The sequence below is a fragment of the Spea bombifrons genome, chromosome 3 (genome assembly GCF_027358695.1).
Source record: "Spea bombifrons isolate aSpeBom1 chromosome 3, aSpeBom1.2.pri, whole genome shotgun sequence".
NCBI lineage: Eukaryota > Metazoa > Chordata > Amphibia > Anura > Pelobatidae > Spea > Spea bombifrons.
In genome coordinates this window covers 102,378,288-102,450,376 of record NC_071089.1, presented here as the reverse complement: position 1 = coordinate 102,450,376, position 72,089 = coordinate 102,378,288, and the positions used below count along the sequence as shown (strand labels likewise).

The window sequence follows — 72,089 nt, the reverse complement described above, 5'->3', positions numbered from 1 at the left end:
CAAACCGATACATTAGGTGAAGAGAGCCCTGGGACCCAGTGCTTGTGCTGGCTGAGAGTGATTTTCTGCGCACGCACACTTTGGCAAAAGGGAATTGCAGAAAAGCAGAGAAACAGAACATGTATAGGAATAATTCTAATAAATTGCATGCAAAAAATTATAAATAGTTCAAATATAAAGTAACGCTCGGCTATCCTGCGCATTAAAGGCCATATGACGGCTGGAATGTGTCTTTAAGAAGTTGCATTCAGCAAATGGCTGCAGCAGCTTGGATATCTCATATCCGCCCTTCCACTCCATTCAGAAATGATCCCGATACCATGAAAATGAAGGCATCCTTTGTGGCTGAAACTTGATGCTGATGGCAGTTGGCAGCTGCCACCCCACAATAAAGGCCGGTCTGTGTCCCAGGGCTGTGACAGGTGTTCACGCTGTTGTCTTGTTCTTCGGGGAGGGGGCTTATATTGACTAATTCATGAGACCTCCATCTAGCATAATACAAACATGAATGAACATTAATGCTGCCCCGCAGTATTTATCATTTCTTTCTTTCTTTACATGCACTTTGATATTCCTGTTCATAATAAATGTGAATAAAAATATAAATATATACACCGGTATTTTCCTTATTCTTTCATATTTTAGCTGATACATTAGAATTGTATCCATTAATAGGATTCTTTACCTGATCTTTCATATGAGGAATAGGAGAATTGCCTATTCTTTTACACTCTAGGTCATTTCATATCAATTATCAGCCTTAAATGTTTCAGCAAATTCATTGTGGCTACAAACACATCAGGACTCATTAGATCCCAAAACATTGAGAAAATCACCAGCGAATTGACTGCAGTCAAAATGAACTTTCATCTTAAGAGAAGCATCTGCAAGATATCAAATCTTTCCTGAATCACCACAAGCCCTCTGCTAGCCGCCATCTTAACCCATTTTTTTACTTTTACTCTTTTTACTTTTTTTTTATTTAAAAAATAAATAAATATATAGCTCATAATTTTTAGGTAAAGGGAGTTTGGGGATAGTGTAGCGGGTTTTAGCGTAAGTCTTAGTTTGGTGGGTAAAAGAAAACATAGCGCTCCAGGGATATTGCAAGTGAATCGACACGTTTAATAAATAATTAAGACAAGGTGGATGCACACACGTTTCGGGGTACACACACCCCTTTATCAATGTGCAGCTATAGCCATGACTGGTGCGTGTATCCCCAAACGTCTGTCCGTCATCACATTTGTTAAACGTGTGGATTCACTTGGAACATCCCTGGAGCGCTGTGTTTTCTGTTCTTGGATTGATGGCTTATTGTGCACACATTGGAGCAGGAGAGCTTTTAAACATAGCTGCACAGGATTTTCCATGTGTACCTTGGGTACTTTGTGTTCATATAACATGTTTTGTCTTTTGGATAACACTGAGGCTGATGAGCCAATTCATTTTGTAAAAAGGAACACTATGAAAGCCTTTGTAGATGTAATTCTTTACATTTAGTGGTGATTCCCAATGCCTCCCTAGAAGTGAAGCCAGGCTGTATAAAGTTCTCAGAGGTCTGAACCTCAGAGCAAAACTATTTTGATTAATCACTCATGCCATTTATAGGGACACTTAGTTTCAAGCAGTACATCCAATGAAAAAGATCATGCTATGGGGTGAAGTTCTATACATTTGGTGACAGCAGTACTCGCTATACCCTGTCATATCACATATAGGGAAGGACTCTGGCTCTGTAGGCACAAATGGAAAAAGTGTTTGAGACCTAATTTTGCCATTACTAAATAAAGATTACCACCCCTGCCTGGATAACCAACAACATTGAGTTAGTAATCTCATTCTCTTATTAGAGACCTTGGCCTGTGGAATTTTGCATAAAAAATAGAAATCAAACATTCTCACAGAAACACTTCAAAATCCTGTGGAAAACCTTTCCAGAAGAGTGAAAGCCGTTATAGCTGCAAAGGGGGACCAACTACATATTAATGTCTCTGTATTTAGAATGCAATGTCATAAAAATCCCTGAGGGTGGAATGGTCAGGTGTCCCAATACTTTTGTCCATTTAGTGTATACATTGGAAACCCAGATGAAGGAACATGATTTTTCCTTTGAGACTTGCCATTCACTAAAGGAGAAGAGTACATCTAATGTAATGTAAGGATTTTTTTTTACTAAAGGGGTAGTAGATAAGTGTGGTAGAAAGTTAATACACTAAGGAAATTTAGCCATGCGTGAGATTGGACAAGAATCTAAGACAAGACCAGTGACTTGTTATGGTTCTACAGCAGGAGTAAAACAGGTGGACTAAATGGGATGAAATCGATGAATCAAGTTTTATAGTTGTATAGCTATAAAACGTTTCCCAGCTGTCATTTTTCCATTTTTTGTATGACTTCCATACATCCTTATACCTTTAGGTAGCATCAGCCCCATTCAGAAAATTACATTGTTGGTGACAATATTTACCCTTTGCAACACAAGCAGAGATTTGATCTAAACACTGTTGGATCTAAACAAGTTGTGTGATATCCTTATGTACACATATATGCACACAAAACTACCTGTTCACAATTGAAATACATTTTGTAATATGTAATAGTTAAAAAAGAAGTGGAATAGAAAGTTGCATTTTATCCCCTAAAAGGTGGGTGTTACGGATGTACCTACTTTGGCCAAGAATACAATTACTCAAAACATAGAAACATTCTCCTCCTTTGAAATAAACCTCCTCCTGTACTTTACTTAATCATTTAAAACCATTATTTAAATGTTTCTATCACACCTTCTCTTTCTCATCTTAGTTTCTGATCATTTTTATCCTGGAAGCCATTCATCATTTTGGTGGCCCTCCTCTGAACTCTCTCCAATATGTTAATTTGCTTCTGGTGGTGGGGGTTCTCCAGAACTATACACAATACGCTAGGTGAGGTCTGACCAGAGATCTGTAAAAGTGATACAACCACCTCCTTCTTCCTGCTGTCAAACAACTTAAATGACCTATGCATCAGGCGTTATCATTAAAGGGTGTGACTCCTCAGGACTTTTCATCAAATCTCCACTTAAAAGAATTCCTGGGCTCCTGCACAGACCCAAATTTATTAGTCCAACAGTTTAATAAGAGGGTAAGTGATAACTTGGCCAGCCTAGCCCCAATGTGCATACAACCCATAAAGACCATTCACCATGCACCATGGTTTGATAACACCATCAGAATGTTGAAGAAAAAAAGGTTGGAAACTTAAAAGAAGTTGGCTTAAAACGCATAACTTGGATGATAAACTTACCTTAATCAAGCACATCACTGATTACCAACTCTACTCGGCATTCCAATCCTGTGAAATCAAGCTTGCACACAACAGACCAGCCTAGCTATCTCACACAGTAGAAAGGCTCTGCAAACCATCTAGCTTGCATACCCCACACACTTTCACAGTTTAAATGTGAAGATTTTACAGCTTTCTTTTCTGATAAGATCTCTATCCGGACCTCTATTGCAAGAGGAAAGACTTTGCAGAGTTCCAGGAGCGGGCGTCCAAATTCACCCATCTTGTGGACAAACTGTGACATCTTAGGCATGAAAGAAATCATGTCAATCACACAAAGCATGCAGCCAACTAACTGTGACTTAGATCCTGCACCTACACGTCTTCTCTCGGCATGCACAGATGCAAGTGGCCCAGTCATTACAAAAATAGTCACATTTTCTTGGCAATATGGAATTTTTCCAGACCTCTTGAAAGAAGCAGTAGTGAGACCTCTTCTTAAAAAGCCTTCCTTAGACCCAGACTGCATGTCAAACTTCAGGCCTGCCTCCAACCTCCCTTTTCTGGAAAAAAAAGTAATTGAAAAATGTGTGTTAATTCAACTTGAGGCCCATCTCTCAAGAAACAACATCTTTGACACTTTCAAATCAGGCTTCAGAAAACATCACAGCATGGAAACAGCCCTCGTTCGTGTTCTAAATAATCTCCAGATGGCAAGAGACAAGGATGATTGCTCAATACTAATCCTTCTAGATCTATCAACTGCATTTGACATCATTGATCATCTAATTCCACCTGTGGACACTGACACCCTAATCCATGCTTTTGTGACATCTCGTCTAGATCAATGCAACACACTATACCTAGGCCTCCAGATAAAGAACTTCATCACCTACAGATGGTCCAAAATGTAGCAGACAGGCTATTAACAAATCAGCCCAGATTATGCCACATCTCGCCTATTCTCCACTCTCTGCATTGGCTTCCTATTAAATGAAGATTCTATTTTAAAGTGGGGTTCAACTCGCCCCGTTCAATCGACACATCTTTCTCTTCTTTCAGTGCCCAGAGTGCGCACAAAATCAGGCTCCAATGCATTCTGCCACGCTGATCCTACACTCTGGAACTCTCTGCCACATTCATCCCAAACATTTAGCTAATTTGCTTTTACTGTTCCACCTTAATGTCCAATTATGTAACTACATTAAGTTTTACCCCTGTGGAGCGCTTTGAGTCCCACTGGGAAAAAAGCACTATATAGATGTTGTTGTTGTTACCCTGAGGTAAGTGGGCTCACAATGCATGGAGGAAGAAACAAGGCAGAGATAAACACCTCTCTCTACATGGATCACAGTGTCTTTGTGCACATCACCAGTCAGTCTCTGCAGTAATCCAGATGTCTGAGAACATTCGCAAAGCTTCTGGCCCAAAGTTCAACTGCAGAAAGTCAGAGACCAAGCGTCTTGAAGAGGTGGGAGGGAAGACTGAATAAAGTCAAACAGTTGATTGGACTATGGAGCCTCAGAGACCCTCTTGGAAAAAGTTCTGGTTCTGCAGATTGTTCCTGTGCTGCAGTACTTGGCCGTTGTTGGCTACAGTGAGTCAAGCCATCACCAGGACAGTTTTCTACTTCATCTTGAAAGAACAGAGTAAAATGCACGCACGCACAAGAACACTTCCAAGGGCGGCAAGGGAGTGACAGACCTACTAACTTTGCTGAGGGCCTCCTTCCTGTGCATCTGTGTGAGTAGGGCACTGAGCGACAATCTAAATGGCTCTGAGGGGAACGTTTACCGCGCTCCTCTGGAGAAGTCTGAAATGGGACAAATGAGAGAGCTCCATCCCTTACAACTGAAATACACCCTGGTTTTACCTGGATATTATCAGGGTTGTGAAGGAAAACCAACTGGAGAGAGTGAAACCGGTATTGTGGTCATCTAGGGTGATCAATAAGCTTATCAGAGCCAAAAACATCATGGAGCAGATCGCAGGGATCCCTGATGCCACAGCAGAGACTGTTTGGACTAATGTGGCATTACGCTGGTTGATCGATAGACGCAAGGACATTGTATGGATGGCCACGCATGACAATAATGCATACTAGGAACGGCTGGCCAGATATAGACACAGGCTTTGCTGGGATGCCTGGAAAATGAACTCAAATACTCCTTTTCTTACTGCTTTGTTGTTACAGACTAATATGTAAAACTTGGTGCCATGCTACAACACAGTGGAATACTAGGGCTACCTGGTCCAGGGGTACAGGAATGTTGCAATTCTATGCAGATATGCCGTACCTTGCGCTGCCCACTAGCCAGTTATGAGAGGTAGTTTGACATTTAGTGAACTGGGCAGGAGATGGGAAGTGGAGACATGTCAGATCTCTAGTAGGTCAGGCTACTGGTAGAAGGATGGTGTCCCAGTACTGGCAGGAGGCATGTAAACTGGTACAGGCAGTAGCAGGTGGATAGGTACTGGCAGACTGCAGGACAAATGGGTATGACAAAATCATGCACCAGAGGGCAAACCAAAAAAGTCCAAAAAACACTATCAAAAGTTGGTACCGAGGAGTCAAGTAATGAGGCAAAATGCAAGGTAAAGGCAGCAGTAGGACCAGGGGTAAGCCGAGGACAAAAACAGGTCAAGAGACGGTTACAGGTTCAGGTGGGGTATCAGACACCAAGTAGGAATTCAAAATAGCAACTCAGCACGTTGAGAAAGGTGCCAGTAGTTTTAAAGACAAGACCCCTTTAAGACTCCCATCTACCTGTGCATGCACAACTCGTGTCAGAGAAGCAGCAGATGACGTATACTTAGAGCAACCACCCGCTGCCCAGGTAAGATGCTGTCTGACAAGTAACTACTAATGTATGATGTTTCTTTTATGATGTGAAAGATGTTGATTGCACAAATGTCAATGTCTGTGTTCTGTACACCATGCCTTGTATATGGAATGTATATATTATATAATATATATCTGTATATGGAATGTATATATTATATAATATATATCTGTATATGGAATGTATATATTATATGATATATATATGTATATGGAATGTATGTCTAGTCTACGAATAAACTCAATCAAGCTCATGTGTTGTGTTCACATTTGTAAAAAGAGTAAATGACAGTTTCTAAGATATGTTGTTATGAGGAAAAAATGTATCCTACCATGTGTGACACACATTAATCTTTGGTTGTGGTGGAAGTCCACCTGCTAGGTGACCAGCCAATCAGGAAGGGGTAGGTCTGTTGCTGTGATACATCATTCTCGCAGTAGACAAAACAGAAAATGGAAATCTGTAATTGCAAACACATATGGTGTGTTAAAAAGTTAACACAATAGATATGCATCCTTTATGCTCTAGTGCTTTAATATCACTTATTTTTGGGTGACCGGTTTGCTTTTTAAGACAACGTGACACCGTGCATATGGTGGGGTCGGACTTTCTCTCCCTGCAGCTTGAGCCTTTGAAAACTCAAGTTTTTTTTATTTTTTATTTAGAAATAGTATTTATCTGCACAGTAGGAAAGTCACTGAGGTTTTCTATGTGAAAACAAAAAGAGGCATTATTATATTTATTGTAATTTGACATAATATGCGTAGAGACGAAAAGAAAGCTAAGAGATCTAAGATATTTCAGTATTCCGCTGCAACATCCTTGCCTGGGTTTCGAGGCAGTGCAGCACTCTGTGAACTGCTCCGCGGATGCATTTGCTGTGCAGCGTGTCACTGTGATCTAGTGAAGCCATCTGTTAGTTCTCTTCCATCTGCTGTATACTCTCCTGCTCTGCATTGTTCCTGGACCAATGAACTTCTCTACATTGTTCTGCATCCCCCTGCGCACTTGGCTCGCTTCTCATGTATAGGCAGCTGGCTGTATTATTCTCCTCCTTTTCTGTTCAGTTTGACGGCAGCTAGGATACCTCTTAATCACAGCTTTCTTTTCAAACTGTCACTTTACTTACCTAACCCTTGCTGGTTGTAGATCCACTCACCAAAACACTGTTATGTTTCTCATCATTTGTGTCAACCTATACCTCAGCAGCATACACAGTGGGGACAAAGTAAGTTAAAGCTAATACATATGCATATATACGTATACTCACCACCATGTTCCTTTGTGCCCACAAGAAATAGGGACAGTTGAGACCCATGATAACTAGGGGTTTCAACTGTATTTTTCGGTAGTGTCGGTATGTAGAACATCAATGGAGCTGGAGAAAAGAGATTAATACCACCATCTGCCCAGAGATTATCTTCTGTTGGTTCAGGACTAGGACAGCACCCCCAGGACCTACATCCATGGCCACTTTCACATCTACTGAGCTCCTGGCTGTGTAGACACCCCATGGCAATTTAACATGCCAGTATTTTAGCTCTTTCCATGCGAGAAGTGTTTTAAGATAAAGCGCTAATAACTTGCTCATAAAAATATTATTTTTATATATATATATATATATATATTTTTTTTTTTTTTACATTTTTTGGAACTGGAAGGTTCCCCTGATGGTGACATCAGTGGAAAATTATTTTTACATGTTACCATTTTTTTTTACTATTTTAATTCATTTATTATTATTATTATTTATTTTTTTTACTAATCACATAGTGATTAGAAAGCAGGGCTCTAATTTCTGAACCCGTTTAAAGCCATGACGGTCCTGGAACGTCAATTGTCACTAACATATAGCATATGGGGCACTGTATTAACTAGGCAATGCAATGAAGTGCAGGTTGCTGGGTGGTGAGGCCACAGTGGATACCAAGTCGCCAATCTTTGTTTTCTGAGGCCTCACTCCCACAAGGGGATATGCAGCCGCTTCCTTCCCTCCCAGACATAAGCCTTGAGGAGGCTGGATCTTCTAGGATCTCCCCAAGAGAAGACTCACTGAAGCCTTCAACGGGAAGTGGTGGCCACAAGGCACAATTCACAATCTTCAGGAACTCAGGTCCACTGTGAAGTTCAGTGACCCAACGTGCTTAATTCATTTCTGAAACTGAAAAAAACACTCATGCACTGATGAGACAGTGAACAGTGCCATACATTGGCCACAACCAATGGCTGGTAAGTTTTAAAATTTCCCCTCCACCACCACAGGATATCGACATGTTAAAGAGAATGGTGAGGAGGGCCACTAAAATGGTAAATGGTTTGAAGGATAAAAATCATCAGGAAAGATCTCAATATGGAGGAAACAAGAGAGAAAGGAGCTGTGATAGAAACATTTTAATACAGAAATGGATTTAACAAAGAACAGGAGGGAAGATTATTTCAAAGTAGGCAAAATGTTAAAACAAGAGGTTATAGTCTAAAACGAGAGAGTCAGAGGCTTAAATGTCATTTAAAGAAGTTTTACTTTTTTGAGAGGAAATGGAACAGCCTCCCACGAGAAGTGGTAAAGGCTGACACAGTGACGGAATTTAAACTTGCATGGGGTAGGCGTAATTTAAAACAAAATCAAGCACTGATTAAGGTCTGAGTCTTTACATCAGGACAAATGGGCAGATTAGATGGACTGCTCTCTTATTCTGTTTCTATGTACACCTATGTTACATAACTATCAGTTTGTAGAGTCCATCTAATATCGATGTGCACACCACAGACTAGAAATTATGGTTTCATATGTAGTGTATGTTGAGAATATGACATAAAAAATGTAACTTGTGGCTGTGTAAAGTGCTATAAATTGTAAGATTATCTGTGTAATTTAAATCATAAAAACAACAGGCAGCGTCATCTTTTTATGTCCTTTCTTTGTGTTTAAACTCAGACCAGTGAGGGCAGAATACTCTATTTTTAATCCACGCTTTGACGGAATTTTCCTGGGATTGAAAACCCTGCAAGTAATTTATGTGCAGAAAATCTCATGAGGGTTTTCTAAAGTCCTATGATATTCAGATACACATAGGTGCAATAGTTTAATAAGCTTTTATTTTACTAACAAAAATACAAGACACAATAGCTTAGGCAGTTTATTACAGATGGACAGGGATGTTATACAAGGGGGCTTTGTAATAAATAGGTGGGGAGAAAATAAGCCTTCTACAATGCAGGCTACAAATGTGGGGCTTCAGCCTGAAGCACCTGGTCTTTAGTACATACACCTAGTGGGGCATGCCCCCAAAGTGTTAAACAGAGCATATCTATAAGATATAATTATAATTATATAGAAGAGAATCTATAGCCAACAACAGGGTTACTCTGGTCTTTATTCTTCTATAAAGAATGACTGCACTACGAGGCCCCTTTTATTAACGTGGTGGCGGACTGTCACCAGGGCCTCCACATATTTAGTTGGCCAGCGAAGGGGCACTGTGTCTGCTTATCCTCGATGTCACCCCGGGAACAAGCGGACCTTTTCTTGATATCATGTTCAAGTAGTGCTGGTGAAGAAGCCATCCAGTGGCTTTCCTTCCAGTCTTGCTGTGGTTTGGTTATCCCATCCTTGGTCTTGGGAAGGGATTTCAGGAGGTGATTGAGCATACGTGCTCCCAGGGAAGGGTCCATCCAGTCGCTGGTAATCAGCAGAGTGTGAAGCTCATGCATACACTGAATGTATCCAGTGCTAAATCTCTGGAGAGAATCCAGGCCTTGAGGAGGCTCACCTGAGGAGGAAAAACATTTTTTTTACTAGCGTGCCCCATGATAGAGCTCTATGAAAAATAAGAACAAAGCGTTTCCTTGCAACGTTAAAGCAGAGACCATTGGTTGGTCCAATAACAGCAGTTTGTGTACTCTTGGAACTGCTGACAGAAGAATAGCCATGACTTGGTGTAGATGACCTTGAAGAATCAGAAATCACTACTCTGAATTTTTGTCATACATCGCCACCTACTGACGGATTTGCAAACTGCATGTTATTGAGACGTTTAACACATTCATTCATTGAGAGAGAGTTGACAGGACCATTTTGAAGTAAGTTGTGTTTAACTCCGAGGCTTCACCATATATTATGAAGGGACAACCCCAGTGAACACCTGGTGCAGGAAGAGCCTGGCTTTCCCTGTACAGTGCAAAGATAAATCAATGCAGTTTCTTAAAGGTCGTCTTGATGATTGAATTATACATTATGCAGGGCCAGATCAGCTTTCCTTGCTGGATAAATTTGTTAAGGAATGCCCTTCCTTCTTTGTGGAATGTAAACTTATACAAATAAGTAATATTTGGGCAACATATTACCTGTACTTTTGCTTTTCTGAATATTCTCCAGATGTCTCACTGTCATTTCCAAAATATCTGCTTTCTCCAGCTTGGATTGCTGAAAAGACAAAGTATACAGTTTGATCATATGCACAGATTTCTCTTTATTTAGGCATTGAGCTAAGAAGGCTTAGTTTAATTTGGGGTTCAGCCAGACTGAAAAGTATAATCCGGTGAGACACCTGTTCTCAAGTAAGAAAACATTGCTGTTTTTCTGCCATCACCTGCATCTCACTGTCTTTGTACAATACAAGGTTATGTATAACAGGTGATTCAGGTTTGTAAAGAGTTCTTAACACTATAATGACCAATGGCAGTCAAATAGGCAGGACCACTTATTCAGACTTTGTAGCAGAATCAATTTTTGCATCTAACCCCCACTATTATGACACAATATCCAACACTGAGGATGTGTGAATTATTGCATCATCATTAGATTATATAATGTGTCTGCTGTTCATTACCAAGTGTATCATGCTCTTAATTTTATAACATAATATCCCACATATGTTGCTCTTTAAAGCATAAATACAATGTGTGTTTAATAATTGGAAATAAAGTAAAAGTTTGCAGGTGGGTTTAAACATTTCATGTCATCGGAAAATTATGAATTGGTCTCAATAGGCTTCTCCGCATTAACCTTGTATAATGCATGGTTAAGACTAACTCGGTCTTTCTAATAGGAGAATGCGCTATGGTTGGCCTTCAAATACCACTTTCCTGATGATTTTTGCTTTAGTGAACCCCAATTATCAATTGATAGGCATTTTGTATCACTGCCAATATAGTTGTATAGTATAATGTAGGCAGCGTACAAATTCAGTAGGGTGTGTGATTGTGTAAGACGCCGGACTCCCACACAGCATGTACATACCATATCATGGGGTATTTTTTATAGCTTTTTAAATAATGATACATTGTGCAGGTCTGTACAGGATCTTACATCGAGCTGGAATGCCCTGACCACTGTCTCTTTCAGCTGTTCCAGGCAATAATTAATTCTCTCTCTTCTCTTCCGTTCAATTAGAGGCTTCCTGAGCTGTGTGGGAGAAAATCAACACTTTAGTTATGGCTGTCTGAGGGTGTTAAGAGCTGTAATCAAACAACAAGAAAACTTCAGCATGCTCTGGATGCGTCATTTCTACCTGCGAATGTGTGAAGCAGAAATAGCTCGGAATTTCATGTTTTACACAGAAAGCCTCTCCGGCAAAGTGTGAAACAGAATCCCTTAGCCAACTGACATCTAATAAAACATCTCAAAACTGTACAGTAAGGCGTCAAACGTCACAATTTAACAGGATTGGGAAAGATGAATACAATTTAAAACACAACAAGGGTAATACATATATGTAAGCTCCTTTCTGTAGTACATATTGTTATATGATGCAATCATTGTTATATCTGTCTGCCCGTTACGCAGCACTGTGAAATATGATGGCACTAAATCAATAAAGAATAATTATATGACATTTCATTTTATTTATAGCGTGCCAGCAGATCAGGCGAAAGAAAATGAACCATAACAATTGACAATATAGTGAGAATAACTAACACACATTTAAGAGAAGTGGGCCCTGCTCTTACATGGTTAAATATTATTAGGAGGTTAAGGGTGAATGAGACAGACTGCTCTGCATGGAAGCAGTACTTGGCGGTAAGTGGCTGTTCCTGGGTGCCTGTTCCAGGTGTGATGGCTTGCGAGTGTGGATTTTACATATTATTTTGTTGTTATCAATACTAAATACCCAGGACAGATGCCAGATTACCAGTGTGAGTTTTGCTAAATTTTTTGCAAGCAAGGTTCATTCAGCCCCAGATGTGTTTCTAGTTTAAAAATCTTTATATCTGAGCCAAGGTGTAGATGGTGTGCCACCGCGTGAGACGTACCAGGCTTTGTGCGATTTGTGCCCTTACCTTCCTCTCCTCCTTGGCGTTGGACAGCTTCAGGTGGCTCCTGGCTGCTCCTGACTTTGCAGCCTGCTTGTTTCCACTTTCCATAGTTCAGTCTGATCTCCTTTCCCCTCTAATTGTTACCCGTATCCTTTTTTGTTTTTTTCTCACTGCGTTTGCCTATAGTTGTCGCTTCCTTTCTGCAGATTTCCTTCTGTCTGGGTCCTTGGGACAGTTTCCCGCTCTAGCAATATATATATAGGCCTCTATTTGCATGTGAATAGTTCCTTCTTCAACCTTCTATTCACTCTACAGGGACAGATGTCCAGATCAGGATCTTTTGTTGAGAATGCTCCCCTTCCTCTAAAAAAACACACCCCTTGACTGAATGTAACCCCGTCCCTCCCAGGAACACAGCGCTGCAGTTTGTTGATGATAAACAACAAAAATGTCCAATTAAAAGAATAAAATATTTGGGTTTGTAAGAAAAGTGAGGCATCAAGAAACAGCTTAACTTCGGGGAGAGATATCAGGATGCAGAAGTTTTGGTTAATGGCTGTACCCGTTTAGTATAAATGATGTAGCCTCACATGGAGTCCAGCCACTATGGTATTTTTACCATAATTGATATAATGTGTCTGTAGATATACACTGTATGACCAAAAGTACGAGGACTCCCTTCCTAATTATTTTTAGTTTTTCAGCCTCATCCATTGCAAAGTGTGTATTTAATCAAGCACATAGGCAGCCACCTCTATAGAACAACATTGGCAGCTGAACAGGTCATACTGAAGACCTCAGCCATGAAGAGGTAGACCACGCTCACTCAGAGAGTGCAAAAATCACTTGTCCACACTCACTACAGTTCCAACATCAGCACAAGCACTGTGCTACATGAAGAAGGTTTCCATGGGCAAGCAGCTGCACACAAGCCAGACATCTCTATGCATAATGCTAAGCGTTGCCTGAAACGGTGTAAAGCATGTTGATTCTGGGTTTGGCAAATGCCACATGAATGCTACCTACTACATCCATGGTGCCTACTGTAAACATTAGTGGATGAGGGGTAACGATCTCCAGATGTTTTTTAGGGTTTGGGTTAGGCCCTAAGTTCCAGTGAAGGGTAAAATCAATGCTACAGCACACAAAACATTTTAGACAATTGTATGGTTCCAACCTTGTGGTGCCAGTTTGGAAAAGGCCCTTTCCTGTTCCAGGATGACTGTGCCCCAGTGCGCTAAGCATGGTTTGACGGGCTTGGTGTGAAGGAACTTGATTGGCCCGCACAGAGCCCTGACCTCAACCCCATTGAATACCTTTGGGATGAATTGGTATGCGAGCCACGCCTCCAACATCAATACCTGACCTCACAAATGCTTTTTTTTGCTGAATGGGCACAAATTCCCACACCCACATTTCAAAATCTGGTAGAAAGCATTCCCACAAGAGTGGAGGATGTTATAGGTGCAAAGGTGGGTTTGTAGGGGGGAGAGCAACTCCTTGTTAATGCCCATAATTATGGAATGGGATGTCCATATAGGTGTGATGGTGATGAAGGTGTCCACATACTTTTAGTCATATAACAGATAAGGATTTTGTATAAGCAAAGTTGTCCACAACATTATAGCACTGCAGAGTAGATTGATAACCATTTAATTTTGAACTTGAGATGGCCGAAGTTCAAAACACCAATTTGATTGTTTAACACAAAACTGTCAAGCTGTGTTCCTCTAGTATTTAGGAAAACACTGTTCCTACAGTCACCCAAAAAGCTGAGATGTGATGATGATCTGGTAAAGCTGTTATGGAAACAAAGCATAGCAGGGAATTTTACAAATAAACAAAACACCAGCTTTTCCACATGAAAATAATATCTCTCAATGTATTGATGTGCTGGTGCTCTCTCCATCACCCATTGCTACATTATTTCCTCTTATTTAAATATGTTTTAAAGGATGCTAGAACAGAGTGCCCTCACGCCAAATATTTATTCATATCTTAAACTCTTAATATATCTTTATATCTTAAAGAGCAAGCTTTGGACAGTTATGAGGAAGCCATACTGTAGGAACAGATATAAAATTGAGCTGCTCAGATTCTGCTGTATATTAAATACAATATACAAATGAATATCAGTGCCAAGGTGAAATAACTATAACAAATAAACAAAATGTATACCCAACAAAAATCACAGCTGCAACCCAAGTAGGACACTCTCCACAGTCCAAATTGTAGAAATACAATGAGAAAAACAAAAAAAGAAAAGTATAAAATAGTATAGAATGTTCAATCTTATATGGATGAACTATGTAATGTGCACAAACGGGATAAGCCTGGACAAATTTTTGTGAGTGCACCTTACTGCACACATTTACATATCTTCCATATTAGAGTGAACATTCTACGCTATTATTCTTTGTTTTTTTTCTGTTGTACAAGCACCCCATTGCATCTGTTATATTAGCCAGCACATGCTTCCAGAAGAGGGGGTGCCAGCCACAAGTATACAGCACTCACAACACCTAAAATTGTACTTGCACCAATATATATATATATATATAAACAGAATTAACACCCTTTATATACATTTCAGTTGTGATACAACCAGTTCAGAAGTCAAGGTGTATTTAGCCAGATTTTTTTTGGCATAAAAGACTGCAAAATATTTGTAAGCAAAATGCACCACTTCATTTGGCGTACCTGCACACTTTTTTGTTCACAACAGGACCACACAGAGGCGGGTGCCCAGGGTGCACGGCCCCCAGGAGGCAGGGAGTGGAGGAGAGGGACTTGTTTTTCTGCTGCCCTGACTAGGGTGGTGGGAGCGCGAGGCCTCCATCTCAGTCTTGGCACTGGCACGTGATGCTGAGAGCCGGAATATGACATCATATCACAGCACTCAGCAGCAAGCCCTTGGGCGCAGGGGCAAGTCCTCTGAGTGCAATCGAGGTGCTGAGCAAGTCTTGTGGATGCAATCCGGGTACTGGGCAAATTCTTTGAATTCAACTTGGGTGCTGGGCAAGTCCTATCTGTGCAACCTGGGTGCTAGCATGTCCTGTGGATGCAACCTAGGTGCTTTGGTAAGTCCTGTGGATGCAATCTGGATGCTATGGCAAGTCATACGGATATATTCTGGTTAACGAGCATGTTCCGTGGATACAATCTGGGTGCTGTGGCAAGTACATTCTGGTTGATGAGCAGGTCCTGTAGGTGCAATATGGGTGCTCGTCAAGTCCTATTTGTGCATCTATCTAGGTGCAGGGGGAGGCCTTTGGTGTGTATGACCAGTGATCTATGCCTGCTGTGTGGGCCAATTAATATTAATGTGCATTTTTCACTTGATCACACTTTGGTAGTTTTCTGATTTTTTTTTTATTCTAAATTTGTTAACACCATAAAAATTTAATTTGTTGGTTTGTGATGAATCAATGTTCTTATTCTTAATTGTGCATTCTGATGGGCCAACCTTCCATAGTTTCTTCTAGCTGGTCCTTTTATATTTTTAAACTGGCCCTTCATAATGTATAATTATTGGGCACGTGTTTTTCTTGCAACTACTTAGTGTAAAAACTAGGAAAGCTTGCACCAATGGCCCAGTAAATGTAGTTAAAAAATGATATTAAAACACGAATTTGATATTGGGAGTTATGCTGTACCACAGTGAGTGTCAGTATATAGTGATGGACGTTAGGGTGTATCACCGCCAATGTCTGACACAGTATATAGTAATGGGAGATATGTGTCTCTCTTGGTATAATGTGAAGGCATACACTGTACCAACCTCAGTGTCTGGATCACTATATAATGATACCAGTTATACTGTTGTGGTGATGCAAGTTGTGGTATACCACTGTCAGGCTCAGTATATTAACATATATATTGAGAGGGGCAAAGTGTGAAGTGTGGAAAGTGTCATTTTATATGGAAAACCAAAGAGGTGGAGTAGTGAGTGTGGTTAACAATATTGCCACACCTACCTTGGGGTGCCAAAAACAAAATTTGCACCCAGGTGTCTGTGACCCTAGGGTCGGTCCTGGTTCTCATACCTGCTTTTTGGTGACACTGCTGGGTTATGGAAAATGAGCGCTCTATAGGTAAGAAGTGCTGCACTGTATGCCTAGCTAAACATAACTATATTGATTAATACAAATTAGCTCAAAACAAAAAATGTATTTATTTAGCACAAAAGTAAACAGACATCAAAACAAACATAAGCCAACATAAAATCATTGACATTACTTGAGTTCCACATTAGATCTGATTAGACATTTTCCTTTTATCTTATAAAGTGCACAGTGATTAAAATGTGTAACCAGTGGATGCTGGCCTGTGATTAAGAGATATGCTTGCTAAATGTGTACGACTTTCAAGAAGCTAGTGATCATTTTTTGCCATGAAGTTTTATTTGTACATATAACATACATTACTGTATACACCACTGAATTTCAAGGTAATGTTGGGCTTGTTAAGAAAAGTTTACTTTTTATAAATTTGGATGTCTGGTTCTAAAAATGTTTATTTCTCTGGATTTCAGCATGGCACAATCATACCACCAATGTGCTCCTGCCACCTTCTTATTAATTTACATGAAATGAATTCCCTGAACCCAACAACAACTCTTAGTAATGCTTTGCCTCTCAAGTCATTCACACTGAATCCTTTACCACAGCATAAAGGACACAGAATTTGGGCTGTCCCCCTCTCTTGTGGAACAGCAGCTGCCAGTCCAGACAGCAGATGCTGCTCAAGAAAAAAGGCTACAGTCTCAAAGAGAAAGTTCTGTCTTTCATAAAAAGATTAATTATACAGTGGATTGTATGGCAAACTCCAGATCAACATTGCCCTGAAAGTTAAAAACATTCATCTACAATGAATGATGCCAAAATATAAATATAGATTTTTAAATAATATTGTTTCGCTTTCACCGAGAAAAGATGATTTTTTTAAACCAACTAAAAATGACCCAAAGAGGTAGAAAGGGCAGTTTAACAAGCAGATCAGTTAAAGGGACAGTAATGTCCTTTTTTTTGGAATCATATGTTACACACTCACAGTTTATATTGCAATTTCAGAAAAATGCTATAGGTTGGTTTTGCGTTCATACATGTTTATTTCACCATGTTGTGGTCAATTGCTGCAACTGAAGAATAATCTCTTTGCATATGGAAATACCTGGAGACTGCATGTTTGTGTTTCTGCTATACCATATATAAATTGTTTTTGTTGCTCTGTATTCACAATGGTGTTTACAAATTGCACATACATGCAGTATATATGTAAATAATTGGAGAAAGAGAAGTGTTATTAGGCATTAGTCTGTATTATTCTGACCTTCTGGAGCACCTCTACATCAGGACATGGCCTTGTCACACACTGCAGGGACAACATCCACTGCAGAGGCTGCATCCCGATGTTAAAATGCACTACGAGGCCAGGGTAACGCAGCGGGTCACAGAGAGAAGCATGAAGGCATGGAGAACAGGAATAAACCATGAAGACATGTAGCTGTGGAGACACTGAGAAGGGAGACATTGAGCACCACCTTAGCCCCCCCCAGCAGTTTGCCTGTGCCATCATAGCCCCAAACAGTTTGCCTCTCTCTCTCTCCCTCTGTGCAGACTAATCCAGCATGCAGGAAACGGATGTGATGTCACTTCCTGCATGCTGGATCCGACAGCATGCAGGGAGTGTGTGTGAGATCACCTGATCGGATGATCTCTACATTCTCCATGCCACCAACTGCAGGTGGTACTCGAATCTAGCGGGTTTTAAAAAAGCTTGCAAACCCTGCGACCATGATTGTTACACTCCTGATTGAGAGAGATAGAGAGAGGGTGATAAACAGTGTGACAGAGAGTGAGTAAGGGTGAGAGAATGAAATTTGGGCAGGAAACAAAATTTGTTGTCTGAAAATGAATGGACCAAAAACAAAGTGAAATTGTTTTTGGTCCTTGTGCTCAAGTCTCTTTAGGACGCAGAATCCTCCATAGCATCTACCCACTCACTTGTATCTAATAATGTAACTAATTTTTTTTATTAATTGCTAAGAGAAGGAGCAAAGCCAACGTTGGTGGTTATAAGGTGTATTTTTGTTTAGTCCATTTTAAAAGTTAGTAAGTGCATAGATCGGGAGAACAAGCTATTGTGGCCCAGCAGGAAATGAGACGCATACTGACTGCTAAAGTTGGAGATGCAGCGTGATGACAGAGCCACAGCTGCCCTGAATATGAATAGGGGCAACCTATTAGGGCCAATGATTTTTTGCATAAGCCGAGGCAGATGACATTGAGGCTCCTGAGCATCGGGCAGGGCTGTTAGCTGCAGGTTTTAGCAGAGAATCCCAGAAAGCACAAGATAACCTGCCTCACAGCCAATCTCAAGACTATAATGGCCTAGTTGACCACCTGGGAGCGACTCCAGCAGTTCATGCCCAGAGATATAATGCATGGATGGGTCTATGAAAAATATCCACAAAGTTACAGCCTGCGGTCAAATCCATCACACAGATTATGGAATTGGTTGTGATGGGTTGTTTTTTCAGGAGCCTGTCATCTATCTACACAGAGCAGCAGTGGAAAGAAAAGACTGAATATAAAAAACTAGAAGGTAATCCCTCGCCCCTCCCCATTTAACATCTTTGAGAAAAATCTATTTTTAATTGTGGTATTAAATAAAGAACAGAAAACAATATTAAGTCCAGAGCTGTGTCCCGTAACAAGTCATGCCCTGATGTCCCAAACAGCCACACACACCTGCCAATGCAGGAAGCGCAGGTCATATTAGCACAAGAGATGAAAGGCCACATTACTGCAAATCAGTGCGCGCACAAACTCGCACGCATACTCACACATACTCACACACTATACAAATATGTTATGAAATTTCATGAAAGAAAAAAAAAAGACACAAAGCTACAAAATAGACAATTTATTGATATTCCTCTATCAGACAGACAGTGTGGAATCATCCTGGATGCACAGACTTTAAAAAGTTGACAAGTGACAGTACAGGGTTAGTCGTAGCTCGTTCAGAAAGAACAGTCTCAGGAGCCAGTGTTTAGGGGACTATGTATCACAGTGCGCTTGGAAAATCCAAAATTAAAACCTGCTGTGAATTTCTGAAATGCCTGCCTTTAAAAGAGGGTCTACATTCATACTCATAAGAACTGCATTCAAATACATTCTAAACAGCAATCTACATTTGTTTCACTGATCACATTTTTAGTGACAAACGCTAAATATGTGCTTATTCACTTAAATATGGGCACCGGCGTTGGGACGTGAAGCCACTCACTTGAAGTGGATGGTCTCCTATTGACTGGACTCAGCTGGGAACCTGCTAATGCTGTTTGCACACCAGCCAGCTAGAGGAGATAACTTACCAGAATGAAAGACGGGACGGAATGTTACAGGAACCTTAAAATTACAGTAAACTATATAAAGTGGTTCAACAAATAAAGGTGAAACATATATTACAACAAGAGGTCATAGTGTAAAGCAAGAGGGCTGGAGGCTTACATTTACATGAGAGGTTGAGGAATAATTGCAACATTCTTCCAACAGACGTGGTGAGGGGAACGCATTGTATTCACGCATGTGATACATGTAAGGCTATCCTAAAAACAAGACCAGACCAGGGAGCAAATGAGATTTAGATGAGCCAAGCAGCTCTTATGTGCCAACAAACTATGTTCCCTGCTAGAGAACAGGTGAGTATAGATTACAGAAAGGGATTTATTCACAATCCGGCCTACTAATAAAATCAAAAGAAATAAACTAATCAAACTATGAGAAATAAACTGGATGATTTAGTGATGTTACTTCACTTCCAGTTTTGGACTGTACATCTTATACACTCAAACACTACTGTGTCCCATCTGTGAGCACACAGCACTTGTACATTAACCATAACTGGATACAAACCAACACTAATGTATCCTCCCTATGTATCTGCTGTGTTGAAATACAGGCAACAACACAATTACTATGCTTGATTTACACCATGATAGAGGCACAGCGGTTCACACTCATACAATCTTGCATTGTACAAACATATAACATAGATAATACATTTAATAAAACAAAACAAAACAAAAAACAGCTCTGCACCAAAAGAACACACAATACATTTGACAGATTGGGGGTGAGCAGCAGTGAAAATTAGTAATCAATCCCAACGTTTATTATGTCACTTAAAATGTAAGTAAATTTGGCCCCAACCTGGTACAATATGCAAGTTAAAGACACAGTTTGAATCCAGTACAGAAAATACTACTGAACTGAGATGTGCAAAGCAAAGAGTTGAGTCTCACCAACAGGCTGGCCTTTGTTACAATTTGTGGGCAATTTTGCTGCTTTGGTATAGATCTGACATTTAGCTTTACATAAGTACATCCCGTGCTATGGGGTGTATAGTAGGTAATGTTGCACAGGGACACAGTCATTTGTATCACCTTGTGAAGATAATCTGAAATAAGCGAGGTGCCCGAGTACAATCTTCATCTACCTGCATCCAGTAGAATTGCTTATTCACACGAAGGGAAAGGGGTAGCATTTCATAACTGAAAAGATATATAGAAACATTTTTAAATAAGCAAGGTTTGAAACTGTGCAAATATTACCCTAAAATCCCCCTGCCTTTGAAAAAGTCTTGGCTGCACATTTTAAACGCAGTGCATTTTCCCCTTTTAGAGGTCTACACCTTGCTTACGGACCTTCTAGAAGAGACCAAAAAATGTTCAGGACAAAAACAAAATATAAACGGCCCCATGCCATTGATGCTGAAAACCACGAGAGAAGTGGCATCCGAATTATCTAAGAAAAGCAACCTCATAGACAGAATCTTTGTTGTGATTAAACATTCTCTAATGTTTGTTCCATTCTGGACCCATTGCATTTATTTCAGGTTGTCTGAAACGCTTTGAGAGGGGAATAATAAAAATGTTGTTTGTTGTTGAGGACATACTACACGTCTGTAGTAAGGGAGCGGTGTTCACATTGAAATCATAACTCATATGATGGGTCGTAACAATTGGCTATAAATGCGTTTCCACTATTTAATCGCACGACTCCAAGATCCCACTCAGTTCAAGCGCTTGGATTGCCTCCTTGTATTCTGTGCAGTCAGAACCTCGCTCTTTGCAGTAAACACAGTCCTGAGACAATAAAGAAAAATATGTGAATGGCTCTTAACCTCAGCAATGGCTTTGGCTAATAGTTTTTTTAACACACTTGATGCACGCGGCACAAATCTCTCTTCAGCAGCTAGATTCACAGAGCTGCAGGTTGGAAAACCACATCAAATATGACCTGAAAAAACTAACTTTGGCCCAGACAGCGCCAGTTATTAAAAGCCTAGATTAAATGTCTAGCCAATTATAGGACCTTTTGGAGGCCAAGCTGATTAATACATTAGCTGGGAGCACTGTGTTTACACCTGTGGCATTCCCTGGCATCTGTCACGAAACAGCAAGGTCTTAAAAGCAGATTGTAAATAAAAATAAACACAGATTTAATGTGATGAAACCCAGCGTGTTGGTAGCTGTGATATCCGTGATAAGGTGCATGTCATTACTCTATACCTAATGGGTTTGGAGAAACTCCTGTATGTTACATTTTCCAGCGATTGCTATGCGGTCCTGGCAGGTTCGTATTAGAAGCGTGCGTGGGTTTGTATAATAAGCGGAACAATTATGATAGCATCCGCTGAAATGTTCTTCTTGATTACTCTTAAAGTATCATCCTCCTCGCTGACAGCAATGCAGCGTGTCCCGATTGTAGATGTGAGGGCTGGTTTGGATGCAGTGCTATAACCTGTTCTCTGCACTATTAATTGATTCCATCACATTGCAAGGGTTTTATGGTTCAGTGCCACATTACCCCTGTCAAAGAATATTCTCAATCTACACCAAGCCTGCTTCCAAGAGTTACAGGGGATATATTTAACAATTTATCCTTACCATCACCTCCATAGCCTGTGGCAAACCACCCCGTTGTATCCAGGGGTGAATCTCGCCCAGTTCCTTCTTTTGCTCGTCTGTAAAACGAGGTTGCAGCTTCTGCAAGGATTTCAGCCTCTCCTTGTCCTCCTTAAGAACAGCATCCATGTCCCTAAAAAGAAAAAGCATTGTCTTGACATGATATCCCAGCGCCGAGCATCAATAGCCAGCATGAGGGAGCAGTGACACAGAGGTCTGTATGAACTTGCTAGCAAAGTATCACTATAAATGTAGTAGCTTATGTTAATCCAAAATTGTCCAAGGCCCTTGAGGGCACTGGCCTTGGAAAGCTTCGGATTAACAGACCAGGTTCATTCATATTTATACTCTTAAGCGGACAAATCCTTTGTCTCATGGGCTGATAGACGACAAACTAAAACACCTCTGTAAAATGTCCAGGTCAGTTTGTCTCACCGTCAGTATTACAATCCTCCAATTATTAGTAACTATTATTTTCTACAGTCTGTATGTGGATGTATTTGCATTACCAGACCATATAGATTTGGTTTCCAGCACACTCACCGCAGCGGTATCTGGTAGGTCATCATTACATTCTCATCTGCATTGGCCATGAGCAGCCACATAGGGTCCTGTAGGACATACTTCATTACGGACTCCCCAGCTGCAGTTTCTTTTCCTTGTTTTTGTAGTTGATGCTGATTATTCTCAGAGGAATCCACACTGCCAAAGTATTTGCTGCTGCGGCTGGTCAGGCTGCTCCCTGTAACCACAAAAGGTTAGTTAATGTATCCCCATGAACCAGTCATAGTCTGTGATGCTGCATGTCTTACACTTGCTTATTAACCCACCTGTTTGGCTTCCAGATGTACCTTGACCATGAGATCCAGATGTCATGGATTCTGAGACAGCAGAGGAGGCAGAACATGTTCCACAAGACGCATCCTCGTGCAGCAGTAGATCCATAAGGTCGCTACAGGCCGACATAGCATCACTGGTTTGTGCATCTGCAGGGGATCCTGCCCTTGAAGGGAGCTAGGAGCCAGAGATGTGATAGTTACGCAATTGTGTAATGCACACAGCGCCATATTTATACCTGAATAAGCTGCACCTACCGGTACGGACTGCTTAGAGGGTTTTGGCGTCACTGTGCTGTTTCTTGTCCCCACATTTTTTAATCCAAGGGCTCCCTCTAAACGCTCTGCTTTCTGTGACTCTTCCAGTTGCAGCAAGTTGAGTTGAAGCGGAGAGCTGCAGCGAGACTGGAACAGTGGGGGAGAAGGAGGATCTCTGGGCGTGGAGGAACGAGAGAGCCCTTCATTCATCTTTGGTGCGTTGGGTAGAAGAGGGTATTGGGTAGACTGTCTAGGATAAGTATTCTCAACTGTCTGTGGTGCATATGATGGTAAAGGCACAGGAAAGGCATTCTGCGGTGTTGACATTACAGACTGTGGAACAGGGTAGGTTGGCTGTGAAAGGGAGAAGGCCGGTGGAGCAGTAGACAACGTTGGCTGAGGAGCAGGAAAGGCCATTTGTTGAGCACAAGAGGATGACTGGCCAGGGAATACAGGAGGTGGAGCAGACACTGGGTACATAGCAGGCGGCAAGTTTGGAGGGTACAAGTAGTTTGGTAGTACCAGTGCCACCATAGGGGGAATCATAGGGGCAGGGAAAGGTTGGGTGGGGTAAGTGCCAGCAGGAGAGCAATGGGGGCTCTCATTCGGCATCGGAATCTGTTGTGGAGGGAAGACTGGCATTGTGTAAGCAGGCAGAATAGGATATGACAGTGGGGGATAGCTTGGATGGGAGGTGTCAGATTGTGACCATGCTGTGGTATTGAAGCCAGTAAGAGGACATCGAGAAGTCTGAGGAAGACCAGAGCTACTACTATCCCAGTACTCGGGTCGCACACGCTTTGCTTTGGGCTTCAGATTCTTGCCTGCTTTTTTCCACAGGGTACCAGCACCCTGTGTACAGTGTCGACGAGTACCTACCGATAAAAAAAGTGTAATTATTTAGCCCTTTAAACACTCTGCAATCTGCAACCAAATCATTACATGCATACTGACATTTACTGCTCAGATATCACACCAGTCTTATTGTTTATAGTAAAACCTATGGTCAGAATTGCCATTTAAAAGAAATTCATGATAACTGCTGCCCCTTGATCTTAGATTCAGTATTCACATTTTGGAGATTTATAACCCTCAGGTACCTAAAAACCCAAAATACTATGCTGAATACCAGGGTCTGTTATATGTTCATTTAATATTATTAAAAAGAAATACCGTATTGGCCCAAATATAAACCGCACCCCCCCACACTTAAAGTAGGGGTGCGGCCTAAAATCGTGATTTAGAGCAGGAATGCACAATTCGTATTGCCGGATGCCCAGGACATGCAGTTCCGGGGGCTGGACAGGTTTTTCTTCTTTTTTCATTTAGTGCTGCAGGGGACCTGGATCCTCCGCTCTGGCAGCCGGTGGTCATCTGCACGATGCATGCACTTCAGCCGGGGCCTCTATGAAGGAGCGCCGGCATTACATGACCTTCCGGTGCTCAGTCATAGAAGCCCCAGCGGAAGTACCGGCAGCAGTGGAGGTTGTCTGAGCGCATCACCAGCTGCCAGAGAGGAGGATCCCCCCACAGCTGCAGAGGACCCGGATCCCCCGCTAGACACCAGGGAGTCTGGGGAAGCATTGGTAAGTTGGGAGGGAGCATATCTAAAGTAAGGTAACTGCGTAATAGATACCAAAAATGTTAAAATACATGTATTCCTATTCATTAGATAAAATACTGTTTTACCATTCCACTCATGTGTATTTTTCCTCCAAAAATACATTTTTCTTTAAAATAGCACCTTTAAGGATGCAGCCTATAATCGGGTGCGGCCTATGATCGAGCCAATACGGTGTTGTGTAGAAACTTATTTATTCGGTATTACATTGCAGACATCTGTAATTAACCCAATTGGCCACAATGTGGTGCTATGTGGTTCCAATTCTTACTGTAGACATGCCTTTTGTGGGTACTGCCTTGAGATACCCAAGTTGGCTTTTCCTCCAGGACACATATACATTTCTCATGTTGCTGATCAGCTCATGTAAGGTGCTGCTCTGAAATGTGTGAGGATCAGAAAACTCACTGAAAGAAATCTTTACTTGGTTATAGAAGGCACAGTAGAACTTTCACATATTGCTGACCAGCACATAAAAACTTGTGTGTGTCCTGGGACATACGCCTAACGTGGTCACCCGATGTTTAACACTAGCCCATCCACGTGTAGATTGGTTCAGACTGCTTTTTGTGGACTACTTTAATGTAGTGCTTTAAACCATTTAAAATGTAAACAGCCGTGTTGGATGGTCCCCCCCCCCATTATTAATTGGTTAAATCATTTACACCTATTATTTACAATAATTCAAAATCACTCTGCTGTACATTAGAAAGACTGAACGTGTGTTTATCATACACTCACCCCCTGGCCTCTCATGCAGGTAGCTGCTGCATCGAGTCTGGAAGGCACTAAGCTTTTTTGTGTCCATGAAACCAGACATGAAATGATTCTCCTCTTTCTGAGTGTGAGCCACCAGCACTTCCTTAGTAAGCCCCAGTGGCCTGCGTGGCTCTTTCTCCGTAGTGCCAGACGCGGGTGGCACAGCATCTAGGTGCGCAGGCACATCCTCAAATTCTGGACAACGGGAGGAACAAACGTAGTCGGATACGCGTAAACGCAAAATTACTTCGTCATCATCCTCCACGCACAGCTTCGATTACTGAATAGGTTTTTTTGTTCCCCAAACTGATAACATTTAACAGTTCCCTGGCTCATTCAAAAGTGGCTGCTACTGCAGAAAAATGTTGTTTCAAATGCTGTTTTAGCTAAAGCTGGGGACACAAAAAGGCATTCTGCAGTGCAAAAAGTTTAATGTAAGTTGAAAAACGTCAGCTATAATACCCTCAACTGTAGTTATGGTTACTTAAGCATATTTCAGTGGGTTGCCAGACACTGAAGTAGACCTACTAAACCAACAGCGGTGACCGTACTTTTAACCATACGCTAGCGTTCAAAAGTTTGGAATTCAAAAAAGACAACATATTAAAAGTGTCAGGAACCTACTTCAATCTTTCTTCATTAGCAAAACCGTTTGTATTAATCTGTTACAATAAGGGCAATGGTTAAGATGAGAATACAGTATGCAGAGAAGACTCTCTACACTCCTACCTGTCTTCTTGTCTCCAACGTGTACAATTGTGCTGCTGTAGCTACAATGGCTGGTGAGAGATACGACACTTTCAGCCTTGGCACCAATTGACAGAGGATTTAGCACAGGCATGGAAGGAGGGCCTGGAACAGGCATGGTAGTGTGGGGCGGACGTGATCCTGATGCAGAGAGAGAGAGGCGAGAGGAGAAATGTGTTAATTTACAAATGTTTTACAACTCAAACAATTTACCCAAAACCTTCCCAGCTCAAAACATGTGGGACACAAGAGTTCTTGAATTTTAAGACGCATTCTAGAAAATATTATTTTTCAAGTTTCACAGAATTCTGGCCAAAATAGAAATACCTAATTGTAGTTTCATTCCCGCTACAGGGCTTTCCTTTTGTATCTCCATCTTCTTGTCCTGCATCTGGACTGGGTCATCATCCGAGGTAGAAGACGGTGTATTGCAGGGGGACTCCCACTTGCGTTTAGTATTGATGGGGGCACTGCAACTTTCCAGGTATCTGAAGAGATGTGTGGGAATTGAGAAAGATTTCAAACAAGCCCCATGTGTATCGTATAAAACTTTTTAAAAAACATTTCATTAGAAAGATTTCCGACTTTTGGAAAGATCTCTTGATATTTGATGATGTTGTACCCGTCTCTTATCACTTCAGTCACTACTTCCACACAAACCAAAAAATCCATTTTATTATTATTATCATCTTTTATTTATATAGGGCCAACAGTTTACGCAGCGCTTAATACAATACATATATTCAAGGGGTATGACAAGACGAGAATTGACAGACTAAGACACTAAGATACATTAGGTGGGTGAGAGCCCTGCTCGCAAGCTTAAAATCTTGAGGGAATACTTTTATTTCTTGTAGTAAGAGAATGGGTTCAGTATCATTAATTACAGAACAAAAAAAACTTTTGAGGGTGGGCCATAGAGCGCTCTACCGTCATATTTTCCTTATGAACCAGGTTTCCATCTGCCCATTAGCACTATGTGGGATGTATAAACGCCATGTAATTGATTATCGCATAAAGTATATGTGGCTTACAGAAAGAATAGCCACTGTGCTTTCAAATCGTGTTGAGCTGCTAGTTCTGGGATAGGATTCCCCCGAACACAAGAATTATCTCATCCAGGGTTTCTGGGGGTGTATTTCTTAGGGACTAAAGGTGTTACCAACAGTGGAACTCTCACGTCGTTAATAAACAAACCGACCTTTAGCGTTTTCACTTTTATATGTTTGTTTTGTGTTTAACTCTCTACCCTCTGTATTATTTTTCTATGTACACATTTGCATGTATGTTCACACTTCTAGACAGATCCCAAGTAACTTAATTGCAAATAACTAGAGCAATAGCTTCATGTGAAATGTTATAGTATAAACCCTCTCCGTGAGATTTTGTTGATTTGGTGAAGAGGGATCACAGTACCTGCATCTTACAGAACCTAACTGCAAGTGTGTTTTCAATCTGTGCCGCAAAGAACCATATGTAGTGTTCGTGCAGCTCACATTAACACTGGAATCCATGCAAATAAACTGTCTGTAAATCACTCATCCCATCACAAATTGACCTGTAAATTGGATCATCATGTTCGTGTTTCCCGTTTCTTTCAGAGGGATTCACTTGTCGTTAAACGGTTACACAAATTAGAACAAGGTATGTTCTGCATTATTTGTATCCTCAACTTTTATGTACCCTATTATACTAATAAAAACTATTTGTTACTCGCATATGTAACTGGTTTTTAGGGAGTTTCTCTTTGTCAAGTACAACAGATGTACGTGTGTAATATATATTAAGGGACAAGCAAAGGCATTTTTTAACACTAATCTACACACTGCAGCCAGAAATCTAAACTCAAAGTGCTGCCACCACGGCGAATGCAAATAAGGTTTTCAATAATCCCCTTTTTGCCTCTATATCCACTTTATACATAACTTATGTTGTGTGCTTCTCATGCTGTCCATGAGTGGTTATCCGGCTTCTGTACCTCTGCCCTGGGCTTTCTTTAAAGAATACAATACCCCTAAAACAAAGTTATTCTCAGCTCTGTTCTCTGTAAAACTAACGGTCACAGCACAAAGAGGCTGTGTGAGCCAAGAAGTTTCAAACCGAAAACTGAAGCAAATTCCTTAGTGCGCTCATTTTCCCTTGAACTAGGTAAAGCACACCAATGGTTCCCATTGAGTCGCACAGCACTCCTTGTTTTTAACCAGCTGAGGTAGTAACTGCCCTGACTTTTGAATTATTTGGTCTCTCTCTGTAGCTTTTGTAACAATGTCTAGCATTCTTAACAGCCATTGTGCTGCACAAAACCACTGTATAAAATGGATTTATATGTAACGTGGCTCCTTGTGGAATTCAGTAGTAATAGCTGGGTGGATCATTCATTTAACAAGAAGAATCCTAGCACTTTTTTCAGCTCGGCGTACTCTTGCCTGGGCAGTACAGTAGGCAATCAGCGGCTTTATTCACCTGATAACACTGTCCAGACAACTGATCTGCTGGTACGAATAGGGAGACTGTTTAACCGGTAGCTCTTCAATCTGCACGGGACAGACACCGCTCTCTGATCCATCCTTGGCAAGGTCTTTATCATCCATGTCTGCATTAGGAGCATGATCTGAGAAAATGATACAGAGATAAAGCTGCGATCCGAACAATGGTGGTGTCAATGATGGTTGTAACTACTGTCTCAATAATTGATATTAGCAAAGCCCCTTTACTAACCCCTACCAAGTTAAAAAAAAAAAAAAGGTGCCATTATGATATGTGTTGCTATCTTGTCTTGTTCATAAGTTAATTTGGGCCACTTAGTTTGGGTTAGCACTACTTCTGGTAACTGTCAAATTCTTCCCCTATTATTTTATATATATTCTCCAAGACCCAATTTACATTTATTTATAAACCAATGCAGTCACCAACATACAATCGAGAAGTCATTCAATATGGTCTTTGGAGCCCATGCTATTATACCTGCTTGCTTCTCTGGGTTCTGTGTATCTTTAACCTCAAGGCCGCTGGTTCCCTGCTCCTCCTTCTGCACAGCGGAAGATGCCTGGTGAGGAAAGAAACATTTTATATGTAAGAGTATTCTGCTGCGTCTTGTAGCCCATCCGCAAAGACCCTGACATTACAGCTGTCTAATTATATTACAATATCAGATGACCTGCATATGCATATTCATTGCTAATACAGATCTGTCACAGTAAGACAAGGAAGGATATTGAAAACCTCCTTGGTTCCCAATAGGTATAAGTAAGCAATTATAATGAAAAAACATATTGGTGAAAACATTATGGTGCCAGCAATAAACTAGAACAGAGGTAAAATAATGTGTGTAGACATGCAATCCATAACAGTATTTGGCGTAGCATATTACACAGTAGTTTTCCTAATTGACAAATACTGCCAAAACACCCACTTAGAATCACACTGCACACCTCTAGCGATGCTCATGTACTCTGTTGTTTCTACAAAGGCAAATAGGGCATGCTTTGATTGTGACGCACGGCCACTCAGGTGGGCATCTCACACATACGCATTTTAATTCAGTTTGTCGTACGGATTGAAGCCCATATTGACAGCACACAAATAGCAGGAACAAAGCATGTTATGGAGGCAGGTTGAAGAAGTGACAGCAGGATTGTGGAAAAGACACAGACAACCCACAGTCTCCTGTGTTTAAGTTTGAAACATAAACACAGACGAGGAGGGGAGAATTACTCTAAAGATAAAAATGCCCTCAGTGTAGGGGATACATGAATGATGGGAACCCCCACACACGGAAAATGTGACTTGATTAATGGCCGGCTGTGAAAATTGGTATAATTAGAGTAGAGGGGAAAAAAAGAAAAAACTGTGATGTCATATAAGATGCAAATTGGAACCCTAAATATGACAGAGACACATAGGGGAATTAATAAAAAGCAAAGCCTTGGCTGGGGTCTGGTGAGGAGAGAAAGGAGACTCCCGGAGCATGTGAAAAAAGCATGCAGACAGATAAACACACATGGAGCACTGCCAGATACTCCTTCCCTTCCGGACCCTCTTTACATCATCATCCCCAAAACTAACATGCTTGTCCTTTATGTCCTCGTTGAGGTTCCCGTTGCTATCGCTGGAGGATGCTGCACTCATTGGATTTTCATGGGACCCATTACTTCCCAAACTCCCGTATCCGCTGGAGCTGCTGTTGTGGACAGGCTGAAGAGAACAAACAGGTCATACTAGCATTGCTGAACGCCACTGCTGCACTGTGATGATCATATGTATTACATTTCCTTTTGAATTTGTTTTGTAACTAAACACCCCCCCCCAAAAAAAGACCCAATGTGGGGCCGTGAGATGCCATCACTGGGTCATACCAGGGATCTTCTTATAGTGAGCACTATTCAGTAGAATAAGATTTAGCACTATAACTGCTGTCACAAAGAATATCCAAAGAAATGAAATACAGATCCGATTTTCTGGATTATACATTTTCATATATTTGGTAGTCCATTCTCGTAGCATAGAAAATGTACAGGCATTACCTGCATGAGTAGCTGATGTATCTGCTCTGTGATCTCCTGAATTCCAGGCTGCACCGACTGATCTTCCATGCATGTGGGTGCAGCGAATATGTCTTCATTAACAGGACCCCTAATGAGAAAAGAAAGATCCGCACCATATGTGTGTACTAAACGGTTAGTCATCATGCAAGACATTGTTGGTTCAATACCTAATATGTTATCTTAATATGTCCTAAAAGATACAGAGTGAGCACATGCAGCTGGTTGAAATGGATTGGGCTTCATTGCTGTGCAAGTAACAAACTGAGAATCCCTTCACGGCATCATTTGTACAAAGCGAGACACTCACATCCTAACTTTGTGTCTGCCAATGATGAAGGACACTTTACGACTCCAAGGGTTGACGAAGCTAGACCAGCTGGTGTCTATGGTGATGTACTCCCCATTGCGTGCACAGAACCGAATAGGTGAGAAATCAAACGGTTGCCCTCCATGCTGCAGAACTGGGAGAGAGCGCAAACACAATATATGTTAATGGAAGAACACTGAAGGGCATTTTACAAACTGAATTAATCTAAGATATCTGTATAACATTAGAACACAGACGGAATCTTGCTTTCAGATTGAGGTTATATTTATTCGAGGGTGAAAGCCTTGTAGAACGTTGGAAGAGTAGGATTAACACACATACTCTTTTTGTGTACAGCCAGCATGAGCGGCCGATCACTAGGATGAAGGTGCAGAATAATAGGGCTGCCGATCAGGTCCTGAGGAAGGTATCCCAGCAAAGGTACAGCTCTGTTTAGACAAGAAGCACAGTTGAAATAGGCAGGCAACAGACAGAGAAGGACAATACAGAGAAAGCTTCCCAGGCTTTCCTTGCTAAACAAACGTATTTCATTCTTGCTAATCTGAAATGTTTTTTGCTCTTGGGGAAAAAAAAATAATAAAAAAAAAAATCAGAATCTAGTAGCCTTGGCACTGACAAATATAACTTCCCTAATCGACAGTTCTACAAAATACATCTCTGAAACATCGATGGGAGATTTCAATTTCAGCTCCTTCACTATTGAGCCATGGGAAGAGCTTGACTGGTCTTGTATAATCTATATTTAAGTTACTTAGATTTCTTTGAAGTCTCCTTTCACGTTGAATTTCACGCTGGAGAAGCCCTTTATAATGAATATCGAACTGAAACCGCCGCTCTTCTGCCAGCTTTCCCTTAATTGAATAAAGTCTGATGTCTCAGTATTTCCACATCAAACATCATCTTTCTGATTTTGTGGACTATTACAGTGCTGGCTATTAATACAGAATGACGGTAACAGTAACGTAACAGGAAACTAGATAAGAACGGGATTTCACAAAGTAGCCACGGACAGTTACTTTGCCAATAGTTTCATGGGTTTTGTTGGGGAGAAAGAGGACTTCTCCGCATTAAAATCCCCTCACCTTTCATCAATGTCTTGGAACAGACAGCTGGGTGTGTGAGTGGTCGTGAAGATGCGTTTATCTGCAGGGATCCGAGGCGCTAAACAAAATGCCAAAAATTCACAAGAATGTAAGAAAAAAAAAAAACATACGATTCTGCAAAGCCTTTCATCAACTGTGCCCACTTTTACATAACACTTGGCCCACTTTACAATAAAATTGAATTGGTCCAAAAAAGGATCTAGCATGCATCTTAGACCTGGTGTTCCTAAAAATATCCAGCTAAGCATCACAAGGCAAAGATACATAATTGGGTAATATTAACATGTGGTGTTTCTAAGAGATTAGACAGAAATAACTTAAGACGGATCGCTTCAAAGGAAAAGCTAAAACTGGCGCAGCAGCAAAAAGGTGGAAAAGTAAAATCATGTCTTAATTTGGTAAATGCTTTATTTATAATCTTAAGCTTTTCCCGAGAGACTCGCCAATAAGGAGACTCAATTTGCAATGCATTTTAATGAACTCATGTTAGACAGCCGTGCAAGATATTGTTTAAAATATACAATAAGAGGTATAAACATAAATTAAGGAAGCCTTAAGACAAGAACAAAAATTTTATGAAGTGCAAGGACGCAAAAAAAAAAACCCCACAAAAAACATTAACGTTTTAGACCATGGGTGTCCAACCTGCGGCCCTCCAGCTGCTGCAGGACTGCATCTCCCATCCTCCTCAGCCAGCCCCTTAGCTGAAAGAGCATTATGGGAGATGTAGTCCTGCAGCAGCTGGAGGGCCGCAGGTTGGACGCCCATGGTCAAGACAGTTGCGAGAAATTCTATTTTTAGGCAGGCGAGGGCTGTGCAAAAAACTCTGAAGAGGTCGGTCCATGGCCATTATCCTGATGATTTAGTGTGCCTAGTATGAGCTCGAGTACCTTCATATCCGGAGTGCACCCTCTCAGCAAACAGCACACAGCACAGTTGTTCAGCAGGGCTCCCCTCTGCTTGTGCCCGGATTAGATATGGGGTCAAGCGGAAAGGATGATAAGAGATCTCTCGTCGGGATTCCCGGCCACAGCTGCAGGTTAAATAAAATGTTTTGTTCTACAGAGAATCGCAGGAGACAATTTCCTTCCTGATAATAGGAGAATGATTTATTTATTTTGTAAACCATAGAATATAAGTGCTGGGGATCAGGTTTAAGAGGTCACCATGTGCCATTTTTCTTGAGCAGGGATCATTGAAGCAAGTGGGATTTCACTGGCTGTTGCCACCTGATGTCAGGCAGCACCCTGTCGGCTAACTGTGAGTATGCAGAGGCAGCGGGGAACATGTTTATGCACACATTGTGCTTTGTGGCTGGGTTCAGCAATGATGCCTACAACTCCTACCAGCGAGTATGGGGAGATGTCTACATATCAGTATGTCCATTCAATTTACTTAACTGAGAGGGTTAAGCCTCCCAACAGAAGTGGTAGAGGTTAACACAGTGAGGAGATTTAAACATGCATGATATAGGCATAGATCTATCCTGAACCTAACAAGATCAAGCACTACCTGTATAAGGTTCATTCAGTTTTAAGTTTAACGTGTTATGTGTTTGTTACACAAAAAACAAGCAAACAGATCAGCGGTGTTTGGAGCACATGGTTATGCTGTCAATCCTCTTCTACAGGTTACAAGTGTTACTGATTAACACGCTAAAACTAGACATTTCTTTGTTGAGAAAAAACTGTTTTAGTAGTTGGTTCAGTGTTGGAAACAATGAACATACAGAGGCTGTGCTTCAATGGGGTACTATTTGCACCCATGCTATTCTGTGTATATTTGCAATTTGCTTCATGCTTTAGTCTCGCTTTGTGGAGTATAAAAGAGAGAATATTTCTGCGCTGTGTCTGACCCAAAGAACGTGCCCTCTTATTGATCCAAACTACGCATGACATCCAAGGTCTGTAAAGATGTGCGAGGTGCAAAGTATCATGGGTAATTGCCGGCACCAACAATAGTATTGATGAAAAAGAATATGTAATAAAGAAGTAGTCTGTCATGATGTAACAGACAGCTACAAGGTTTCAAGGTTATATAAAGAAGAAGCAGCAGCCTGCCATACAACAGAAATAAAATTTAGGATGTCAGGCTATTCATCTGCAGCCTGAGCTGTCCTCTCCCGTGATGTTGGTGATAGAATGTCTATCACTCTGGACCAAATAAAAAAATTTTCCTAGCAGAAGCATGACACAAAGCTTTCAGGTACCCATTGAAGTCCCAGGAGGCTGGCTGCGTGCATCTACCCGAATAAAACAAGATTTAGTGGTAGTTACTCTGGATTATCCTCACTTTTGTTTGCTTTTACTAGATTATAATTCGCAGGGTCATTTGGGGCACCGTACATTATGTTCTGCATTTTATATATTTTTCTGAGAGAATAAATGAAATAATGCGTGTATGAATTGTGTGAATGAGTATGAATAAATATGTGGATGACATGTGTGAATGAGAGAGAATTAATACATTTGTGAGAATGTATTAATGAATATGTGTAAATAATTTGTGTGGAAGAGTGAGAGAATAAATGATTGTGTGAATGAATCGTGTGAATTAGTGAGTGACTGTAAAAATGTTTGTGTGTATCATAGATGTATAATTGATTTGTGGAAAGGCAAAGATGGCACAAACAGGGCGTTTAAGCCTTGGGGACAAAGATTGCACAGGGTGGGCAGCTTGGGAACAAATATGTCATACGCTGGGGTGTTTGGGGACAAATATGGCACGTCCTATGTGTGTAATTTGGGTGTTGGTGAGGTTCTGTGTGGACGCCAGGGCTGGCCTTTGGAGTGTGCAACGTGTGATCTATTCCTGTGATTTAGAAGGTTTTATCTATACCTTTAATACTGAGTTTTTATGTGAATTCCAGTTGATCTATTCCTGCAAAGCTGGGTTTTTGTGTTATTCTGTTGATTTATATCTGCTATGCTTCTATAAATTATTTATACATACCTACAAATACAGGGTTTGTATTCAGTTGATCTATACATGCACGTGCTGTTTACATGTGTTTATTTGATGTATACCTGAACTACAGGGAGTAAGTAAAAGAGAGGTATGGCTCAGTGAATGAGGGGACAAAGGGACTCTGGGGATGATTATGGGAGAGAGGACCTCTCAATGTCATGGTAGGGTCAGAAAGAGGGAAGACTGCACTGACTCACAATCTTCCCCTAATCTGTGGTCAGTGTGGCATTTTATTTTATTTTGGTGTGGTAGCGGAGGGAGTGATTGCATGCTATGGAGCGTGGAGCAGGGCCCAAGGAAATGCTTTCCTGGGGTCCAATTTTTACAATATAAAATATATTGGCAGCAGGGGCTAATATTAAAGAATGAAAACTAACTGCCAGTTCAGCTGTTATTTTGAAATCATATTTTAATCGCGGTCCTTACTTCAAAAGAGATAATTACATATTATGTAATTAAAAATGCATGTCTAATGCATAATATTTATATCTATACATAAATACCACAAATTGCAGACACAACATAATACGTTGGTAGAAAGAGTTTAGAACAAAGTATTGTGATGTCCGAGGGCTCACCTGATGCGACAGTAAAAGGGCTTTTCCTCCATACCCTCCAGAGATCCAGAATCTAAAAGGGAAGGGGGGAAAAAATCAGTTGAATGACCCATTTACCACATCATGAATGCAGCCCTGTAAATGGAATTTGTTTCTAAAAAAATAAAGTTTAAGATTAACTTTTAAGTTATAAAAAAGTTCATAAAAGATTTTTTCTATAGAGAATCTGGATTATGAACCCAATGCTAATAAGTTGCTGTTTGTTGCAGGTCTTAAATTGAGTATTTATAGCTACATCTACTACTGCAGGAAAGCTGTTCCTTTTTTAAGTGTTATTTATGTTCAGTATTGTGATATCGCTGTGGGATCTGCTTGCACTCTGAAAATAGTGTTATGTAAATATATTTTATTTATTGAATTTTATTTGCATCGGTACGCAGGAGCTGCATGGAAATAACAGTAACCTGACAGCCTACCATTTAATTGTTCAATAAGCAATATTCACTACATATTCCTACGAATAAATGTCACCCGTGAGATTAAACAGATATGCCGAACGTGGTTAGTTTCTCACCAGCTCCGTTGCAGATGCTCCATGATGGGAGTCTGTATGGGGTGGTAGAGCTGTAGAACACGCTCACATCCTGAGGGGCCAAGAGTTCAACAAAGCGAACCTGCGAGAAGACATCTGCCCCACAGCGCAGGACCACCGAGGCCTGCTCCGAGATGTACAGGATCCGTCCAGTTACTAGGGAAACCGCCACAGCAAACACGTCCTAAGGACAGAATCGTAATCATTGTGAAAAGTATCAAAAATACCTACAATTTATTAGAAAATAAAAGTATAAATAGAAACCTGGAGATGTGCTGCATTTTCGGGGGACGCTATCCTTGTTTAAATGCAATGGTTTGGATCAGAGAAGCAGACAGCGTGGCAAGGGGGGGTAAAAATTATAATTCTAATTTCCAATCCAACCCCATATTAAAAAAGGCTGTCTGAACAAGTTGATAAAAAAAGAGCCACTTCATAGAGAAGAAATAACTTAATGGGGTAGAGACTTAAAACAGGAGGATGGCTGCTTTATATATTTAGTTCATGTATTGGTAGGTTTAGTGTCAATTTTAAAATACAGGGTTTGTGGCAGGGGGGTTGCTAATTATCTGCCATGAAAGTCTTAACTCGCCAAATATCTGATATCGTAAGAGGATAGCGCACTTCATAGCATGAAAACTACCCCTCAACGCTCTGAATTCAACAAACTTTATTCATACTCCAATTGTTGTACAGGGTAGACAGGGATTGCAGTAGAAGCAAAAGGTTCGATGATTAAACACCTATAGCACAAAATGCTAATTAGACATTTTTATTCTTCTCTAATATCCCCCCTGCAAATACTTCTAAATTTTGTTATAATATGATTGGCTTTCAAGGAAAATGTAATTAATAATTTGGGGCAGAAATACTTTACAGGAGTTGCAGACAAGAACCTTATATAGGTCGGCTAAAACAAGGAGCAATGCAGCTCAGCCAAGTCTTGTGTAAAAAGCATGTGGATCGCATAGCACATAGAACGTATCCTTCACTTACACAGGTTCACAAACTTATATGAATTAAAGCCAGTAAGTGGCCGTGCCAATCAACAGAGGCCTTCTTACCATATTAAAAAAAAAATAGGCCTCGTATTATCCATTTGTATTATTTGAGCCTGTGACTAGCTTAGCGCACCGACATTTTTCTTTTCTTCTTACCATATTATTCCGCGTGTACTCGGAGGTGATATTCGCTATCTCTTGCACGGTGTAACACGACACGTCCAGACCACGTGGCTGCTCCTCATTAACCATCAGTAGCTGGTAATATTCCTCATTTGCTACATTAAAAAGAGATATCAATAACAAAGCCACAATGAAAACATAACACTAAATAAAATGAAAGTTTATAAACAGCAGACTGGTGTGGAACATACGCGCTAGTCTAATAATGATGCCTGAATAACATGCTTAAGTATTGGCTTTGTGCAAAGAATGCTCACAGATAGAGCGTCTTTATAGTGAGTATCTTTACAGTTCTTACACGGGTTAATATTGGGAAAACCGATTACTGCTGTAGTGCGCTGCGTTACCTTTAACCTGCTGGATGCACCGCAGTGCGTATCGAATAGACGCCAGCGTGCTAGATTTGCCCCTGGATCTCTTGTCTGAGGGGAGATATGAACGTAGTTCTTTCAGGATTTTCATCAGATCTTTCTGAGTTTTGGCCTTAGCCGGTTGTTCACTGCTGTAAAGAGGAATATTGCATACAAATGAGAGGAGACACAGGGAAAACACAAGAGTGCAAACAGTATAGAGAGGTGATGAACAATCCCCTTTACATCCGAGACAGTAAAATTTCTCTATGGATCCTGCATTCTGTTCGGTGCCGTTATGGCACTCTTCATGCATAATGGATTTTTTTTTCTTCTTCCAAACTTTTTTGTGAGCAGAAAACACAAAATAATAGGTTGTGTGATAGAATTCCCAAAATTCCTACAACTATTTTCACAAATAGGATGAAAAGAGTTATAAACCACTGTGTGCTGTTTGCATAACATATAAAGTTTATTTTATGGATGATTTGTAGCTTTGCTTAATATCTGTGCTTACCTGTAGCCACTGGTAGAGGGATTGTGTTCAGAGTCGGCCATCATTAAGGAAAATGCTGCGGAGCTGCATGGAGGAGGCTGGAAACCAGAGGAGCTGTTGGGTAGGAAAGCGTCCAAACTTAGTTCACATATTGCCATTTACAATACAGGTTTTATGCAATCAGTATCTTGAAATTACCTATAAAATACACTAAAAAGTGTACAAGAAACTACATATACTCCAGTTCCACACTGGAAAAATTCAAAATGTGATTGCTCACCTACTGGTATTATACCAAATGCCATTCCACCTAGTACTATAAAAAGAATAACAAAAGAGGGTTATTTTCAAGCAACTAACTGGTAACAGCACTTGTTGAGCTAAGCAGTTAGAACTTGGGGCAACTCACCACTGTTAACCAATCAACCCAAGAGTACCCACATAAAAAAAAAACACAGATGGGATCTAAAATGCCGGTGCAAAGGGTTAAAATGTGGATCAATCCACAGCAACATTCCACAGATTCCTATGGTGATTTAATATGGTAATTTTAAGAATAGTTTCACCTCATAAAACAGCTGACCCTGAACAATGCATAATGCAAGATTTTGGGGGACGGACCTTCATAATGTATAGGAGCTGAAACAACTCTCCTGCAAACTCCCTGGGTTTAACAGCAAAGGTATATTTTGTTCTGTGGATCAAGTATAGAAAGTTCCAGTACGACAGCAACTAAGCGATCCCTGGTAAGGCATGAATGGAAATAGGGGTCGTCCCAAGTGAGTTCATCTTTGCCCCAATGGAATGATGGGTTATGTCTCCAAAGCCAGGGCAACCCTAGCATGATGGAGTTGGTAAGGGAATCGATTCTCAAAATGGAGAATCTCTCTCAATAGTGAGAAAGTCATGATGGGTATCCAAAGTAAGATATCCTTCTCCAAGAGTTGTTTGAACATGCGACTTCAAGAGGTATGCCATGATTAAATGCCCAGGTTTGGTCGATGAAGACACAAGCAGCCCAGAAATCTACAAAGACTTGGGTAGATAGTGGAAATAGATTAGGAATAGTTGCAGCGACTTCTCTTATTGCTGTTAGGTTTTTAGATTCTGATTTCTTCGGGTGAGACGGACATTGAGGTAAAGAATGCGTACCAGAGCTGCAGTAGAATTCCTGCTCTCTCAGTTGTCTCCTTTCAGCTTGAGGGAGTCTTCTCACTCTGCCATCTCCATAGGTTCCTCGGTATTGATATCTGGATGTAGAGCTGGTTGGGTGACAAGGTCTAGATCTGCATTTTCTCTCTCTTGGTTCCTCGCTCAGCGTACCGCGAGTCTATCTTGATACAGAAGGCATGAACAATTCAAGTTCATGAGAGGCTTATTTGTTTTTAATGTGGCTATTCAATTCAATCTGATTCCGTTCAGTTAATAGAACATAACAAAATTCTGTCAAATTGTATGATGGCCCACAGTTCTGATACCTTGTTGGATATTCAGCTGCTTCTCTATGACCAGAGTAAAAAGATAATAAAGTCAACTGAATAAAAAGTACCGGTATCAGCATCCTGTAATAAAAATACCTTGTTCCGCTAGGGGTATGGTCAAAGCTAGAATGTCAAGGCTACCCTTGTAGCAATTCCTGACAGGCACGTGCGTCCCCTGTGAGTTAATCAAGTAGAGGTAAGTAGAAGGAAGGCATGACCTCAAGTCGAGTAGCTGCCTGTGTAGTTCACCAGAACTGCCCACTTTAGATGGATCTATTGTAGGTGGGCCACATAAGACCAGTTCTTGCTTGGCATTCGCCTCCATTGGGATCCATGGCCTTGTTGTTAAATGCTACATTGCAGATGTACTGAAGAACCTCTGTGAGGACGCTTGGGAAAATTATGGGAGGTTTTCACCTGAAACAACCACCTTTTCCCAAGGGTGCTGGGGGACCCCTGGACTTGGCTACTATGAGAGAGGTTTGGAGACCTAGGAGTGGATAGGCTAAGTGCGTAGATAGAATACAGACCAAATTAGCAGCAGGCAGAATTCTATCACCAATGATAAGGTCCAAGGTCAGGGCAGACAGAGTACTCTATTATTATTATTATTGTTGTTATTATTATTCAAACTTTATTCAGTACAAGGTCAAGATCATGGAAAAGCAGAATCGGTAAGCTCAGAACAAAGAGCATGATGACAAGGCAATAGCAAAACATTAGAAAATGCTATATATACACACACACACAAATAACAGGAAGTGATCTAAACCTGGAAAAGGAGGAGTAAGGAACAAAGTGTGTGTGAAGGTGTGTGTGTGTTACAACGGCCACACTGGACAGTGCTAAGCCTGAACCTGTAGGGCCTGGAGATTAGCTGTATCTGACCCACTTGGCAAGTCGGCTATTTGCTCCAGTATGATCCCTGAGAGACCGGTACCATGCGCCGGTCACGAGGAAATGCACGGCAAGCATGGAGGAAGGTAGCACAGATTGCAAGAGGAAGGCATGATAGATGGCTGCTGTCACTGTACATGCTGTGACAAACCCTATAGCAGGAGGGCCATACATGTCACTTTTAGGGGTCCTAAGCACAGTCCTCTAGGGCAATCAGAGTCAGGAACAGCAGCTTTGAACAAAACAGCATTTTAACCGCTTAAACCCCAAAAACCAAATCATAAAAACAAAACCTAGCTCCCAATTGGAGCCCTCTCTAACTTAACTATGCTGGTCCAGACTGACCAGCCTAATCACCCACTAACTCAACCTCCCAGCCAGACCCAGCTACGCCAGGCTCTGGAAAACCTCCCCCAGACAACACACAAAATGTCCAGGCAGGTATTGCCTTGGTTGGCTCAGGGATTGTCTTCTTCAGGGCCTCTCCTTGCCCTGAGAGCACAGGGAACCTCCTCTTCCCCCAACAGTCTCCCTGAGTATCAGGCTCCAGGGGTTTTTAATGTCCAGCACCTGTGCCTGATGCCGGCCCCATAGGAATCCCGGACCGGATCCTGTGGACTTCTTGCCTCCTGGAAAACCCGGCATGGAATTTCCACAAACTGGGGAAATGGAGCATTGGCCCACCCTGCTCTCCAATTGCTCCACCCCAGGGACCCATATTTACGATCTGGATAGCACCTGTACCCAAATGCCACACTAAGCATCTCCCTGGGGTTTACACTGTCACAATACATAGACATTGGTTGTAAACTATTATATTGTAAACTTCCTGTTCTCAACTAAAATGTAGGGCCAAGAAATGCAATGTATCAGTTTTAATGTGCTGAGATTTAGCAGCATTTATGTCCCCAAGTATTATGCAAACCCAACCCATCCTGCAAGGTTTGCATTGCATGTGTTGGGGCGGTCACCTTAATTGGTATCTTACTAATGCTGCAGATAATAGTTCATATGATGCCTTGTGTCTTAGCTTTAATGTCCTATTTAGATCTTAAAATTATAGCAACAAAGTCCCCGCTTGCTTTCTGTAGTTCTTAAATATGCCATGAATATATGAATATATATATGTATGTATGTATGTATTCTCTATTATAAAGTATCATGTTTGTTCTACATAAATGAAAATTAAAAATGACAAAAAGCCCCGAAAGGAAAAAATTAAGATGTCTTAATAAGCAAGAATAAAAGATTACAATAAAATAATTTTTTTATAGATCTTTTGACATCAAATAGGATCCATTTACAGAACTCCTGTTTTACTGATGCAGTGACTACAAAAAATTGTAGCCATTTCTGGATCAGAAGGAACGTTACTTTCTTTATTTTCTAGAGCGTGTTGCGTGCGTCTGCATGAAAGATTGCACATCTCACTGAACAGTCACGTAAAGTAGGTCACAGTGCCACCCTCCCACCCCATCGCTGACTACATCCGACACGGGACTAAACTACAGGAAACCTGTGATGGGAATTCTCTGGACAGCACCTCCTAGTTCTTTTATCTCTACTACGTCAAACTATATACACATATATATATACACATATATATATATATATATATATATATATATATATATATACACACATACATATATACATATATATATATATATATATATATATATATATATATATATATATATATATATATATATAGTAACTCAAGCAGTGGAGCGTTCCAGGGAAAGATTTGCTGCATGGTGAGAACAGTTCATTCTAGAATATTTAGAAGAACAAATTACCAGGGCTCAATACCAAACCTACAAATTCATAGGTTATGATGCTTTAGTACTGTATTTTGTCCAGGGTTTGAACCCTCACATATTAACCCCTATTAATCTAAATCGGATTGGTTTATTCCTGAAAATTTATGTATCTTTCATATTCCAGTAGTTCTGTTAAATGTTATTTTGCAATGCTGGGGCAATGCGACAACTACTCGTTAAGCCCATAAACCTGACATCATGTGTTACGTCTTGACATTCGTCGCTTAGCAATCAGCCTCAGTCGCGCTTTGCTTTTTTAGACCTCCGCATATGACCTTTTGCCGGACTCATTATAGAATAATACGTAAATAAGAAGTTTGTGGTGTGAACTGAATCAATGGCACATTAATATATAAAAGCATTTTAATCATCTGCGTGAATCAATATTACTAATAAACTGAATGAACTTGAACATTAAAATCAAAACTGCTGATTTCAATTCAGCCATCTCAATGTACCAGTTATGAATGTGTTACTATGACAACTACCAAATTTGTCTTGCTGCTCGTTATGAATTTGTATTTGACGGCCTGAGTTAATGGGCTACAGCTTCTCAAGTATAGTTTGGAAAGTACGGTTGGCATTAGAATTATTATTCCAAAATATCTGGTAACAACTATTACATGATTACAGCAATCACAATTACATACAAACCAGCTTGACAAACCAGTCATCTTGATTATATTACAGCGCTTTCTAAGTTATGACTCAATATCACAAAACTGCTATTGAACAAATCAAATAGGCTAGTGGCTGTTTGAACGTCAGAAGGTCGTTATGTTCATGAAGGTCCCTTTAACAAATATATTTTTCTGATGTGAACGTATCACGTTACCCCGTTTTCAAATACATTTTCATCCGTATGCCGAGGATAGTCTCACTAGCGTTATCACACATAAGCAATTTTTCAATCTTCTTGTGTGGTTGGGATTAGGACTGAACCCAGCTGCGACCGTCCCATGCTACCGGGAATTGCATCTTCTGAACGGGATAGAGCTTAAACTATGGATGGGTGAGAACCTAGATGCCCTGCAGAGTATAGGGAGGATAAGGTTTCCTTGGGAATTAGGCAAAAATGTTTTAGTAAGCTATTTAGCCCCTTTCATGGCTATTGGAGTTTCACAAATTTCTAAGAAGTTGGCTTTCAAGATATGGAACAACTTAACGATACGCTAAGAGACATAAAGAAGATACGTATTAACTGAATATCCTCACTTAAAAATAAAAAAAACCTTTCAAAAATTCACTTCACTCTGTGGCTCAGTTTCATAGATAATGCGGTCATTCCAGAGCTCCTAAGTCTATCCAGTCAGGGCTATATTTGACATTTGGGCATTTATTGACTTGCTGGTATAAAATTTCTGTAAAATGTGGAAGTCTAGTGTTCCCTTACCTATGTATTACTCCATTAGTACTATTACTCCTGAGAAAATGTATGACTTTTCCTTTTCCTACCTTTTGGATGCCGGCTCCTTCCCGTTCTCTTCTGACTCATTAAGCTCATTACTGCTGGAGTCATTGCATGTTTCCATGTCATCTAGTGTATCGCCTGGTGGAGGCACCAGTTCTTGTGATGGAAGTTCACAGTCCAGATCTTCTGACTGGAGTAAACCTGGTGTTATATCTGTTACAAGTGTCCTCAGGGAATCTAAATGGGCCTGTATTGCAAATTCTTTCATGTTAACAGCACTAATGGGGGGTCTGATCTGATCTGTGGATGGACAACCCAAAACTGCACCGCATTCAAGTGGCAATTTATCTCCATGCTGTGGGGAGAGGTAAGGTAGGTCATCTACAGTAAGTGGCTTTAGAGCCGTACTGTGTCCTTGCTTAGAAAGATCACTTTGGTTGTGAAGCATGCCGTGGGTTAGTTCTGTGGGTTGAACACCCTGGTTTGAATTGAGTCCTGGTGATGCAGATCCTACTGGCTGAAGTAAAGAGGAATGGGGCATTTCTATAGGATGTTTCTCATGGGACGTGTGACATTCTTGTTGTAATGATGCTCTTGGCTGGTAGATAAGATTGTGGGGCAGGTCTACGTTGAGTGTAGTCTGGTGGAGATCTCCGGGGAGCTGGTCACTGCACTGATTTAGCATTGCATTAGATGGAAGTAGACACCAAGAGCATGGACAATCCTACAGGAAGAACAGAAGTCATTAGATCCAACACTCCACAGTATACACAGAATTGCAAGTGCACTCCACATAATCGATTCGTAGGTGCCAAGCGAGTACTACAGCTGCACATCAAGAAATCAATTTGAGTGGAAACACAATGTATCTTTGACTGTTCACTGAGTCACTGAATGAGGTGTTCTAAATTGCAAACAATCCCCCGATATCCAGAAGAAAATGTCAAGTATTTTAAAATGTCTACACCAGTGCAAATATGTCTATACCAGTGCAGAGGTCATGAGCATAAAAGAGGAGAGAAAAGAGAGGGGGGAAAAAGGAGACTAAGTGCTTTAAAAGGAAGTTTTGGATTTTTAAGAATGCTACTGCATGTCAACACACATTGATTATTTCAATGATTCATAAAGTATGAGTCGGTTTACGAGACTAAGCGCTGGTGAGGATTTCCCTTTCTTATAGTACCAAAATCTCATATGAGAATGTATTTGTATTTCTCTATCCTTAAACCCCAAACACCCGGCAAAGCTTGGTATTCTGCTTCAATATACCCTCTTTTATGGCTTCTGTTAGAATTAGGGTGACCATGTGTCCAAAACTGTTTAGGATAATCTCGTATCAGAGGAACCTTATTCAAGGACCACGAAAACATGATGAGGCTTCCCCTACTTATTCACTAAAGCGAGAGTTGGCAGGATAGTTGGGGTTTCATTCACTGAATTCAATGCACACTGTAAAAGGGGCACCCCTGCCGGATTTTCTAATTAAATATGTTTTATAAAGGGCCTGCCACATGATACCTGTAGCAGAAGCTCACTTGGGATGGTCCTTCATAATGTAAAGTGAAGGCAGTAAGAGAAAACCGCAACTCTCCTGCCAACTCCCTCTTTAGCGAATACACCCCTATTGTTGAATATAAAAGAAGCATGGCAGAGACTGTTAAGTCCTCAACTGAAATGTTCATTGCCCAGGTTCCACGCTAAAACAGGCACCTATAACCTACGACGGTACATACTGATGGAGTTCTGATGGGAACGATGCAATGTAAAAGGACCAATGTATGCATGCATGCAATAAGAGCATTATTTCAGCACAATGTAAACCAACGCAAGTTTAATCTTTCTTTCAGACGCCCATGAAGCCTGCAGAGGTTCGTCGCATTTCAGAAAGTCTGAACAAAAACACCCACATTTCTACAAATCTCGTGGCTTGTGATGACCCCAAGTATAAGAAGTGTTGTATAAGCAGGACAAGGTCAGCCTACATCTGTCTCCTGCTGTCCCTCATCTTCACACAGATCTGGCGGCCACCCCACCCCCACATAAACACGTTATATAAAGCCATCTCTTATGTAGGCTACGTACCCATGTGACCGAGACACACATACGCCAGATCCCTCCTAATCACACAAATTCTCTCCGCGGGGACCAATCAGGCAAAACTCAGCAGCATTACGCTCGTATTAACACTTTCACCGTAGATACTCTCTGCAGAAAGGGTTCTTTTACACTAATTATGCTGCAGTTATTGGAATATATGTAATACACGAGGGGGCAATGATTTAAATTCAAAAACATAAATATATACCTAATTCATCCTTAACCGCTGGTTTTAGGTCAGTAGATTTTTAGTTATTTTTATTTTGAATATTATACTATAAATGTTTCGATATTTCTTCAATGATCTATACGAAATCTATAGTAATTTAAGTGAAATTAACAGGGACTTCATGATTGTTTAGGTTTACTAATTATACTGTACTTATATCAAACGGAAGACTATTCAATTGTGTCATTGATATGTTATTTAATAATGTAATAATAATAATAATAATAAAAAAGACTATATATACACACTATTCGTAGCAACAAGTTTTTGTAACTTCTACGCACGATGTGCCCAATATGCAATTTCTGCATATTGTTTTTGCTGGGCAGGGATATATATATATAATTATATCCCTGCCCAGCAAAAACAATATGCAGTGTATATATATACTGTATTGGCTCGAATATAGGCCGCACTTTTTTCCCCCACTTTAAGTCTTTAAAGTGGGGGTGCAGCCTATATTCGGGGTCTAGCGGGTGGGGGGGGTGCCGGCACGGGAGGTTGTCTAAGCGTTTTACCTCTGCCCCCGCCCCCCCCCCGGACTTACCGGAGCCGGCGGGGGACATCTACGCAATACAACACCGGAAGTTGTATACGCGTATTGCGTAGATGTCCCCCGCCGGCCCCGCAAGACACCCGGGAGTCTGCTCCGGTAAGTCCGGGGGGGGCAGGCAGAGGAGGACAGTGGTAGCATATCTCGGGGAGGGAGGACAGTGGTAGCGTATCTCGGGGAGGGAGGACAGTGGCAGCATATCTCGGGGGGCAGAGTGGCAGCATGTTTTTTTGGTGCTTTTTTAAAGAAAAAAACTTTTTCTTTAAAAAAGCACCAAACTTTTAGGGTGCGGCCTATATACGGGGGCGGCCTATATCCGAGCCAATACGGTATATATCGTATTGGCCCGAATATAGGCCGCACTTTTTCCCCCCACTTTAAGTCTTTAAAGTGGGGGTGCGGCCTATATTCGGGGTCTAGCGCCTGACGCCCGGGACATGCAGTCCCGGGCGCCGGGCAGGCAGCGGGGTTAGGATACAGATCCCCCGCAGCGGTGCAGGGGACCTGTATCCTACTGTCTGATACGCTCAGACAGCCTCCCCTGCCGGCACGAGAGGTTGTCTAAGCGCATCGCCGGTGAACGTCCCCCCCCCCCCGACTTACCAGAGCAGACTCCCGAGTGTTTTGCGGGGCCGGCGGAAGACATCTACGCAACACGCGTATACAACTTCCGGTGCCAGCACTTCCGCTGAGTGCCGGCACCGGGAGTTGTATACGCGATTTGCGTAGATGTCCCCCTCCGGCCCCGCAAGACACCCGGGAGTCTGCTCTGGTAAGTCGGGGGGGGGCGAGTGGCAGCATATCTCGGGGGGGGGTCAGAGTGGCAGCATATCTGGGGGGGAGAGGAGGACAGAGTGGCAGCGTATCTGGGGGGGGAGAGGAGGACAGAGTGGCAGCATATCTCGGGGGGGACAGTGGCAGCTTATCTCGGGGGGGGAGGACAGAGTGGCAGCATGTTATTTTGGTGCTTTTTTAAAGAAAAAACTTTTTCTTTAAAAACTTTTAGGGTGCGGCCTATATACGGTGGCGGCCTATATCCGAGCCAATACGGTATATTGGAGGTGTCTACCATAATAACTACACATGCCACTTGAGAGCGCAGCCTGCAGCCCTTGGTCCTAATCCAACAGAACACACACCATTTCTTCTATAAAGAATATTTAAGCTCATATTCACACTACACATGTATGACCATAGTACTTCTTGCATTCTTTATTACATCCGATCATACCGCTTCATTTTAAATAAATCAATTATGCCAAAAAAATTGTTTATTCTGTGTATGAAAATCAGAAGAGCAAATATTTTCCTTCAACCACCTCACAGACAGCCTATTCACTACTGCGAACCTAGGGCCAGCCAGACGGACTAAGCTTCCTCCACTGGTCATTGAGCTCTCAGGACCCTGACCGGCCAAGCAGATGACAGCAAGACAGTTGCACGATACGCCCATCACCGCAGGGAGAGCAGTAAAATAGAATCTTCGCTAAATAAAATAATACATATAAAACAACATCCAGATCGTCTATTATGTGACCCAATAGTGTAACAAAAATTCCTGTCCTGTGAATAGAAAGCTGACTATCAGCCAGTTTTGTTTTGCTATTTCAGTAATTTCACTTGGTGGGTGTTCATGTTTACATACAATTCTTGCTTATTCTTATACACTATTGATCAGAGGATTGTTGTAGAAGGTTTAAGTGTTCTTCGCTAGTATAATAACAATATAAAATTTAAAAAAAAGTCAAGAATGCTCTTATACCTGCTTTGTAAATCACAAACTGAGTGATGTTCTCTATTAAAGGGGAAGGTATTGCGTGATCTTCTTACAGATCAGGGATGCTAGCAGCACTTCACCAAGGACCGCTGCTTCAATACTCACAGGGGCTGCGTTGGTCGATTATTCTTACTGGATCCCTGCGCGATAGAAAGCATTTTTACTATAGCAATTTTTTTTTTTAAACTACAGAGGGTTATGAGCTGATCAGGGCACCGAGGCAGCAGGAACGACAAGTAATTTAAGTTATCTTAAACATAGGGATGAGTAAGTAGGTGTGCGCCAAGGATCCTTACCGAATAAAAGAATAAAGATTAAAAAAAAAAAAATTATTATAGTGAAGTCTGAGAAACGGAGGCAAATCTCAGCTTCACAATTTCCAACCTCATTAAATGGATTTTTTTAAACCTGTGTTGGACAGAATTTTTGCTTTAGATTGATTTGGTTTTATAATCAAGGGAGTGTTTTATCTAATGCCAGTTTTAGTGGCTAATTGCTGCCCTGTCCTGAAATAACCCTCCCTCTCCTCACTCCCCCTTGTGTCTACCAGAACCTTCTAGCAAACAGGAGAAAGAAATCAACGAGCGATGAACAGCCCAGCATGTGACAAACCTGCTCTTACCGGCACGCAAGAAAAGTGGATTTCTAGTAAATATTTATTTATTACCAATTTTTAAACAACATGATATATGTTTATTAGACTGTATTTGAAAATGTTGCATGTTAGCACGAACGTCAGAAAACGAGGAGTGACCCCGACGAAACGAAGAGAAAGAGCTACGAACTTTCATTTGCATTTCGTTGCCCTCGCTGCTGACCTCTTTCGTGTCCCTGTCTCCTTTTCTGAAGTTCTGCTTCTTCTTTCAACAAGTCCATTTCTCCCCGGTATCAGCTCTGCTTTCTGGGTACAAAACGGAGGAGCCTCTGCGCACCCCCTCCCCTAATTTGTGTAATCACTCCATCTCCATCAAGACAAAAAAAAAATGATCGGGGGCTCTTGGGTCCACAGGGAGTCTCAACTTCCCAATGACTTTGGAACAAGAAAAATAGGGAATAACTACCTTTTCATGATTCGATATGGCAGCAAATGGATCACCACATTTCTATGCAAAAACACTTAGATTACAGAAAACCACTAACACAAGTTTTATAGGGAAAATGGACTCCTGTGATGCTCTTCAGGAACCTTCAAAGCCAGAAAACATTCTAGTAGTACAGTAACACAACATCTAAAACCCATACATTTGGGTGACAAGTGCCCAATCATGCAAGAAGCAACCTACTACACCGTAAAAATCTGTCCATCCTCAGGTCAGTGGATCTGTCCCGATTCTGGTGCAAACTCTTGCCTCTACCCCTTGAAGAACAACAACAACTAGAGTTCCTTGAGGAATTTTGTACGTCCAGAGACCAAAATGGATTAGACTGGCAGCATTGAGGTGGCTTCCTCTGTGGAGGAGAATACTTGGGACTGGACTGGAAAAAATCCATTTGCCCACTCTGACAAGCAAAAAAAAACAAAACACCCCCCCCAAAAAAACAAAAAAACAAACTGTTTTGCGTTCCCGGATTCTTGCATAGCAAAATTCCTTATTAGTACAAAACCGTTTTCTTTTAACGAGATACTAATAATATTAATGTTTGGGACATGGCCAAATCGCCTGTACATACAAAGTCTTCTGGGAACGACACCTTGTAGGAGACCAGTTCTGTCTTTTTACAACAGTGCAAACACAAAATAAAACAAGACATGAGAAAATGATATTTCCAGTCTGCAGTGAAGGCAGAACAGCAAACTCCCATAGAGAGCTTTCACTTCCCACAGGTGATCTACAAAGCGGTATCAATTCTTTGATCTTTCTGCTTACATACAATGTCACTTCTGACTGCTTTCCCCAGTTATAATCATATCCCCTGCGCAGAAACAATGTTACACTTGTTGCAATCAGCTCTTTGAACATTCTCCTGAACCTTTAATTACGGTATTAAGTTAGAATGACAAACATATGACAGATACAATTTATCAATTATGGAATCTCATGGGTTCTTATTCCCCTTCCTCCTCCAGACGAAACTCGTATCATTAGCAAGCGAAGGCAACATGTTTCACCAGCCAGACTTATTGTTCTAACAGAGCTGAATGCACTAAATGTCAATTCTTTGTAAATAATTATGGATTACACGTTTATACTTTATAAAGTCCATTAGTCCATAAGGGGCAGCAATGTCAAACACCCTAGGAAGGCATAGGTACATAAGCTCCAGTTCACCCAACAGCTCTGGGACGGTGGGCACGCAACGACTGTGATAGCCGGTGAAACCACTATGCATAGTGGTCAAAGCCAGCAATTGTAAACTTTTATTTGTATCACAGAAACAGGCTGTGACAGCAGAAAAAAAAAAATCACATCCAGTCTGGTTTATAGACTTTTTAATTATTGAACATATTCTTTATGATTGCTTTATGCAAATCTTGACTTGGCAGCTCTCAAAGACTTTTACTGCCACTGTGGCTGGTCAGAAGTGGCACGCGACCACTTGCGGGATACATGAATACTGGCCTTAAAGTGCTAGGGCCTATTTTGATCACCAGTCTGTCCCAGCAACGACCCTCATAGAAACCAACAGATATTTTTCTCTCGTCCACATTTCAGAGATTACCCAAGTGTTCCCCCAGCACGCGATCCATTGTGGACACGCGCTCAGAGGAGACGGGCTCTTCAGGTCAGTAATTGTACAGAAGCCATGGAAGGGGTTAAACGGCAGTCTAATAACACTTCGTTTTGCTTTTGGGTTCCATCGCCAATATTTTACACAACATACATTACCTACACATATTTAGGCAACATTTTACATGTGAAAAACTCAGGAATCCTCTTTTTAAGAATATTAATTGCGAATCCTGGTCTCTAATGTTGTCTTAACCCTGGCGAGAAGGACATTCTACCTAGCTGAATGTCATGTGTTTATAAAATAATGTTTTAAGTAATATTCTGTAGATTATTGGATGGCGCGAGGCGATTTATTTTTGTGGTTTGGTATGGCTAATCACACGTGCCTTATAACCCAAACACACCGTATTTATGTCACAAAAACGAGGCCAAAATAAATAAATAAAGTGTCTGTGGTTTTATAACAGGTGGGAAAAGAGCAGACTGAGCGAACCACCTAGATTTTATCTGCAGCCACATCCATGATTCCTTCTCGTTTTCTGGTGTTTTTCTACTGTACTTCCAGTAACGCAGACCTAGCGGTGCACAGCCCTAGAGCAGCGTGCGTAACGTGGACTCTAAATCAGGTCAGCCCGTCGCATCCAGGAGCCTTGGGATTAATAAGTGCATAGCGCAAGTGTCATATCTAATTAATGTCCACAAAGGGATCGCCCCACTGCTTGCGTTAACTCTCCAGATGCAGCAGTGAGAAGATGCTCATGCGCGGCGGCGTTGTTGTTGGCTTTTTTAGATAGGAATAGAGAGGAGACACACATTTAGACGCTGGCTCATTTCCAGATCCTATCCAAATATTCAAACGTCCCTTTTTATTTTATTCCCTTCTGGGTTGTTTTTTTTTTTTTGCAATCATCCTAAAGGGTCGCTTAACATCGAGCTTCTACTGCTTTCACTCAATGGCTTCCACTTTCCAGGGGGGCCTATTTGTGACCTTTTAGCTTCATGGCATGACCTAAGATAGCCTTTGTTAGAAAGAGTAACTGAGCACTTGCTCACAGCATGAATACAAGAAATGGTACTAGCCCCATGTATTCTCACTCCATTAATGGGGTTTATTCACTATAGAAGGACTTGGCAGGAATGTTGTAGATTCATCTCGCGAATCCCAGCAAGCTTCCATTCCAAAGAACAGCCTGCATGGTTTGTAAAGAATATTTACATCAGTGAGATGTCCTGAAAGCCTCAGACTGAACCATGCTTTACTAGAATCAATTAAAAACAGTTTTAAAAACCAGGAGTTATGTCGTCCGTTTTCTATTATCTTGGCCCAGCCCAACAGCACAGCCTCGTAGACAATAGAATGCCTCAGTCCTAAATCACCCAGGGGGACTCTCTGACTATTTAGGGGAAAGGGGCTTCATTAGTATATGCAGGAACTCATTGAAGGGTCAGTTTAATGTCCCTGACAGCCCCAGGAAAGAAAAGAATGCAAATTAAGGTATGTTATTAGCGCTTTAATATGCATTCTTACTAGCTGATGATCCTGCGGAGATGACCAGCGGTAAGCAGGTCACGTGTGTTCAGCCGAACGCATCTCCTGCACGGTATGTTGGCGGGAGGATGGGGTAATGCATTTACAAAAAGTATTCCACAGAAACATAAAAGGGATATGTATTAAAGCGAATATGATGATGATGATGATGGCTGAAATGCACCTTTAATATCACCATGAAGACGACTGTGGCGTTTGAGTTTGGAATATCACAAAGTTTATCAGGGTACGCGATACCCAACAACAGGCACAATGGCATCACTAGACTGGCCTGGGTACAATTGTTATGTGAATTGGAGTATACCCCGTTTTTGTTTTGGGGGGCCCAGGAATTGTTGTGATGGAATGTATTTGATACAGTTTGACAGTTTGTAGACATGCATTGCATCCCTGGCACTCGTTATCCCCCTTTCTGTATCACAGATGGTCTCCTGACATTAAAAACACTGACAGTATACACAGAGAATCCAGAAAAGCACCCTCTGGATATTCACAAAGTTACATCATTTTATCAGGTCAACGCTACCGGGTGTATATGTGTGTGTGTGCGCGTGTGTACGTGTGTGTGTGTGTGTGTGTGTGTATATAGAATGTATGTATGTCGCAAGTCGGAGTTGCTGCATTATTGTGACACAGATACTGTGGGGTATTCACAGATTTGGAGTTTTTAGGTTAATTTAGTTATTTTCCTGACCCAGGCATGAACAGTACTTCTCCAAAACACGTATGTAATTATAGTTACGTAACGCTACGTAGTGCTTTGTGTTGCTCTTTGTAGACAGTGACAGCTAACGACATAACAAAAGGCACCGTCAGCACCCTTGTGAATGGCGTTACCGGCCACATCCGTGACATAAAGCGGCACACGCACCAAAGGCTCCTTATCCCCCCCCCCACCCCGTATACTATATTAACAATTGCATTAACGCGTTCGGATCTATACACAATCACGCGTTTCTTGCACGGGCTTTTTGAGATGCATTTACTAACAGTTATGGTGCAAGAGATCTGTGCCATTAAAATAAACGTGAATAAAAGTTTTTTAAAATGTTGCAAACATATACATAAGCGCAGTGTGGCGCTTTAAACACGCCAAGACACTGACAACAACTGCGGCGACCATATGACACCTCTGATTTATTCTTTATTCTTTACCATTTTATATAGCACCAACATATTCCACAGCGCTGCACAATGCTGGAGATGATATTCAATTATAGGACACGGCTAAAGACTTTCTAACAAGAGAGGATTAAACACATAAGTAATATCTAGTAGCAGCAGGGATCACATAGGATAATGACCCATTGTACAGCGCTGCGGCATATGACGGCGCTACATGGATTCACTAACTAGAATAGTCTGCCAGTTACCAGCATTAATATTATCGCACGGAGAATGAAAAGCCATCCATATAAACCATGCCAGGAATTTACAATATGCTCGGGTTACCCGCTCGGCACAGCAAGTGCTGCCTGCAGCGCTCCGTGCAGCCCTGTGCATAACACAGAGAATACCCCCGACACCTATACACAGCGGTCACACATACCGACAGGGACTTCCGCCGGTGTCCTGCGATATTTCCACCGCAGCCCCCGTTATGTCTTCGCCGTTCCCGTCACAGCCTCCACGACGTCCCCGTTACATTTCACCATCACACTCCCAGCTCCTCTCTAGTTCTTCACACAGAGTCCAACGTGAGAGAAACCGTGAGAAGTCACGCCCCTGCTAGTCTGCCATTGGATCGGTCATTGTAAGACACACCTTATCCGTGTGCTGATTGGCGGTTGCGTTCCAGGACTTGCCTTGATGGACACGCGAACAACTCGCTCGGGAGAAGGCGGCCCTCTGCCATTTGTGTTTGGCGTATTCGCCTGTCAATCTGGATAAAGGAGTAGGTGATTGGCGGAGGGCGGAGGCTCGTTCATTGCATAAGATTCACGTGGAAACCCATGAGAAATAGGTATTATATACCGCGCGTGTTATAATGGAAGGCGCCGAGGGCTGTTCATTTTGGAAGGAGGGCGTGTGTCGGAGTCTATTAGCCTGTATGCATCTGTGCTTATTATGAAAATAGGCCTTAAAGGGGCCGCGATGTCAGTTATTATATTTTATTAAAATTGCTCTCCCCACTTACTGTTTGTAACCTAAGCAACAGGAAGTAGCGTGCCGGAGCGCCCTATGTAGTAACCGAACAGTCGTACCACAATATAAGCCTTTTAAAGCTGATTGTGATCAACGCAGCCCTTTCCGATCACAGATAGCCTCACAGGCCAGCATTGGCTATTTGGAACCTTCCAGCGACTTTAAATGAGAATGTGCGCTATTGGGGGCTGTCTACGGGAGAGGAAATCGGATTAGCGTCAGGGAGCAGCCCAGAAGGCAGGTGGATCTAGATTCTAGAAGGTTCTCAGGGAAGTGTTTTTTTTTTCTTGGGTATGAGGTTTTTTGGGTTTTTTTCCCCTTTTGCCGTTTCCGGTGGGTCCCAGACCGGACTTTCAGGTCCCGTCAGAAGAAGGGAAAATTGAAGTAAAAGGTTATCTAGAAAATAACTCAACAGGAAAATAGAAAAATGTGTATATTGGTTTAAACAGCATTAAGATTGCTGCATCTCTAATTCAGCGCAGAATACACAAACAAATGTGAGGTTTATTGTTAATGTGCATAAAATCATGGCTCAGAGTCCATTATGTGAAGCACCTTTATTGGTTGCATGCTGCAGTCAGTAAGGCGTGACTCTGCTTGTAAGGAAAAGGCAAGGGTCAGAGTTAATGAGTCAGGATCCCAAAGCTGCAGGAAGATGGGCATGTGTGTGTGTGTGTGTGTGTGTGTGTGTGTGTGTGTGTGTGTGTGTGTGTGTGTGTGTGTGTGTGTGTGTGTGTGTGTGTGTGTGTGTGTGTGTGTGTGTGTGTGTGTGTGTGTGTGTGTGTGTGTGTGTGGATGTCTCTGTACATGGATACCTTTGGAATGTGCCTATTGAGCATATTTGTGTATGCATGCATGTTCAATATGTGCATACCAGGTTTGGCCTTGAGAACTGCGGGAGAAGCGCCAGTCTCTGGGTCAACACCCAAATCCTATGGGTCGCAGGATCGCTCACCAGTGCCAGTGGGCAGTTCCCCATGTGCATCAAGGAGCCTTGGCCGGTCCATGACCCTGTTACCTACTAACTGCTTTTCATTCTATGGACCTCTTTTAATCGGTAAAACCACTTCAGACCAGGAACACCCCACAACAGCTGCCGTTTTGGAGATGCTCTGACCCAGTCGTCTGGCCATCACAATTTGGCCCTTGTCAAAGTCGCTCAGATCCTTATGCTTGCCTACTTTTCATGCTTCCAACACATCAACTTTGAGGGCAAAAATGTTCAGTTGCTGCCTAATATATCCCACCCACTGACAAGTGCCATGATAAGATTATGAGTCAGTGGTAATAATTATGGCTGATCGGTGCATTTGTGTGTGTGTTTATATTTATAGAAAGTGTGTGTGTGTGTGTGGCTATATCATCATGGGAATTGTTGATCATGCTAAGTGGGCCTTAAAGCAAAGGTCCAATTACAGTGTAATATGATTGGATCTTGTTCTGCTTAGGGTTCCAGTTTCCCCCTCTAATAGCGATGGTTGGTTGGTTTCGGGTGGAATAGTATGTATTATTTTATTTCTCTGGATATCATTGATTTGAATAACAAGTTTTGTCTGTGAAGTTGTAGGTGCTTTTTGTATTCTGGTATCTCATTAATAACACACTCACCAATGCCCTCCTGATAGAGTATTGAATCTCATGATGATCACAAAATGGTTGGATTGCTGTCGGGTACTATAGTCGCGTGTACGCCTGCACCTCAGGGTATTCTGTGGTATTTTTGTGAGCCTGTGACAGCTATAGAGAGGAGGGACTGTATTTGGATATATTTGGCTACTGTATGGTTGCCGTGTTGGGATTGGATTTGTTAGGAAGGTTTCCCTTTGGAGCATCGAGGGGTGTAATGACGGAAGGTTGCGAGTATTGGCTTTGTTTTGCTGGCTTGTGACGGGATGCAGCTAAGAGGGTTTTGTGTGCTATGTGACCAAGAGAGGAGCGAGTGGCTCACTTAATCAGTTAATATATTGAGTCTGCCCAGGAGAATTTTAAGGAGAATTCCTGCTTGTTCACTTACTTTGTTAGTGCCTGATGACATGTGTCATTCAACAACAACTGGGGTTCTGTGCACTGAGAATGCATGTTCCCACGGTGCCACCAGCACGATAGCGTGTTATTCAAACTGGAGCGAGATAATCATGAAAAAGCTTATGACTATTCCTTTAACTCTCTGAGTGCCAATCACATAGGGGATATCTGGTTAGCAAATAGGGGGTAAATGTGCCCATCGAGAACTTCATGTGGTCGGGCTCTTTTAAATCTCTGCACACAAACATAATTGTCTCTGTGTTGCGTGGCTGCCAATTGGCCACTGACCAGATCTGAAGCAGTTTTATCCGTATCCGTTTAATAAGAACCAGGGGTCCATCTGAATACTGCTGATGGCATGTGGGAATATGAAAATACCCGTCATATATGAGATAATAATAATAATACATGGTCACTGGAACTCAGGATTAAATTGTTCAATGCTCTCAGACAGTAGCGAAACGCTGCAGCACAATCCATACAGAATGTTTGAATGGTCTCAAATGGAAAGCCACTAAAGTCTCAATAGTAGCCACAGTGTAGGAAGCAGTACATTTTTTTTTCTTTCTATGTTCCTCCAGTAAACAACACTTTAGGGCTCCATTCACTAAAGGGAGAGTTGTGGTTTGTCAGTAGTCATTGTGGAGGCCTGGTTATTATGGTAAAATTACTGGTAATAGTCTCCTAGGTACCCTTCCATTGCAGTATGTAAATATATATCCCTGTTTGGTGTATTGAATATCCGTTTGTGTTTATTATTATTATTACACATTAGGTTGTAGTCATAGTAATTTCAAAAAAAATATTTGGTGATCAAAGGTCATGAATTTCTGTTTTCTTTAATAAGAGATACACATACAATAAATCGTCATTTCAGTGCCGGACTGGATCCTTACAAGGAATTAAAAAAAAAATCTCTAGCCACTCAAGGCTCACTTTTTGTAACTACAGCCCAAGATATACCAAGGTGAATAGCGAGAAGGTAACTTAATGCTGTATTATCGGCATTTTGCACATTCTGGGTCTAAACAGAGCTCCTTCTTCACCGCATCAGGCCAATTAGTTTGAATTGTCTATTGACAATGTTATTTCCTGTAATCAAATTATTGTTTAGGTTGTGAGCCGTGCATTAAGATAATTAAGTGAGCCTTTGTATCCAAATTACTTAAATGGTTTACTTTTTTTAAATTGGGAAGATTGTATACATTTGCTGTTAATACCGAGTGAATCCAAACCTCTTTAAAAACTATGGCTCAATATTAGTTCTACCTTTTTATATAAGAAAGAAATCAACTTTGTTGAAGTCTTTACATTTAAAACGGTAAAATGAGCCACGACCCACATCTTGAATAAGATACCATATGAAAATACACATAAAAAGCATACAATTTCAAAATCAACACCTAAATAAAGGATACTGCCTGTAGAGCAATGCTATGTGGACACAGAGGCGCTGATAGCCTAATACAGGACCTGGAATAATATAAGTATATCTTATTTTGTAGGTTGTGTGTGTGTGTATATATATATATATATATATATATATATATATATATATATATATATATATATATATATATAGATATAGATTTATAATCTATCCTCCTAGACTATGTTTGTGTGCAGTCCGTTTTATAAACTGAATTAAATACTACAGCCACGGTAAATTATATATTGCAGCTTATGCTTAAGTGCATTTAATAAGTGTTAAGCTGATGTGAGTCAACTCGCAAAGCTATTCTGCGAGTGTGAAATGTGTTAGCCTAGCAATGTCTACATGTACAATACAAGCGATAATAGGCTGTTACCCTGCAGGACAGTAATTATATAATTATATATATAATGGCTTATTACATGTCATTGAATGTGTGAAATTCATGTCGTCGGGGAAGCTTCGCTGTATAGAGGTTGGATATTATTTACAATAGTATTTTATTCTTAAAACTTTTATTAAGTAGGTTTCACATTTATTTTTACTGTGTGATATATAGAGACTTTGCTTCTCCAATAGTTGTTTATTATTCAAGATATACAGAATCAGCTGTATGCCCGTACCTGGGAACTCTCCGGGTTTGAGGGATGTTATGGCCGAAACACCCCCATTCCCCCAAGGGAAGGCTCCAGGTAGCCGGAGTGAAGAAGGTCCCAGGTAAGTGACTCTTATTTATATACAATTTTTGTGAGTGCATTTTACTCCTTTATTTTGGGTTCTTCATTTTAATATACCACACAATGAGAATTTCTTTGTATATCTGTTTTTTCTCCTTCAGTGTTATATTAATACCAACATTGCACTGAAAGATAACTATTCTGTCCAATACTGTATGCGCAGCCCCACTTTGCACTTTATTTCCCCTTGCACTGCTCACTTAACACATAACGTCTATCCCTCAGCGAGCCTCATGCAATGGAGGGGGTACAGTACGGATAGACGCAGGAACATAGCTGCACTACACCTCCAGGGGTTAAAAGGTAATAAATGGCTGTGTGTGGGGTTACATACGTACGCAGTTATACATTTAAATTGTCTATTTGTAATTCTGGTAGCCTAAAGACTTGTTAGTCACATCACTATACACAGAATATCGCATTCATATAGAATTCTTACATCTAACGATAATTCTAGGGTTTGATGAACAGACCCCAAAAATTTCTCTTGGCATATTCTTACTCTGGTTGAGATATTTTATATGGCAAGAGTAACATGTCCACAATTTATATTCTGAGACCCCCAAGTCAGCATTACGTACAGCTTACAAAGAAAAGCAGTATGTCATAAATAAAGGTGACAGAGTGCATTCTGAACCCAGCACTACAGCAGAATGCCGAATATGTTCCCCGATGACTGTATGGACACACGCCGCTGCAGGTGAATGCGGACCGGTCCTAACTATACTGCTGCTTCTGCTCAGAATAATTCTTTTCAGGTATTCTCTTAAGCTATATTCATGTTTATGGACCTTGTTTGCTAATTTGTAACTGAATCTAAATATTTTGTTGTTGCTGGTCAGCTGTAGACGTGTTCCATGCGCCTTTCACGTAGAATCCTTGGACGTTCTGTAATATGAACACACTAAACGAGGATGATTGCAGTCACGTCAAACAGACTCACGGCCACGCAAACAGGAACAACAGTTGGGTGGAGGATTCACAGGAGGTGGATGTATAAAATCACAGGGGAAAGGGATACAAAATCAAGTGCAGAAATAAACTGAAAGTTAGTAAAAGGATGCCATGTACATGTGTGTGTATAAATAAATAAATACAAAAATACGAATAGTGGAGGTAGGATGAGGAAGGAAGAAAAAAAGAAAACATTAATGAAAGAACATTTTTGTCAATGATTTTCCAATAGCACACCCCCAACTGTAGTGCTGAACTCCGCAAACTTTTAGTTATCAGTTCCATATATCCTATTTCAACCTCCCCTTCATATGATCGTAAAATACGACCTTATTCCTTTTTTTTCATTTACATGCTTACAGAGAGCATAAAATACACAGAGAGAGATAGATGGATGGATAGATAGATAGATAGATGAGTGCAGGGGAGAGAACAGAATGCTGAATATAAAAGGAATGCTGGGATAGAGAACTGAATGATGGGGAAAGTGACAACCATCCATGAAAGAAAGAAATGAATGGGGGGGATAACAGAAGACTGGCAGAGAAAACTATTGAGAGTGAGATGAGTTTTGGGGGAAGAAAATTGAATGCTGGAGGAGGGAAAAGAAGGTCATCAGAAAGATTTCAATGCTGGAGCAGAAAACAGGACGCTGAGGAAGAAAATGGAACACAATGAGAAATAACTGAACTGTTAGGAAAAACAATGCTACCAGGCAGAATAATTTATTGGAGAGAACGGAATACTGGGTAATGGAAAAAGGATGGGGGTAACACAGGTTTGTTCGGGGGAGAGGGCATAAAGTTACTTACTGACAAGAATAATGAACATTACTGCACAACCAACACCCATGATAATCATCATCTGTGGAAAGAGATAAATATAGTCAATAACATAGTTTTCAGTTATAACACTAACACCTACAAATAAATGATTTTTTTTTTCAACTGGCCAAAACGTGAGAGAAGTGGAGGTCTTGGCAGTCGGTTAGAGACTAACGTCTCTTCCTTGGTGGTCTGATTGGATCCTGGGTGCCAGGATCTAATGCCATATCCAACATACGCTGCCAGCTGGTGCTGAACAAATGTGGCTAAACAAATTTCACCTCCAAGCTGTGGTAGCTGTTGAGGGGACCAAAGGAACAACCTCTGTAGGCCCTTAAGATACACCTAAGCCCTGGGGAGCTGCCTCTTTTGCCCCTTGCTTATTGCCTTGTGCTCAATGACTTCCCAATGAAGGGGTCCCTGCAATTGAGGCCACCAGGTTGCCCCATTAGGAAGTTCTGGTGACTACCTTGTGCACAACTTCATTGTGCACAAACTAGTCACCACTAGATCAGAAGCCATTTAGTACAAAATAAACAAATCTCTGGGAAGTTGGATGCATGAAGACTTGCCTTCTTATCCAAAAACATGGTTTGTATTTTTTTCTTTCTTTAGAGCTCAACCCAGTGGAAGTGGTATTGACGCTGTCCCAAACTGTGCTACAAATAAAAAGCTCTCGGTACATTTTACATTCTTTCTTCGTTCTTTATCCTGACAGTAGGTTGGGCAATAGGATTCTGAAGTGGACTCTACAGATCTCATGTTTGTACCAGAAGGTTATCACACGATGGGCCTGCTCTTTTCATTTGGGGAATCTGATGATAATAATAAAAAAATGTATGCCTTGTGATTGTAGATATTAGAATCCTTTGTCGGTTTAGTCTGTTGTTAGGGGATTATGGTATTGGAGAGGTGAAATGTTCTGCAGTGCTCTGTTACAAACTAACCATCTAGTTCTAAATCAAAACAGGACAGTAAACGCGAACCCTCTCAGCCACCTCATAGCCGAAGACGTTTTATCTATTACTGAGTACAATAAATGTAAAGCACTTCAAGGGAAAGCAAGTGTTTTCAATGTTTAGTTTATTGCAAGACAGAACATATTACATAACACATGTATTACATACAAGGCATACTGATCCACAGAACACAACAACAGTACAACAAAGTATACACAGGCTTATGCTGTAATAAATACAACGCAAAAACAATCAATACATTGACACAAGACATTGTACACAGAAGGAAGTATGACCATGAAGAAAAACAGATTGTTAATTAGTTCCAAGAAGGCAAGAACTATGGTAGGAATGGCACCTGGAGATGAAGGGGGCTTAGGTGAAAGGTGAAGGAGACAGGAGGATATCTTTTCTGATGCAGATTAAATGCACATAAAATACAATCATAAAATGCATGTTTGATCAATTGTGTAAGGTTGGTGGCTCTTTGATTAATGATTAATAACAATAACTAGGGAGCGATGGGTCGAAAACATAATGACTGCAATATAAAGTCTCCAGGGAGGGTACACAATGCGTTAAAGGGGCACCCCAGCCATCATATGCACGTTAATCCAAATGATACATACATACATAATCCCTTTACATGCTCATGGTAACCCCCTTTCAAATGCTTAGGGGATTCTGTAGAATCCCCTGATATACATTTGCCCCCCCCCCTGCTTTCTGTGTAGGAGATGCCGTCAACTATACACAGTTCCATGCCCGCGATATACTTACCTTCCGGGCTGAAGGCTGCAGACATGGGTGGAAATTGCTCCTATTGATTTCAATTTTTGATCAGTGGCAAGAATTGTTGGCACTTGGAGGAGGGCAGCTGCACAGCTGCAGCTTCTACCTCAGGTAAGGACTTTTATGTTTTTCATTTTTTGAGAACTCGTATAACTCACTGAGTACTTAATACCCATTCTTCTTTAGAGCTGGTGTCAGGGCAGTGAGAGTAAACAAGTTCTTAGCAGGGAAGCTAAAAGCCATTATGCATTTTTATAATTGAAATTCGAAATTACTTTTTGCATTTCAGGATGCCAGTACCTTTGAAAACAGCCTTATCATTCAAACAGACAAAAAAAAACAAAAAACATTTTGAAAGGTCTGTGTGCTCTTTGGGGCTGAATGCGGGAAAGTGCAAGTTCTCCTAATTTCTGTGCCTGACCCCAAACTGCTGTCAGGGCATTAAATGATGAATACCTTACAAAGTGTTTCCTTGTGTCTGTTACATTGAACGTTACTAAATCTCCCATTTCTATCAATGGCTAACCAGGTTTTATTTGCAATGAGAAATTTTGACATGCATGCCAGATTTTAACAGCAAATTAACTATTTTAAATAGACCAGTTATGGAAATGGAGTAATACTTAGAGGCAATCAAATCCAGAATTGAACACCGAAATAATTAATCTCTGAATGGTTTCCCTCCTGTGGATTTGGACAGAAATGCAAGAAATCTGGTATTCTGTAATTTGCTTTAGTAAATGGGTCTGCTCGCCAGAGAGGCACTAAGGGTATAAAGCGGTTTGCATAGTATTATCCCATCTTTTGTATACATCCTTACAGTGCAAACAATATTTCACGCCGTTCCCGGGGTCAATACTAACAGTTATTTCTTATAGTTCTGCACTGGATGCATACATGCCTTGGAAATTCACTTTTACTATCTTGTTATATATCATTACTTTTGTTTTCACCGTTTGTTACATTTACGCATCTACTGTTATTGTTGCATTGTTTTTGTCATACATTTCCGTTAATGATTTTGCCAAGCTGATACCAGGGATACATTTCTGTAAGAGATCAGGATTTAGGAATCCCCCTGCCCCCACTATTCCAATTTTTTCATACTCACCTTACAGTTCCTCCACCAGTATTTTCTCTTTAATTTGGCAGCGCTGGTCTCAAACTGCGAGGCTCCAGCCTGGAGAGCATCTGCTCGGTTATCCAACTCTGACAGCTTCTGATCACGATCCAGCACCTTGTCCACATTCACACGCATTATGTCTACCACCTGTCACCAGGAGCAGAAATCCTCATCAAACACAGCAGTCTGTAAATTTGTTAAATTGGATTTTCTGTGTAAGGGTTTCACGCTAGAATATGTACAATATGTGTCACCATTATTCCTCTAGATTGTAAGCAGGGCCCACTTTACCTGATGTATTGGGTTACCTTTGTAAGTCAATTCTAGTTTCGTCATATGCTTTGAATTTAGTGTATGTAGTGGAAGAAGAGCTTTCAAAGGTACGGTATTATGATTTTAAACTCAATTGTAACATTTGGTGTTCTTTGCTCCCACCTAGTGGAAAAATATAAACTACAAGTTCTAGAAGAGCATGAGAACAAACAGGTGTACTGATGTAGAAGGTCTACTCTGTTTCTTATCATGTGTCTTGACTCTCCATAGCTTCAACACATTGAGTTTACTAATTCACCTTATATGCTTCAGAAAAGCCCAGGCTTGTAAAGTCAGAATACTGTCAATTAAGAAAAAGTCTATTTTTCCAGTGTGTATGGATTTTCCACATTGCAACAAAGTTACTGGTAGCTATTGAGTTAATTAGAACCTTCATGTCGTTCATGCTGCTGTGAAAAAAATGTGCACAAAAACCTACACTGACATCATAGAACATTCTGAATTAAATTGCAATGCACAGTGGTGACTCTAGCAACAAGATATAGGGGGCCCATAAGATACCACAGTCAAAACTAGGGGGCACTAATACGTTCCACCACTAAATCATGCCACTGAAAAAACTAAATAATATATATAAATAAGATGCCAACATACCAGAGTATTGCAGTATGCAATGATACCTTTTTTATTGGATTAACATAATACTTCAAAGACAAGCTTTCAAAAGTTTTCTTTATAGCTTACAAATAAGTGCAGAGACAGAGCGACAGGTTCTCGCACTGCCTTGTTGTTGTGAGCAGAGCCGTAGCCGGCTTTTTTTTTGCGCACGACTTAAGAATTGAAAATTGTGCCCCCTCCCCGCTATTTGTTTTACAGAGGTTATTTTATTGACACTGCCCTTACACATTTCCTTTACACATACCTGCCCATAAGCACACATGTACACATACACTACCCTTACACAAACCTGCCCATAAACACACATATACACATATGCTGCCCTTACACAAACCTGCCCATAAACACATATACACAAAGACTGCCCTTACACACACCTGCTCAAAAAACACACACACTGCCTTTACACACACCTGCTCAAAAAACACACACACTGCCCTTACACACACCTGCTCAAAAAACACAAACACTGCCCTTACACACACCTGCCCATAAACACACATACACTGCCCTTACATACACATGTATACACACACTGCCCTCACACACCCCTTCCTTTACACACATATACACACCAGCTTACAAACATACATTTACCTACACTGCTCTTACACACACCTGCACATACACGCACATACATACACTGCCCTGCTTCGTAAGGAATCAATTGGCAACTACCTATGTCACGCGATCGCATGGCACTCTAGGTGTCTCTCTGCCTCCATCTTCATTGTTCTCTGAACAGTGTTCAGGGATACATTGTGTTCAAAAGAGATCAAAGAGAACCCTCATCACTGATACACTCCCACTTGGAGAACTAATCTGACGATTGCCAGGCTGTTTGTATGCCTGCAGGTCCCTGACTAACAGTTACCCTGCTAAACCAGGCCCCTGAAATATAGCTTACACAGCCCTGTTTTAGTCTTTGGCAGCTTGGCGCGCAATCCACCACCATACTCCCAGGTCTCTTTGGGACTACACTGAGAGCTACCTTTTTATAGCCCTCCAACCACATCCTTAATTAATCAATTAGTTAACTATTTCACCTCTAGATTTGTACAATCTATCACGGGCACCTCTAGTGTGACATCAGTCCATCACAGCATGATGAGACCTGGATGCCCGACACGATTAGCCCACTTTTACTGTATAAGTAGCCATGTTGTCACCAATGCCATTTTAAGCTGTTTTTAACAGACAGCATGTTGGATCTTATAGCTCACGAAACCAATCTGTATGCCAGTTATTTTATACAGTAGCAGAACACCCTGACTTATTTCATTCTAAGCACCATTCCTGGCTTGCTGATTAAACTTGCTGATTAGCATTGGGAAAAAAATCCTTCCTGCACCAAAACACTGTAAAGGTCTCCACAAAGCAGCTCGGAGACCAGGCAAACTCGGGGATCTGTGATGGCTTTCTGCCATAATGAGTTGTTGGCGCTGACCGCAAGGATATGTGTTTATGTCGTCCATGATACAGAATCAGTCCGTTGGGACAACATTTGTTAAAGGGAAAAATGTCGCTCAGCCAAAGGGCATAGCAGATAACAATGTGGGTTGTGTTGACTTGGCTGACCGGTGACTGAAACCATAGTTAGCATAGTTATACTAAAATTGGTATAATTAGAAACCTCTGTCCTTGAAAAAACTATTTATATATATATATATATATATATATATATATATATATATATATATATATATATATAATGTAAAAATGCAAAAAAATCCCTAGGTTTTTGAGTAAAGTAAAGAAGGGGTTAAATGCAGCTTCTGTTAGCAGACAAAATGGCTGCTCTTTTTGATGTCCGATTTCCAAATAACTTAAAACAGTAGATAAAGTTTCAGTTACTCTTCCCCCCCAAATACTGATTCTGGTTATGACGCAGGGCCAGATTGGGCATAAAAAAACAGAACATCAGTCCCAAATCTCATAGTGCCATTAAAGCGTTAAGGATGGAGGGTAATATTACTTCCCAGCAAGACCAGTACTTAAAACTGAGGACGTGATATTATATTTAAATCTGCTTAGTGTGGGCAGAAGCCCTGAACGCTTAATCGTTCCATGACAACGGCCGTGAAACGCGAGCCTCTGCATTGCCGCGTTATGCAGCATCTATGACGTGATAGCAGGTATCTTCTTTCCCCGCAAGCTTGAAGGGACCAAGTGACCATGCTGTGCTATGGATCACCTGCATTAAAAAAAATAAATGAAAAATGATTTTAAAAAATGTCCCCAACCCCAGAGAAGGGACCAAAAACCATGCCACGTGCACAAAAAACCCCAACACCAACATGTAGGATTCATCCTGATGTGTGCAAGAAATGTGAAAGGGTAGAACATCCTGAATACCCTGTGTTCTCATTAAATTTGAGGTCCTCGTGCGTTGTACTTTCAGGGAACACATATATTATGGGGGTTATTTTGATGTTTAGGAGTAGTTTTACCCCCAAAATCATGATGGGCACTTTGAACCCTCATAACTTGGGCATGTCTTGTACCACATATGTGGTATCTTTGTACTCAGAAGTGGCAGATTATTATTGTGCGTTCTTCTCTGTTACAGGTAGCCCAGCGTACAGCGTAATGTACAAAATTTTGCTTTTTAGGTTTTTTTTCCATACTGAATAATGGTTTGTGCATATACAGTAAGTATGGTTCCAAGAGATAAGCCTCCACTTGTGCTGGGAAAAAACATAAACTTGTGTGAATAAACTAAATGAGAGGTGAGAAAATACAAGAGAAAACAGGGTAGCTAAAGTGCTGAAAAATAGGGAAAAAATATTAGCTCTTAAAGGGTTAAATACCTCAAACACCTTTTCTCCCCTGGCCTTCATCATACCCTCCAACCTCATAATGGGATCCTCACTCATACTGACCACGCTTCAGTAACCTCTACAGCGTGAGGAGAAGCAAAGTCTTTCTATAGGTAAATGACACGTGTAGAGACATATAGGACAAGCAGTATAACACGTACAGACGTGCGCTCCATACCTCATTCACTTGCGCTTGTGTTTGGAGCAGCTTACGGTTGCTGCTTGGGGGTTGTACTCCAGAAGATGACCTAGAATCAAATAGCAAGATGAATGCACCCGCCATACTACCCGGTTCTCTATATGTCTGTGCATGATTATTAAAACCAGTAATAACTAAATTATCAAACAACAATATGTCTGACCCCAGGCACCAACCTAAAGGATTGCTGGATACTTTTACCATCTGATTTTATTTTCTTGTTCTTCACCCTGGTGTTTGTTGTTTTTGGCTTTTTTAGTAGCAAACATCCCTGTTTCATATAGCACAACACAGAATTCTATATAATAACAGGAAAAATGTAACTCCATATTATTGTATTGTCCATGTGCTCTCAAGTTTATTTATCTGCCAGTGGAAGTTGAGCGAGGTTGCTAAGCCTTCAGGCAATATGACCATTTTCTCACCTTCATGCATCTAGACCTATAGTGGAACAGCCATTGTCTCCTTTATCTCTCTGTCTATACCTTTTACGTTTCATTTTATTTATAGAGCGCAAGCAGATTCTGTGGAGCTGTTACAATCATGGAGAATGGAAATTAGCATTAAATTACAATATACATAATTAACATTAACGTTATGTTAAGACTGGTACAGAAGGACTAGAGGGCTTGGTTCTTGTGAGCTTATACTCTATTAGGGAGTTGGGGAGGTTGTATTTACCAATACGAAGAAAGATGAATAACTTTCTGCATTTTATGCGGTTCAAATTACCACAAAGAGACCGTTTTCTTTTAAAGGTGTGTAGAGGGTGTCTAGGGTTTCATGGGAGACATTCTGTTCGTCTCTGTGACCGGTCAACAGCTTTGAAAATGTATGTTTTACTTAGGTTCACACTGCACACTTCAAAAACATCATAAGACGTCAGAGTTACTTAACTATGTTTGCAAAAATCTATGGCTGGAACAGGAAAGGCCGGGGTTAGAGTAGATGATCTCCACCGTTTGGTAGACCATTACCTGGCATTGTGTACAGCCTTTCTAGGTATTTATCGTTTATTTGTGCTCTTCACAATGCTACAATACACATTCATGTAAGAACAACGCCAATGGAGAACCCATAAACAGGCACGCCAATCGTATCCAAGTCTATCGAGTTATTTTAGCAAACTGGATGTTCATGAAGGTTTTGTTTTAGGAAGCTGATCTATAGGACCAGCCAAGATGGACATTTCAATGTGGCCACCATACATCAGGCCTTCACCTGCCATAAGTCACATTGGTTAATATGGAAAGTGGGTTGTGTGCTTTCAAGGACTGGCCTATTTGTCATCCTTGTCTCGCCATATTGTTCTAGTCATATCTATAGGATATATTTAGTTTTTTAGTTTTTTTTTTGTTACAGAGTAGCAGCCAGTAGCCAACAAATGAACCGCGTGTTCCCCTCTCAGCATTATACAGAATCCGTACCCAGCAGGAATCATGCAGATCAGGCAGGAATCGCTAATCCCATTGGAAGCGCTGCTACAAGTTTCACCAACACCTTCCAAATAAAGTGTAAGAAATGCGCTAAAAATATCTTTTTTTTTTTTAAGCTATGGCTGAGCCTTCAGTCACCAGGGGGAGGGGGGATTTGGTGTTAAATTTTAATTAACAAACGCTCATCACAGCAAATTAGTGAAGGGGAGCTGGGAAAGGTGGTGGTGGGGGGGACGGTTGCAATATGGTGTTTTATCTATCTGTATCTGTCAATGTTCTACTGATTCCGCTATATATATCCAAGAGATAATCTAGAATAAAGTATACTCCAATAAGTAATAACTCACAACGGGGAAGATAATGATGATGATATTATTATTAATACTAATAATAAATAAATTGTAATGTAGAGCAGGATCCTCTTCTCCTTCGGTAGCATTATATTGTAACAGGTGCTAATGTTATTGTCATGTTAAGTTGTCTAAATATTTTCACTTATAGTAACAGCGCTACGGAATGTGCAGGTGCTATATAATGAAATGTTATTAGCAAATAAAATAATGATGAAGAGACAAAGACAGGTTGGCATAGGAACCCAACTCCAATTTACTAACAATAACTGTGTCAAAATATACATAGTAAACTAACATTTAAACACATTCTCTATCTAGATAAGACGCTATCCTCTGCTGGCATTTTCTCTATACATAGAATCTCTGTGTATAGATAGATAGATAGATAGATAGATAGATAGATAGATAGATAGATAGATAGATAGATAGATAGATAGATAGTCTCTGTAGATAGATAGATAGAGTCTCTGTAGATAGATAGATAGATAGATAGATAGATAGATAGATAGATAGATAGATAGATAGATAGATAGATAGTCTCTGTAGATAGATAGATAGATAGATAGATAGATAGATAGATAGATAGATAGATAGATAGATAGATAGTCTTTGTAGATAGATGGATAGATAGAGTATCTGTAGATAGATGGGTAGATAGATAGATAGATAGTCTCTGTAGATAGATAAACACTTAAAACACAGCTCTGCGTTTAAATGCCTATACATGTAAAGCACAGTATAGACTCTGTAACTGCAGCACGTTCTAGCATTTTAGAGATGGAAGCTTGTAGGAGATGACATAGGTCATGTTTTTGGTCGTAGGGTGTATTTTGGGTAGTGTTGGGTGTGAGGCGGAATGCAGTGTATAGGCGTAAGGGACATATGTGTAAAGGTGGAGGACGCGCTGGACGGTACGGTGGTGGAGGCGGGTAAACTGTCCCAACTACGAGGACCAGTCAAGGTAAACCCATCAACCCTCTTCTGGATACCTTTCAAGAGTAGTCGCTCACCCCTGTCCATCCTTTCATTGTCACCCTACCAGCTTTATCTCTACCCAGGGATTCACCTTCCCTCCAACCTTCTCAAACCATAACCCCTGCACTGCCACTTCCCCTACTCTTTTTCTTTGTATGCCTGTCTACTTGGCACTTGTAGAACTCCTTTGACTCCCAGCCAGCATCGCAGGAAAAGAAGTGAGTCTATCTGTAGCAGAACATCTTGGAAGATAGTAAGGAGAATGTGAAAGACACAATATGGAGGGCAAATGGGATTTCAGAACCAGCGGGCAGCAAAGGGTTACTGTTTTATTATTGAACCCGTTGACAGTATCCGGTATGGCTTGTTATTCAGCACCGAGCTCATGGACAGTATGCAGCATAATAGTCATCTCTTTGAGAAGAGTACAGCACCGAGCACCTGTCAGTGTGAGCTGGCTGTACGGTGTAATGGCCAGTGTGCATCCTGTGGCTCTATTCATTGACTCACATGCCAATGCCCTCTTTGCACTGGCAGCAAGTTAAAGAGCACTGGTGATCTATGCACCCCAGCGCCGTGTATAAGATCAGTATGTCAGGTTAGCCGGTGCTGCGGCAGCTACTCACATGTTTGGCGGGATCTCCGGTGATCTTCTCCGTAAAGCGGCACCGACGGCTCTGGTACAGGAGAGCCTACCGGCGGAGCTCGGGGAGTGACTGACAGGAGGCGGGAGGGGGTGGAGTCACTGACAGGAGGCGGGAAGAGCGGAAAGGGGGCGGAGTGACTGACAGGAGGCGGAGACATGGTGACGGGGACATCCCAACGTACCCCAGGCCTGAGGTGAGGGTGGGGGCAGTGGATACTTTCTGTATTATATTTAAGGACAATAAATGCATTACGGGTAATAACATTTACACATAACATTTCCATAAATCTCACTATATTTATGCAGATATTGGGGCCCCTCCAAGATATTGTGGCTCCAAGTGACCCTCACTGACACCCAGCCAGATCCTTATGTCGTTTTTGTCCTCTCCTGAGGTTCGTTTTTTGTAGGAGCTCAGAATGTTTGCTGGGGATGAGTGAATCCCAGTGTTCTGCAGCCCTAAAAGTTACAACAAACGTGGGTACCACTACCTGGAGTATTTAATTACCACTACCTAGAGTATTCAGTGCTGATGCTATATTTGCCC

The 72,089-nt window shown here is 41.1% G+C and overlaps 3 protein-coding genes across 3 annotated transcripts; all 3 read right to left on the bottom strand.

Moving 5' to 3' along the window:
• Positions 1-9,187: 9,187 nt before the first annotated feature.
• LOC128483878 (transcription cofactor HES-6-like) lies at positions 9,188-12,736 on the bottom strand. Its single transcript, XM_053460185.1, has 4 exons — positions 12,390-12,736; positions 11,419-11,514; positions 10,455-10,533; positions 9,188-9,880 (listed from the first exon to the last, which is right to left on the bottom strand). Exons 1-4 carry the CDS (start codon positions 12,471-12,473, stop codon positions 9,546-9,548), a joined length of 594 nt encoding a protein of 197 aa, XP_053316160.1. The 5' UTR covers positions 12,474-12,736; the 3' UTR covers positions 9,188-9,545.
• A 7,911-nt stretch (positions 12,737-20,647) lies between these two features.
• PER2 (period circadian regulator 2) lies at positions 20,648-54,848 on the bottom strand. Its single transcript, XM_053460177.1, has 23 exons — positions 54,722-54,848; positions 44,340-45,019; positions 38,705-38,797; positions 38,185-38,339; positions 37,811-37,932; positions 36,636-36,837; positions 36,083-36,134; positions 33,428-33,570; positions 32,517-32,595; positions 31,756-31,862; positions 31,414-31,567; positions 31,086-31,194; positions 30,628-30,756; positions 29,527-29,608; positions 29,026-29,173; positions 26,890-27,050; positions 26,545-26,703; positions 25,798-26,010; positions 23,436-24,310; positions 23,172-23,355; positions 22,885-23,083; positions 22,324-22,474; positions 20,648-21,519 (listed from the first exon to the last, which is right to left on the bottom strand). Exons 2-23 carry the CDS (start codon positions 44,978-44,980, stop codon positions 21,421-21,423), a joined length of 4,257 nt encoding a protein of 1,418 aa, XP_053316152.1. The 5' UTR covers positions 44,981-45,019; positions 54,722-54,848; the 3' UTR covers positions 20,648-21,420.
• Positions 54,849-60,350: 5,502 nt separating this feature from the next.
• LOC128483881 (vesicle-associated membrane protein 2-like) lies at positions 60,351-71,569 on the bottom strand. Its single transcript, XM_053460189.1, has 5 exons — positions 71,523-71,569; positions 68,112-68,181; positions 64,152-64,310; positions 61,278-61,329; positions 60,351-60,553 (listed from the first exon to the last, which is right to left on the bottom strand). Coding segments are annotated over exons 1-5 (300 nt in total). The 5' UTR covers positions 71,525-71,569; the 3' UTR covers positions 60,351-60,536.
• Positions 71,570-72,089: the final 520 nt, after the last annotated feature.

Coding starts and splice junctions, on each gene's coding strand:
- LOC128483878 (XM_053460185.1), bottom strand. CDS start 12,473: ATGGAAAGTGGAAACAAGCAGGCTGCAAAGTCAGGAGCAGCCAGGAGC. Junction 11,515..12,389: donor ACGCCAAGGAGGAGAGGAAG/GTAAGGGCACAA, acceptor TCTCCCACACAG/CTCAGGAAGCCTCTAATTGA. Junction 9,881..10,454: donor TCAGAAAAGCAAAAGTACAG/GTAATATGTTGC, acceptor TTTCCTCCTCAG/GTGAGCCTCCTCAAGGCCTG.
- PER2 (XM_053460177.1), bottom strand. CDS start 44,980: ATGCTAAATCAGTGCAGTGACCAGCTCCCCGGAGATCTCCACCAGACT. Junction 38,340..38,704: donor CCCTCTACCAGTGGCTACAG/GTAAGCACAGAT, acceptor TCCTCTTTACAG/CAGTGAACAACCGGCTAAGG. Junction 26,011..26,544: donor CGTTGGAGACAAGAAGACAG/GTAGGAGTGTAG, acceptor CCCGTTGTCCAG/AATTTGAGGATGTGCCTGCG.
- LOC128483881 (XM_053460189.1), bottom strand. Junction 64,311..68,111: donor CACAAGCGCAAGTGAATGAG/GTATGGAGCGCA, acceptor TCCTGGTGACAG/GTGGTAGACATAATGCGTGT. Junction 61,330..64,151: donor ACTGGTGGAGGAACTGTAAG/GTGAGTATGAAA, acceptor CTCTTTCCACAG/ATGATGATTATCATGGGTGT.